General features: G+C 41.3%; 1 protein-coding gene across 3 annotated transcripts; it reads right to left on the reverse strand.

Annotated features, from left to right (window-relative positions):
- Nucleotides 1-1,164: 1,164 nt before the first annotated feature.
- Nucleotides 1,165-37,929, reverse strand: DCUN1D1 (defective in cullin neddylation 1 domain containing 1). 3 transcript variants are annotated; one of them, XM_080929523.1, is made up of 7 exons: nt 37,806-37,929; nt 26,508-26,724; nt 24,660-24,828; nt 21,998-22,128; nt 5,273-5,355; nt 4,944-5,040; nt 1,165-3,790 (listed from the first exon to the last, which is right to left on the reverse strand). In XM_080929523.1, exons 1-7 carry the CDS (start codon nt 37,806-37,808, stop codon nt 3,711-3,713), a joined length of 780 nt encoding a protein of 259 aa, XP_080785649.1. In that variant the 5' UTR covers nt 37,809-37,929; the 3' UTR covers nt 1,165-3,710. The 3 variants fall into 3 exon arrangements, with proteins under 3 accessions (XP_080785649.1, XP_080785651.1, XP_080785650.1); XM_080929525.1 differs by lacking the exon at nt 37,806-37,929 and adding an exon at nt 37,220-37,352; XM_080929524.1 differs by lacking the exon at nt 37,806-37,929 and adding an exon at nt 34,163-34,239.
- Nucleotides 37,930-56,104: the final 18,175 nt, after the last annotated feature.

Below are 56,104 nucleotides of genomic sequence, written 5' to 3' on the forward strand. Positions count from 1 at the left end.
AAGTTATCCAAGAGGTGGTCTACAGGCAATGACACTTTCCAAACGGGCAATACAGAAAAGAAGACACGAGCCCCTTGAGGGAACAGCGGTGACAGGTCCAAGCTTAGCTGTCCTGCCTCCAGAGTGTGGTACATTACAGCCAATTCAGTAAGCCCAACAGAGTAAATTCAAACCAGGAATTAACCTCACTCAGTTCCTCTGAAACAAAAAGTATTGCTGTGATTATAAAAATGGAAGCAATAAAAGGGTTGGGAAATACACTCAAGTTTATAATCAATTAAACAGTGAGCCATAATTCGACCCTATTCACCATCTGTTATATAAAAACCATAATTCAGTTATTAAGATATGATAAATCATTCACATTTTAAAACTTATTACATTTATCAAATTTGATAAAACTCTTATCAAAACATCTCAGCATTCAATAAAAACCATATTATTCAAAGTTTAAAGTAACAATAACAACAATAACAAAAAAAAAAAAAAAACCCAGAGCTGTCAGGTAAATGTTTCCTATTAAATACACAACATTCAGAGCCATATAAATTCTTACTAAAAGTTGATTCATTTTACAAAGGCATACTCTGTAAACAATTATAACTTTTCCCAACTCCATTTTCCATTTTTAATCCCTAAATTATTCTCGTAGGTCAACTTCCTATTTGTATGCCCAAAACGGCAGGTTTCCAACCAACAGTCCTTGACAGCAACACCTAAATACCTAAGCAGGGTGGGCGTGGAATGACTCAAACCTTAGCACCAAAGAAGAGAATAAATAACTCTGCTGTAGATCTTTGAGGAAAAACGTCTACCTTGCTTAAGAATTATTCAGGAAAGAGATACATAAAAGGCTTCCGACGTTCTCGCTGTCACTGAAACTTAAAACGGACAAAGGAGGGTGCACACTCACAATGCCGCAGTAAACAAATAACAGTTCAGATAAACACGAAGCTGAGCAAGGTTGTAAACATTACTTGGTAAACACTTGGCGCAGCTTCTCTTCCCCCAGATGTGCCATTACAGTGTTCCTCCATGAACAATGAGTCTTCTGGAAAAGTCTTCAAGTATAGTCTAGTTTTGTGAAAATCTGGAGCACTGAAATAATATGTGAAGGATTTAGTCATGGCAAATTTACTGAAGCTTTTATTGCCTCTGCAGGTAACATGACAGGGATTGGAAAAGACACACTTGAACTTACAGAGATATGCAGATGATAGTCACTGAACTTTGACCTCAAGTATTTTTATATGTGGGTACTTCTCATTTTATACATTTTACTACTTAAAAAGCATTACATTTAAAAATGTGTACCTGTTATGACATTTGGCAAAAAGTAAACTCTCCTGTGGTTCTATCTGAAAAAAAAAAAAGATTCAGCTTGGAGACCTGATCCAAAAACTGGGCCCCACTGAAGCCGGCAAGCTGGCTGTGCATGAGTGTGGCCCTTCCCCCGCAGACTCACCGAAGCCCTCCCCCAACAGCGGAAGCATTTTTAGTACAAAACATTCCCCCTCAGAATAAACACATTAAATCAACTTTCTCTTTTGAGCCCTAGCAATAGTTTTAATTCTAAAATGCCATCATGGTGAGCAACCTTAACTTTTTTGCTACATAATTAAAAGCTTTATATATTTTTGTTTATAATTACACAGTAATTGTAAATGTTTAGTACCAAACTGATGACAAACACTATTTTGTTAAAAAGTCTTGCATTTAAAAATAAAATCTGTAAAACCCAAAGCATTAGGCCACACACAAATATCAAGATTTTTATGAAAAAAAAAATTATGAGGCAGGGAAAGAAGCTAATGGAGTCTCATTTGAAAACAAATCATATCTGAATCAATCAATCTGAAAACAATACAAGAACTCAAAATGTTCCACATAGGAAATAAACAATATAGGTCTGTAAAACTTTTAAAGATATATGTACATATATCTTTAATTTTTTCATAATTGAAGTTCTTCATATTTACAAAAATAAATCAAAAAATACTGAAAACAAGATTCTTTTTTCTTTTAATAACCAATCCCTGTAACATGAATAGAAATTTACTCTAAGCTTCCTCTGGTAGAAATGCATTCCTAAATTAAAGTTATGATTGGATTAATGATATATCTGTAAGGTAAGCTTTCTATGCATTTTCCAAATCATGTGACTAAAGCAGCCTTAATCATTTCGTGTCTGTGTAAAGTTCTGCTGTCCTGAAGAACATTCCTTGGTGCCCTGTAGAGGACCTGGATACATAGAGCAAAGTCTGTGCCTACTGAAGAGCAGTCACCCAACATTCAGTTCATCATTTTAACTTCCTCATGGAGATATTTATAAACACACCCCTTTCACATGTCAGTATGTTAACAGAGAAACAAGCATTTTCAGCAGGAGAGCAACTCATGAGTCCTGTCATGGGAAATAACAAACAAACAAAAAAAAAAAAAAAACAAAACAAAAATCGACTGCATTCTGCTTTGATGTGGAAATAGCAAATTCGAGTGAGACAAAAACAGCCAAAAGTCAAATAATTAATAGAGCAGAAGCCACTGGTATTCGGCCCCAGCACTCGCCTGTCTGACAGTCTCTGCTCTGGAGTAGAGACTTGGCGACCACAGTGACGTAGCAGTAAAGCCATCCCAACAGTCAGCAGTCACACTGTTGGACCACGGCCTGAGAGAGCAGCGCCATGAGAAAGGTTGAACTTCATGGCTCACCACAACCATTTCAAAAATTTAAATCTTACCATCTTCTTATAAATTAAGTGAATTGCATTGTGTTCCATAGTGAGTTGACAAAAAAAAAATTTTAAAACAGCAAAAACCTAAAACCCTCATGCCTAAATTTAGAATATTATAATGTATAGCAATCCAAAACATTCAAACAAATGAAACAGTTTAACTTGTTCGAAGGCACAGAAGCATTTCTGTGTGGTGTGTGGTGCACATGAGAGCAGAGTCTGACAGTCGGTCTCATTACAGTATTCCTTTAAATAAGAGTTCACGGTAGGACACTGTATAGACATGGGTCAGATAACCACAGACTTGTTTTGTAGAACCTTCGCGAGAGTCTGAAACACAAGACTTATTCAGGGAGTCATCAAATTATCCTTTTTTTCATGTGTTGGTTATTTTGACATTTCTTTTATCAGGTATTCTATTCACACCAATAGTACATGTGGTTTGCCAGGAAAATTAAATTCCCCCAAATCAAACACCATTCCAGATGCGGTACATTAGATAAATTCTCATTTGAGTGCTACCAGCATAGTCTTTGCAACTAGCCCAAAGCATGTACTTAACAAGTTTTTATAAATTGTTTGCGGTGTTCATTATTATGTTTAATTCTTATGCCAAACTGTTTTCTGATGAAGACAGCATTGTGCTTTATGCAAGAATGGAAACCTCTAAATAATCACCATCAAGCTTCTGTGACTTATGGGAAGACAAACTAAGATGGTCCACAGGTATAAGATGAGATCCACAATGTTGGAATTATAAGTGTTTAGAGTGGCCCAGACTAGAAGACAAGCCCAAACCACCAGTAGAAGAATGGAGTATGATATGGTCCAAGATGTATCCTTAAAGTTTTGTCTCAACCCTCAGTCTGAACTCTGAGGATTGATCTTCAGTTCAGTCCAGCCAGCAGAATTGACTGTGCATTTTCCGTTGTGTTTATTGTACAGACTATGTACATTCTAGAAGGTTCTTTAGTGCTACACTGTTGTACTTTTTGTCCCAGCAATTTGAGGGCGTGCAAATTCCACAAAGTCATCAATAAGAACAGGCCATGCTCCTGGAAAAAAAAGAAAAAGAAGAAAAATGGAGGAAGGGAATAGAGAAAAGCAGACTCAAAGCTAATACTGTAATAGGATCCTGTTATTCATAGCTTCCTCAGAAAAATTACAGTATGTTATTCTTATCTCTCCCAGTGATCACTCTTTAAAAATTCCATCTTATGTTTTCTAATAATACATTCCTATCTTTATTATTCTAAAATTGGGTTACTACTGAACCAATGGAAACATCTCTTCTGAGCAATCCACCAACAGTACAGTAGTGGTACAGTTTTCAGAGTCTTACTAAAGTCAGACAGTCACATAATGACGTGACAAATCCTACAGTCCTCCCTTGTGAGCATCTCTCACTGTTTAGTGACAAGAAAATGGAGGCCAAGCCACGGCCCTAGGACATTTGTGAGGACCTGAAGTATACGGGGGTCTTTCAAAGAATACCTATCCTACACTCAAAAATCCCAAACAGTCATTGGCTGGTCCTCGGAACCAGGCCACTGTGAAGGACTAACAGTGCAGACTGCAGCACACTGCACAGAGAAATTGGAGAGAGCTTATGCACAGTGGCTGGATGCAGGAAGACCACCAGGCAGCTGAAGTCATTTTAAATTATACAAATCCACACACTTCATGAGTTTGCAGACAAGACTAACAGAAAACAAACAAAACCAAAAACAACCTCACTAGGTTCAAATGAGATAAAATAAATTAAGAGAATGAAACTCAAACTGTACATGTTGAAATACGAGTGAATATTCTTATGTCTTTCTAGAGGACAAATACTGGTAAAAAAAAAATAAAAAATAAAAAGTTCTCCGTTAATTGTGTGGGGCTACAGACAGAGTCCAGACCCACAAATGTTCTGCACCTAAGCTAGGACTTCATCTCATCTTCCTTCACAGCAGTTGGCCAAGAGGCAAAATAAATAAATAAATAAATAAACACAAAGAATAAAAACTTCTGAATAGGCACTCAAATGCACTTCTGTGTTACAGCATGTGCTTAGCAAATTAAAGCCGAGGTTTAATTTCTAGCACGCACGCTAGACAGACACGTTTATACACAGTGGGGTATGTATGTGTAAAGCTCAGAAAAGATCTCTTCCATAGAAACAGTGGGTGAAAAGTCAGGCAAAGAAAATAATACTTTTGCTACCTTCTTCATCATAATTGGACATGTCATCTGCAATCATGGAACTGAAGTCTAACAGAAGGTTCCACGTGTCTTTTGGTATTGATCGTTTATGATGCTCCTATTAAGATATCAAAAACAAGAAGCCTTTAAACTATGAAAACAATTGGGAAAAGTTAGTCTGGCTGTTGCAAAACATAAGAAAATGTAACATTTGTAAAATGAAATGCTAGTAATCAAATTTCTCATTCTACATCCATGACATGCTAAGATTAATGATGCCTTAAAATAAATTAATATTTAAGTATAGTATAATCTTCAGAGAAAACAAACTGCAGAAAATGTTAACTTACCAACAAAAATTTATTCCATAAGTCTAAGAATTTAAATCTTCCATTAAGCACTAAGTTCCAGTAAGCAATGGCCATTTCTAGATCTGTAATATTAAAAATAAATTATGAACTTTAATGCTTTGAATATATGTCCCTGCAAAAGAACAGTGAAACAAAGAAAGCCATTTGCATTCTGAGTGTCATAGATCAAACTTTTCTCAAAGACCCAAGTCCACACATGTAACCTGCTTCTATTCCAGTGAGCCTCCAGGCAGGGCCTCTGCGGGAAGAATAACAAGGCTTACCTCACAGGGTGTTCTGATGTGGACAAGCAAGTGCAGTCATGCACTTCCCCACTGCCGAGTACTCATATGTGGAGGTCCCCAGGCTCAGCATGGAGCCTCCCAACATTCTGAGGCAAATAACCATTTGCTGTAGTGGCTGTGTATACAGCATGGGCCACTTAGCAGTACCCAGACATTATCATTACACACCAATATGTCTCCTATATAGCCAAAGACAACATCAACTGGTTAAAATGCAAAGGATCACTCAGTTTCTAATCTTGAGCTTCTTACACTCCACAATTGATGTCTAGCATGTCCTAACTACAGACATGAAAATATTGTGGGGTTTGTTTGTTTAAGCATAAGTCTGTTGCTCTCTTGCCCCAAAACATCATTCTCATAAAATGCATATTCGTGACAAGGTTCACTTCCTAGTAACATGAGGAAATAAAGTAATTTAAAAATTAAATACTACTACTAATAACCTGTTTTTTTAAGTTTCCCCATGACAACATAAAAGGCTCTTTAGTTGGACATGAACACAGAAGGCTAAAGGATTAATCCTGACAACACCCACTGTGACAAATTCCAACCTGTTCTGCAACAGAAAAGACAAGTTGAACCTTTTCAAGGAACTCAAGTAGCTGAAGCTGTACGCATAGCTTTTAAGAGAGACTGACTGGATAAATCACACTGCAGGGATCTTACAAATCCTTTCAGCTGTGATATCAAGATGATGTAACAACCTGAGGCACCCCTGAAAAGCAGTAAAGACTAGGCTGGGCAAATGCTGCTCATAATTTCTTTAAAAAAGTGTGTGTGTGTGTGTGTGTGTGTGTGTGTGTGTGTGTGTGCTGGTGTATATAAAACAAAAAAACAGAAAACAAACAAACAAACCTCAGTGCTTATTCACTGACAAAACCCCCGGATGACTTCTAGGGAATCAGTTGAAAATCACAAATGATAGAGATCTGTGGTGGTTTGAACAAAGATGGCCACCATGGACTCATATATTTGAATGTTTGGTCTCCAGTTAGTGAAAACCTTTGAAAAGAATTAGGAGGTGTGGTCTTGTTAGAGGTGTGTCATGCCTAGCTCATGACATTCCCAATGACTCTCTCAGCCCTGTGTTTGTGGGTCAGATGTAAGCTCTCAGCTGCTGCTCCACATCATGCCCGCCTACTGCTATGGGCCCCACTATGATCTCATAGAATCACCCTCTTAAACTGTAAATCCAAATTAAATGCTATCTTCTAAAATTTGCCTTTGTCATGGTGTCTCATCACAGTAGAAAAGTGACAACATCAAGGTTCCTTAGTAATTAGAGAAAAACAAATTAAAACAACTTTAAGATTTCAGCTTACTGCAGTCAGAACAGCTAAAATTGGGAAACAAGATAAATGCAGGCAATGGCGTGTGGAGAAGAGAACCTCACTCACTGTCTAAGGACTGCACTGTGAAGAATTCTCAAAATTTAATTTTAATTCTTATTAAAAATAAGTCTACAACATCACCCAGTCCTTAGATTTAGCGGTTTGACTAGGAATAATGCCCCCATCCCCCACACAGCACCCCATTATATATTTGAAAGCTTGGTCAATAGGGAGCAGTACTACTACAGGGAATAGGAGGGTGGCCTTGCTTGAGTAGGTGTAGCTTTGTTGGAGGAACTGTCACTGGGGTGGGCTTTGAGGTTTCAAATGCTCAAGCCAAGCCCAGTGTTTCTCTCTTCCTGCTGCCAGTAGGTCCAGACGTGGAACTCTCAGTTCCTCCAGCACCATGTCTTCTTGTGTGCCTCCTAGCTATCCACCATGCTAATAAGGAACACTACATCTGAACTGTAAGCAATCCCCATATGCATGCTTCCCTGTATAAGAGTTGCCAAGACTGTGGTGTGTCTTCACAATACAACAGTTTGTTAGAACATAGTCCATGAATGAAGCTGTGTGAGCAGATTCCTTAAAGCCTGTGAAACAAGGAAAAAGTCTTGTAACCTGTTTCTCTATAACACAGGTTGTTCTTGGGGTGTGTTTTTGTGCCCCTCTCAAGTGTACTAAACAGGAGAGTTTACTTCATACTATTCTATTCAGATGATGGTTCCAACCAATAGTCCAAAACTCATATGACCTTGTCCTTGTGAATACAAATTGAACTCAAGTGAACTCTGCTCATTTGACCTTGCTTAACCATCAGAATACCACAGAGTAGAAATTGTCTAATGCTCTGAATAAAGTTGGCTACTATATCATACTTCAGTGCGCCTCGTTTTTAGGTTCTGCTCCCCAATGTTCATGCTGCTAACTAGAGTGACGATGAAGACAGAAGAATACAAGGAGTGGGGTATTGCTGTGACTGGCCTGACAATGATTCTTGTTTACAGATTCTGGACTTTGGATCAGGAAAGGAGTTGATGCTTTAAGAGGGGCTCGATGGGCCTCCTTACTAGGAAGGGAAGGTAGTGGTGCTGAAAGCAGTGTAGATTATGATGGCCTGGCTCAAGAGGTTTCAGGAGAATGACAGGAAGTAGCCTAAACCATTCTTATGATATTTTACCAAAGGATGTGGCTGCTTTTTACCTTGTCTGAAGTCTACCAGAGGCTAAATCAAAGAGTTTTGAATTAAATGGCATTGGTAGAGGTGATATCAAGGTAGCTTAGTACTGACTCTGTCCTGTGACTGTGATCATTCTTAGGCAGTCTAGAATGAAAAGGTGAAAGCTAAGCAAGCAAAAATACAAAATGCAGTTTGAGGAGAAAGGGAGAATCCGATAGTGTAATAGAGCTAAGTCCAAGGTTCAAAAACAGAAAAAGTTTAAAGAAAAGCCTTATTCTAAATGTAATAAAGAGAGTGGTAACCTCAGGGCAAGATCCCAACCAGCTAAGCTTCCAACTTGTGAAAAGGAATTAAGAAAAGTTTAAGCAGTGAACAAACCATCAAAACCAGAAAGCTGATGCAGATGTATTGAATGAAGGGGCCATGACCCAGCCCCAGCAAGCAACAGAACTTGGCAGCTTCGGCCACATGGTCCTGGCTTCAGAGTCAAGAATACAAAAAAAGAGTTATGGGTTCTCCCTCAGTGACTAAGGAAAGCCGCCAACGCCAGGCATATGTCCCTGCATGGAGGTCCAGAGAGGCTTTTGCATGAGGCTGTGAAGGTGAAGCCTGGATTGACTTGGGGATCCAAAAGTGTCAGAGACGTCAGAGCCTGCTGAGGAAAGCTGCAGACTAAGTCTGAACTAGCCCAAGATAGAGAGGTGTGTTACAGTCAACAAAACCGGAAGAAGTGTAAGATCTGAAGGGTTCTTGGACATCAGTATGGAGGTGCAGAGTTTGGAGTTTGCTCTGCTGGTTTTAGGTCTTGCTTTGGTCCCCTTTCCTACTCATTCGAAAGGTAGTATTTATTCTGTGCTACTACATGTGATCTGCTTTTTTTTCTGATTTTATAGGGGGGTCACAATTAAACTGCCAAGAATCTCTAGACTTGTAAACAGTGTTGCCACTATGATAGACTATGGGAACTTGTGATATTAGACTGAAAGTATGTTTGCATTACTATATGGCTGGAAGCCTATGGGAACCAGAAAGTGAAACGTGCTCATCTGAATAGGAATGGCCCCTTAGGTGCCTATATTTGAATATGTGGTCCTTAGGGAGTGGTGCTACTTAACATGAATTAGGTGGTGTGACCTTGTTGGAGTAGGTGTGGCCTATTAGAGGAAGTGTGTTACTGGGGGTGAGCTTTGGGGTTTCAAATGCTAAAACCAGGCCAAATCAGTCTGCTTGTCTGTCTGTCTATCTCCTTCCCCTCCCCTGAACCACCTCCCGTGGGTCCAGATGTAGAATCTCACTTCCTCCGGCTCAAAATCTTCCCATGTGCCCCCATACTTCCCACCATGCTGATAGTGAACTACACCTCTGAAGCTGTAAGCAGCACCCAATTTAATGCTTTTCTTCCTAAGAGTTGCTATGGTCATGGTGTTTCTTCATGGCAATAGAACACTGTCTAAGACAGCATTCAACATCCTACTCCAAAGATACTTGCTCAGCTCTATTCACTGTTCTATTCACAGTAGTTAAGAAATAGTTATTTCAGTTAGAAGATAACACACCGACTGCACAAGGAGAGAGGAATCATCCTCTTACCCAGCTGTGATGTCCATGAACCCCAACAACAGCATGGCATGCTGTCCCTACTATCCTGAGTAACTGACAACAGTCTGAGTGAATTGTGGCTCACAACTACACAGAAATAGGGCCTAGTACTGTCAACTTAGCCATCTGTGGTTGGTGAGGTTACGGATCTTAGAAGAGCCTACATAAATCCATAAACTTGAATGATTCCTAACTTCATTTTAAATATTTATCCTTACACCCAAAGACAGGTGTAGCTCTCTCATATACCCCAATTAAAGAAGTATCTTTTTGTAGCAGTCAGACCATTACAGATAGTTACAAATGATTAGAAGGTAGAAAGTTACTGATGTGGGGTGCCCCACCTGATACAGCCACAACAGACCAGAACATTCAAGTCTCAGGGGACACTGCTAAAGAGGCGGGGTAAAGCATACAGAAGCAAGGCATCTGCTATAGGACTGTATCTTCTAGAACATGCAGGGTTTTAGGGTTTCTCCCCCTGAGGTTGTATGACTTTGCATAACAAATACGTCATAATGGCATCATTTTCCAGCACATTTTAAGATTACATTTTCCTTTTGAATAGTCCCCCCCCCCCCACACACACCTTAAATCTTCATTTGTTGATGGACAATTAGGTTGGTTCTGATTTTTGCTACAGCATTAAGATTAGAAGCTAGGATCCACAAACAAGAGAAAACATGCAGCATTCATCTTTCTGGGTCTGGGTTACTTTACTGGTGATGATCTTTTCTAGTTCTATCCATTTACCAGAAAATTTCATTGTTTTTCTTTACACCTAAAGAGTATTTTTATAGCTTTATTATTTTAAAAAATTTTACAAATAAAAAAATCACAGACCAAAATGAACCAGACCCAAAGTCTATACACCTCAATAAATCCCTATGCATTTAGAACTAATTACCTATTCTGAAGCTGTGGAGCTTCACATTGGCTTTTACACTGTCATCGAGGAATATATTTTTATACACTTATCTACCACCAAAAATAAAAAAATCCATCACAGAGTTAGAACTAAAAATAATTAGCTTTATATTCCCCTTCATAACTCCCACCCATCATCCATGTGTGCTCTTTCCTTATGCCCTATAGTTAGCCTTTGTCTTCCTCTTTTTCATACTGAATCTCTGCGCATGCCTGTGTGTGTGTGTGTACCTTGTGTGTGCTGGCATGTGTTTTATTGGCTAGGTTCCACATATAAGGAATATGTGCCTTAATCACTTTGTGCTCTGTGAAGTCTGGCTGATCCCAAAAGACTATAATTTCTGGTGTCATTTTCCAGTAAAAGTGGTCTGGAACCTTAAATCACAAAACCCCCTTGGAATAACACTTTGCCTGGTGCAGACAGCATGTGTCCTATGAACGCACTGCAGCATCTAGCCATCATCATGGCTATCAGCAGCATATTCTTAACTAGGGTCTTCCACATGCACTGCTGTCTCTGACTCCTGGGTTTCAGTCCTTTTCGCTGCATGCTGCCAGCACCATCCTGAAGGTCTGTGTCCATGTACACGTGACCTCTGTGCACAACTATGACTGTTAGTTGCACTTACCTCTGCTATTATCAAAAGTCAAGATCTTCTGAAAGAGATGTCACCAAGGACTATTTCAATTGATGAAAGCAGTAATTCAGTGGGGCTGTGAGTTATGTTTTAAATAGTTGTTGAGAAAGAGATCAGAAAAACCCTACTTGCATATGATACAATTAAATCACTAACGTTAACCATAGGAGAGACAGAGACAGGCCTCAGCAATAAAAATTTACAGACCATGATGAAATGGAAACAAAAACATTTGTGGCTTTGCTTTAGAAAAATTAATGTTACTAAAGATATCCCAAACACGTAAGTGATGTACCGACTCAATGGCACTTTTCAAAGTACTGGGAAAATCAACCTTCAAATTCATGGAGAAACATTCCCCAAATAAGGGGACAAAGACCTAACTCAGTGGCATACCACTGTCTAGAGTGCACAAGAACCAAGTTCAACCCTACTACCACAACAATCCAAACGACAGTATCAGAATAGCCAAAGCAGTCTTGAGCCAAAGTACTAAACTCTAGGCCAGATAAAGCATTTGCTGTGCAAGCCTGACAACCTGAGTTCAAGGGCCACACCCACATAAGTGTAGATGCAGAGAACTAACTCCTGGAAGTTGTCCTCTGACTACCTGCACACCAGGGCATGCAAGCATCTGAACTCACACATGCACACACCCAATAACAAATAAATACATTGAAAACATTGGCATAGACATTAATCTTTTGGCTGAGACCTCAAAAACACAAAAGGCCAAAACAGAATTCAAACCAGGGAACTTCAGCATCATTACAGAACTAGAGAGAAGAGAAAGATCTATAGAAAACACCTGTAAACCACTTATCTGACCAAAGCCTAATTACAAAACTAAATAGAGAACTCAAAACAGCAGCAACAAAAAATTCCAAGAAATAAAAAAAAAAGGGGCAAATGGTCTAAATACATATTTCTCAAAAGAAATACAAATGGCCAACAAATATATGAAAATAGTGCTCAGTAAATGCAGTTGAAAAGACAGAGAGCACCAAATACTTGAGGCTCAGTGCTTGTTTCTTCCTCCCCCAAGGAGTCAAATTTGGTTTCCAGAACCCAGTTTGGAAAGCTCACAAACTCCTCCATCTCCGGCTCCTGCAGGTCCCTGTGCTCTCAGTAGCCTTGGCTGCCTTCCTTACACACTGTAAAACTCAGATACACATACTCAGTTAAAAAGCATCAAGTATTGAAAAGGATGTGGAGAAAGAAACTGGACTGCAAATTACTGTAGCCATTGCAGGGGGGAGGAAAGCTCCTTAAAAGACTAAAACTGGGAACCAGGCAGCTGTACCCATCTCTAATCCCAAAGGGTTTGAAGCCATCCTAAGACCACATGTTAAAAAAAGGAGAGAAAACAAACACAAAGATCTACCATATGACTCATCTATGTTATAAGACAACATGTTGATATCCAAAGAAAATGAAATAAACCTACCAAAGAGACAACTGCATTTCCATGTTTATGATAGTGCAGAATCAACCTATACAATCACAAATAGGAAAAAAACGTGCAGGATATTCCACAATAATTATAAAAACATTTACAACATTTAGTGAATCGGAGGATACAAATAAACTACCTAAATTCAAAGAGAATACAGACACGTGTAATCCATACTGCAGAGCCCAGCTTGGCCATGGAAGGGACAGCATGATATGGTTTCCTGCCCCTGGAACTGAGCCAGCAGGGTGTGAGCCTCTGCAAGTGCTGATGGTTCCTGTGGTGATAAGGCTTACTTGTGTAATAGTGTACAGATGTCTTCTCTGCCAAGGTTAACAACTCTGTGATAATCAAAGACAGCATGAGTCTGGGAGGGAAGGCTATGGCTATGTCTCAGCAAAATGGTAGAACACTGTGACTTTCAGGACAGCCCTTACTGGTGTGGGAAAGAATGCTGAAAGCATGAATTCAAAAATGTATAATTTCTCAACTATGCAAAATATATGGATGCAATATGACTTGTATAAGGAGCTTCACAGATCTAAAGGAACAGAGGCGGCTACACTATGAGCCAGCTGATCAGAAACATACTAACGAAAGAGGTAGAGATTTAGAGATTGGTCATCACAAGGCAAGGTCCCACCCAGCCAAGTGGTTTTTGTTTGTTTATGCTTACAAAGGCAGGTAGATTTCTGAGTTCAAGGCCAGCAGGGACAGAGCTAATTTAGGTCCAAGCAAGGTCTGAATGGTCATTTCAGGGCAGGGTCCCAGCCTGTATCTTACTGTCTGTACTTATGCTTGCTGACTCTTTCTAAGAATCAAGGGGCTGTAGTCGTGGGGTGCTGACTTATGGGACACTCAAAAGGGAACCTGGAGTAAAGATTGAATTTATATGTAAAATAAAGGACAGGGCTTTTGGTCAAGAGCCATCTAGAGAGAGAAAACTGTCTCAAGCAGAAAACACACACACACACACACACACACACAGGGGGGGGGGGGGGAAGAGTGCTCACGAGAACACAATCTGGAAAGCCATCTCAAGCAGAACATAGATGGCCAGCTTGGACGTGAGTTGTTTGTTCTGCTGCTCTCAAACACGCCTTCTCTCCCAGAACCCCTCTCCAAACCAAGGCAGGTCCATGGCACTGTGCTCTGAAAGATAGTAACTGCCAACGAAGATTTACTATAGCCTGCAAAATTATTTAGCATGATTAGTGGGAAAGAAAGAACACTTATATGGCCAACAAACTGAGACAATGTATGAAAACTAAGCCAATACTAGAGAGAAACATGTATATGGATAAAGGCATGTATAAAGACACAGAAAAGAAACACTATGATAGGACAGTAGATAAGCAAATAAGGAACACTGTCCTGGCTGGTTTTGTGTCAACTTGACACAAGCTGGAGTTATCACAGAGAAAGGAGCCTCAGTTGAGGAAATGCCTCCTTGAGATCCAGCTGTAAGGCATTTTCTCAACTAGTGATCAAGGGGGGAGGGCCCAGCTCACTGTGGGTGGTGCCATCCCTGGGCTGGTAGACCTGGGTTCTATGAGAAAGCAGGCTGAGCAAGCCAGGGGCAGCAAGCCAGTAAGTGACATCCCTCCATGACCTTTGCATCAGCTCCTGCTTCCTGACCTGCTTGAGTTCCAGTCCTGACTTCCTTTGGTGATAAACAGCAATGTGGAAGTATAAGCTGAATAAACCCTTTCCTCCCCAACTTGCTTCTTGGTCATGATATTTTGTGCAGGAATAGAAACCCTGACTAAGACAAACATGAAGGGGGTAATAAAATGACATGAAATGGTGTTTATATATAAACACCCTTTAATAATAACTGCTGTAATATTATTGCACAATTAGAAGAGACTAATTCATACTAAATGAGGAAGCAACTCAAAAGAATGCTTTAAAACACATATGTGCTTTTACTTGTTAAGTCAGCATACAATATACTAGATGTCATTGCATTTTCGAAGTATACTTGGGCAGATTTTCTTTTCCTCTTATCTCCCCCATCTTCCTGGCACCCCTAGTTGCCCCTCATAACCTGTCAGCCAGTCTCTGTACTCCTTTCTGCACACTCGTCCTTCCTCGTCACCCACTTCTACCGCTCTGGTGGTCTGAATGAGAGAAGACACCATGGATATGCTATTTTCTGTGGGGGACATGGGTATATGCTCAAGAGTGGGACAGCTGGGTCATATGTATGACAGTAAATATAGTTTGGTTTTTAGAAGCCTCCATGCTGAGCTGAAAACTACTTTGCACTCACCAGCAATGAATTAAAGTTCTTCTTTCACCTACATTCTTCCCAGCATGCACTGTTGATATTTTTATGATAACCATTCTAAGGTGAGGTGGTAGATCAATTTACTTTTAATTTGCATTGAATAACCAGGAATATTAAGTATTTTTAAAAAATATTTGTTAGCTGTTTCTTCTTTTAAAAACTCTTATTAACTGGCAGTTTTGATTTTTTTTTTGTTGTTGTGTTAATTTTTATAGTTCCTTGTAAATTATTTCTGAGGTATAGTTGGTAAGATTTTCTCCCATTCTGTGGGATGTATGTTTCTTTTGTTGTGCAAAAATCTTTTAATTTAATGTAGTACCGTAGTAAATCGTGGGGCTAGTTCATGTGATACTGGAGCGGCTCAGTAAATTCTTACCTGCCTTCAGGTGCATTCTTTCAATTTTCTTCTAGCAGTTTCAAGTTTCAAATTTAGTTCTGTAACTTACTTCAAGCTGATTTATATATGAAAAGATGAATTTAATCTCATTCTTTTACAAACATCCTGTTTTGCTCAACAGACCACCTGCTTTTCATTGAGTTCTTTTGACATCATTTCTGGGGCCTCTGCTCTGTCCCACTGGTCTCCCGCCAGCACCAGACTGTCTCTGCCTCTATAGCTCTAAAGTATAATTTGAGCAGAAGCACTGCTATATGTCTGTGTTCTTTCTTCTTAGAATTTCTTTGCTTATTCCTGGTCTTTTCTGGTTCCACATGAATTTTTGGTCTTCTTTTTCTCGTTCAGTAACGAAGGACATAAGAATCTGATGGGGATCACACTGAATATATAGATTTTACTTTTGGTAACCTGGCATTCTCACTGTACCCATTCTTCCAGGCTAGGATCATGGAATTACTGCCTGCACCTGCTCTTTGATGTCCTCCTTCAGTGCCTGGAAGTATTCATGGAGCTGTCTTTCTTTATTTTGACGAGATTTACTTGCAGTTATTTTTTATTCTCAGCTATGATGAATGAGGCGTTTTCCCTAATTTTTTTTTTTTCATCCTGAACATTACTGAAAGTGCTCATTAGATCTAGAAGTTCTCTGGTAGATTCTTGAGGGTCTTTTAGGTACACAATCATGCTGTCTACAAACAGGGATACATTACTCCTTCTCTCCTGTACATCTTCCTCTTATCTTGTTACAGCTAAGCCTTCAAAGCAGTATACTGAATATGAGATGTGAGACTGGGTATCTCTGCCTCACTTATGATTTTAAAGGAAATGCTCAGGTTTTCTCCATATAATATAATGTTGGCTGCAGATGTGTAATAATAACTTATTCTTTTGTAGTACGCTAATGTTTCCAGCATTTAAATCATGAAGGCACACTGATCTTTGTCGAATGCCTTTTCTTCACTTTTATAATTTGTCCGTAAGCTATTTACATGATTTATTGTATTTATTAATTTGCATATGTTGAATCAACCTTCCATCTTAATATGCTCCTAAATTTGATCTGAAAGTATGTTAACAATTTTCTCATCTATGTTCACTGAAGAAATTGGTGTCAAGCTTTCCTTTTATCATTGTCTTTTTACCTGGTTTGGGTATCAGGATAATACTGGATTTGTAAAAAAAATATGGTAGTGTTCCCTCCCTCTTTAGAAAATGTAATTCTAAATGTATTTTTCTAAACCAGCTTCATAACAACCTCTCCGGGATCTTGAAGACACAGATTTAATCTCAGTGCAACAATTGTGGCTCACATCAATATTCTACGCTCACCAACAAAGTCATTCAGACAAACAAAACAAAAATAACATCAAATGAAATTATTGATCAAATGGACCTAACAAGACCTTGAGAATATTTCTTCTAAAAACCTTCTAGCAGATCATGACATACTCTGAAACAAATCACACAACAGGGAACACGTGAACTATTTTGTTTATTCTATCCAATCATGATGGAAAACCCTAGAAATCAACAAACATAGATGAGGAACAACACACTACTGAATGAGGGTCACTAAAGTACTTTAAAAAATTAAGAATGCTTAAGAATCAAATGCAAATCAAAACATAACACACCAAAACCCCCGGGCTGCAGCCAGTGAAAGCAATACAGAGAGTTAACAGCTTCAAGTGCCACGCTGAAAAATCACAGAATACAGGCAAGACAAGGTGCATAGTCTAAAGGGCAACCAAGCCTGAAGACCAGAGGGCAGCCCACTCCCCACACAGCCAGAATGATTCCTGCAGTTGTCCAACCTCTACACATATGCTGTGTGTATTCATGTGTATGGCACATGCAAGCACACATACCAAAGCTCTAAATATAGTGACTCAAAATGTACTTTAGGACCTTGTGGGGTGGAGGGGAGAATACAGATCAGGGCAGAAGTAAGAAGACTGTGCTGTTGAGATGGTTCAGTGAATGTGAACTCCTGATGAGGCCTACAGTGTGATCCCTAGAGCCCACACAGCGGACAACTGACTCCTGCAGGTTGTCTGACTTTCACATGATATGGCACACGCACGCACGTGTTCTCTCTCACTCCATCAATAAATGCATTTTTTAAGTTAAGAAGAAAAAGATGAAACAGATGAAAAGGTGTGCTGTCGTTCTCAGCCCACAGAGCCTGCTGCCTACATCTTCTGAGCTCTACGTCAAAGAGTTTGAACCCCCCCCCCTTCTTTGCAAATGCCAAAACCCTAAATGTGCTTGCCTCAACACCAGGTTTCTCTGAAGACCCCTACCCTCACTTTTAATAGCTGCTTATTTTGACATCATCACTGTTGATGCTAACTCAAAAAGCAGAAAGCTTTCCTTCCTCCAGGAACCACCAACATTTGCAGCTTCTCTGCCTTGTTCTGTTTCCTGTCAAGTTCCAGGAAATGGTCCTTGCACTCTAAGGAGACTAGCAACAACACAATGCAAAACATCAGTGACACAGTTCTTCCAAGATGTGAAAGTGGACATATCAAAACAGCTCTGATTAAGATCCATCTTAAAACACATTTTAGAGGCCTGGGGGTAGTAGTGCTAGTATACAGCATGCACAGAGCTCAAAGGATTGCCATGAGAACTCCTGAACTATTCATGGAAATAGCTGCTACCTGTCATCCTAGCACTTGGGAAGCAGAGGCAGAGGATCCTTATCAGTTTGAGACTAGTCTAGTTGATTTAGCATCTTCCAGGCCAGACAAAGGCACACAGGAAGAGACTCTCAATGCCCCCACCCCCAACCCAAAACAACAACAAAGAACACCATAAATTATTTCTAAGCAAATTCTTTTCTTTTGAGCTAAGGTTTCACTGTGGAGCTTTGCTTGAAACTCACAATCCTCCAGCCTCAGCCTTGTGCTAGGATTGACAGACAGGTACCACTCTAGCTGGCTTTAGAATAAACATTTAAACAAAGAGGTTAAGATCTTTGAAATCATCTGCTTCACAAATACTGTTTTATTGTGGTTGTGTATACATGATATGGAATTTGCCTCTACGTTCTGAACCACAACTCACAAGAAAATGGCCTTCAGATTCTATTCTGAAATTAGTTTATTTTAGTGTGTGTGTCTGAATGCAAGTTCAAGGACGCCAGAGCAAGCAAAAGGTCAGAGGACAGCTTCTGTTCGGGAAGTGGCTCTCTATTGCCCCCTTGTGGCATACATGTTCTAATACCACTCGTCTAATACCACCCGTGCCTCACTGCCTCCACCCACTAACAAAAGGTTCAATATGGTCCTTAAAATGGCATAGCTGCTAAAGAAAATATATAATCTCTGATCAAATTAGCAGAACTAAGTGTTTCCTACAGTGCACTATATTTAACAGCCTCTGATGACTGTGTCCAACTTTTAATGCTCCATTTAAAAAGAAACCAAAAACCTGTCAATGTGCTTGGAGGACAGCACCAGAGTAACAGCATCTTAAAGGACAAGTGGGTAAATCAACGGGAAAGACGAGGACTGAACAGAGATAGGCTTGAAATGGCTACACTTCCTGTTTTAAACAGACAAGTGTGAGCATTACACATGGGCTTAATAAGAAACAATGTGCAATAACAGCAGAGGCTCGCTCTATGACAGAAATGGCAACTTTCTGAAACAGTACCCATCTCTACAGTGTGCTCTAAGCAGGGCTGGTTTTCAGGTAGACTAAGACTTCATGCGGGCCTTACAAAACCTCTTTCACATTTAGGATACACAAACAAGTCAGAAACCACAGGTGACTGAAGCCTATGGTAGAAACACGGAGAGTGTAGAGTAGACAGGGAAACTGCTCTCAGCTCTTCCTGCACCAGCACAGTCCAGGGCTGCCACTCTTGCCTTCCCATCAGCCAGGGACTTCCTGTCCTCTCATAGCTTCACTAACGTGTGGACTCTCACTAGACTGTCAGGAAAGCCTTCCTTGTTAATTAAGCTCTTCAGCCAAACAAGTCACCGTATTTCCTGCCACCCAACAAGATGCATAACAAACTGTTTCCCTTCCTCCTTCCCAGGCTTCCTCTCCTTCCCTCTCTAAGCCCCTCTACCTCCTACAGAGTTCCCTTTTCAACCATCAGTTCCTACAGATAACTTTATCAGTACAGTTGATAAATCCACACAGATAGCCTATTGTTAATCAACTCCAAATTCAACACTAGAGTTCATTTCATTGTAAAAAGCTATGGTCTGGGGAGCTTCACACACAACTTTTTATTGTGGTTATATTCACAACACAGAATTTGCCTCTATTTTTAGAAATAAAAATGTGAAATGTATTATTAAGTAATCTCCTGAATGCTATTACAAAACAAACTCTATAACCATAGAATAATGTATTTTTTCTTAATTCTAGCAAATAGCTACTTTTTAAACTCTGTTTCCACATAATCACTTTCTCCATTTTTTTCTAGTATAAAAATTCTAATTTATCACAATATTAACATGTGAAATAACCATAAAATGTTTATTTTCATTTTAGTATCAAAGTATGTATTTACTCAAGACACCATTTATTATATATTCTGTAAGAGCAGAAATATAACTAAGAAACTGATTTCTAATCAATATGACATCCACAATACCACATATAATCTTATTAAAATGCTGTTATATTTCTAAGTACCACAAAATAATATTCAAACTAAAAGGCTTCACCAAATTTCTACGTGAGGGAAGGGAAAGGGAGAACTAGAAAAAGAAATGGCTAGGCTACCCGGTCCTGCAGTACTGAGATCCGTCCAGTCTGATCATCTGTGCTGCATACGTGCATTGACGTCACACCGCACCCCACTAACTGTGTGGTTCTGCCTTCCTTTCAGATGCATTTAAAGAAAAGAACAAGATCGTGCTTATACTGATCTTATCAGAACTGCACTTTACAAACATTTTGAAACTCATCAGCCCCACTTCATCTTAGGCTAGTTCTCGGTCACACGCACTCGCCGCTTCTCTAGCCCCTCTCTAGTTGCTTCGGACTAATTCCTAGTCAAAGAATTGATCTTTTTCCTTGACGTCCCATCTAAAACATGGGGCAGATTTAGTACAAGAGGACTCATCAGCCTCTCCAGCTAGCTACTTCCAGAGAGAACCTGTGGCTGGGGCCAGCACAGAGCAGAGCACGTCCCTCACAGAGGACTAGGTCTCATTCCTACCAATGAATGGACAAACAGCAGGGCTGAGCCTGGGAGTCCGAGCAGCAGGATGCAAAGTTCAAGGTCTAATCTGCCTGGCAACGTGAACTTCTGACCAGCCCTGGCAGCTAGTGCGAGCATGAGACTCAAGAACCCTAGCGCACAGGACGCGGCTCGGCTGGTAACATGCCCGTCTGGCATGCGCAGGGCTGATTCCATCCCTAGCATCTAAAGAGCAAAGAAACCCCAACCCCTCACTCATGATTTATCCTTCCTGGGCCCAAGTTTTCTCATCTGCAAATTAAGAACAAAAAAGCGTAGATTCTATATCTGTGTATCTGGTACCCAGGAGTAATCTGCTGAAGAAAAGAGTAAAATTCTTCAGCATTGCTGCATAGGTGTGATCCCACCAGGTAAACTAAACGCTCACCTCCAACGGGATCACTGACATGGAAAAACTCCCAGTGTGTCCTATCTCTTACATACTCCAATTCAAAATATGTTTGTCCCAGTTTCAAAAGAAGTCTATGACTATTAATTTAGCTGTACTTAAGTCTCATCAACTTCCTGTCTCTCTAAAATCAAATCAATGCCTTCTCTCTGGCATAGTGTCAACTCATCTTTAAGTGTAGGAGCCCTGAGCCCTTCACTATTACTGCCTCTCTTTGTCCAGTCAGGTAACAAGCCTTCCAGTGTTATCTCCAGAGCCTAGAAAGCACTTTCCAATCTCTCTGGCTTTAATTACTCCTCCTTTTCTTTGGGAACCCTATTTTTACTACTCTGTGTTATCTACTGCTATCTAAGCTTTTTTAGGAACTTTGCAAACAAATTCCATTTCACCATTTACTTTCATAGTCCCTAACTGGCCTGAAGCAAATGGAAGCACACTGCATTTAGTACAAACTGGTTGAATAAACTTCTCTAGAGACAGAGGTGACCCCACAGGGCAAGGATGCTCTGCACTGGTTACTGCTTTCCCCAGTAAGACTGAGTCATGACCCTTTTCTTTTCACCCTTTCTTAGTTTTCAAATGTTAAAAAAAAAAAAAAAAAAAAAGAACCAGAAATGAAGGTTTTGAGCACTGTATCCGTGACTTAGCGATCTAGTAACAGTATCTTTGTAGATCCCTCCCACCACCCTAAAACTTTCTTGGATGTCTATGGACAAAAAAGTCCACAAACAGATGCCAGTGACACCCTACGGGCCACTTCTGCACTTTGTAGTCAGTGGTGCACATAAGACATCCAAGCGACCCTTTGCTGCACCGCGCCCACAGCGCCCACAGACCCTAACTAAATATCCGCTGCTCAGGGTTTCCAAAGCTGGCATTTTCATAACAGTATGTTCAAAACACAAGACTTTCTATTGCAAAAGTGATACTATCAATGTATTAAATATATGTAAAATACCAAATATAATTTTAAAATATTCTTACCTAATCCTTTTTGTCCTGGATTCTTTGCAAAATTAAAAGTAAACTGGTAAAAATCCTTAAATCGTCCTGGTTCTTTCAATTCTTGTTCCATCTTGGGTATTTGGGCCTTTAGTTTTTCTATGCTGTCACATCTACATTATAAAATTAAGTTTATAAATGGTTAACTTTTTACTATAAATTAAAAAATTAACTTAATTATTCCTATGAGGGCTTGCATTTGGTTCCTAGAACTTATGTTTAAGAAATCAGATAAGTTGGATTTCATCTTTTTACATAAGTTCCTCACTAACCCCTGAAACCTTGGAGAGCACCACAGCCCACTATGCATGGCTTCTCCCTACATATACACAACTGTGATACAAAGTGCAACTTATAGAAAAGACAAAGCAGAAGATTAATCAGAACTAATATTATAATAGTTATGCAGTAACGGAAATGCTATGCATGTGTTCTCTTTCTACTTAAAAAGCACATCTTAACCACCAACATCACTACCCTTACACCTTTGGAACATTGTTAGATAAAGTCAGGCCACCTGATGCTAACCACCACCAATGTAGTAACTGAGAAGGCCACCAAGTGAATAACAGGCATGCAGGGTACAGTGGGGGCATGCCGGACAAAGGGACAAATCATACTTCAGGCAGGAAAGCAGGACAGTTTAAAATCTTACATCTCTACTCACAATGATGCCCAACTTAAAACTTAGGGACCCCCCCCCCAGAAACTTTCAACTAATAATTTATTAACATGGTCAACTATGAGTCACTAAAACTTCACATGGATGAAGGGTAACTCTTGTCTAGAGTTATCATAAAGAAGACAAAGTCCACAATGATGAAATTTTAGAATGACTACTTCTAAAAGAAACTGGCTATTCTTTTTAAATATATTAAACTCTCAACACTGACTTACAGACTCCACTTCTGCATCCATGAATAGACAAGAATGTACAAAGCCAGCCCCATATCCACCTCTTTTCACTGTGGTAGAGACAGCTAGTGCTGCAGGTAGTCCTAGGAAGTAGCTTCCAAACAACTAGGCCACTTGCTAAGTATGTGTTCTTCTTGAAAACTTGATTTTAGTAAATACTAGCTAAATACTACCTTCAACTAAATTATTGAAAGCAGAATTAGGGTTTTTCCCTATGTTAATGAAACTTTCAACACATACCAAATTACTTTCCTCCTAACAATGGCCTATGACAGAAGAGTCCTAAATCTTAAAGACCCCACAAATCAATCAACTCAGTCTGTCCTCTAACACTCCTGCTTTTTATCTTCCTTCCACATCTCTGTAACATTCCATAGGACTCATTGTTATTACATGTCCCATAAGCAGAGATATTGCTTTTCCATAACTCTAGTGAAATATGTCTCTGACAAAGAAGCCCAGTAGGCATAGGACGGGCTGGCTGGGCTGTAAGTCAGGGTGGGGCACATCACTAACCTACTGTCTCTTCCTGGAAGCCCACCCTGCTCTGCCCTGCTTTGTAGTTGCCAGCCACAAGCCTCTGGACACCACTTCTCTTGCCAGCTCACTCAATGTCAGGGTCTAAAAGGCTAGGGAGGAAGGGAAATTTACCCAGGTTGCTGTCAGTAGAGGGAAATGTTAGTGTGTGAAAGGTCCCAGCGCTGTCTACTAGTGCTGGCAACTCCTACAGTAGTAGCCCCCCAGTCCCTACCCCACCCACCCCTGTGCTCTAACCAGTTTTATCCATCACAGTAGCAGCTTCTGAGCAGGCACCCTGCCCCTGCAGCCCTGCTTTCTCCCTAGGGACTGAATTCTGACCTGACTGGCTGGCTCACCTCATGAAGCCCCAGGGGTGGCAACAGCTACCGCCACCTCTTCACATATTCAGGTTTTCTCTTACATTGGTGTAGCACTTCTTACATTTTCTGTGGTCAGATTACTGAAGGCTGTGTCCTGACTGTGCCCAGCTTTTCAAAGCCCCTCCAACTGTAAGCAGAGTCCTGCTTGAGGTCCAGACTGGAATACTGCCTGGTTTGATCATCTCTTACGGGTGAGTAAACTACTTCCCTCACAGAGTGGTTATGAAGAGATAAGCAAAAGTTACTGGAATGAAGCCCCCACTCAATGTCAGCTTTTTGGTTTCTGTTATACTTTAGAGATAGGATCTCATACTGCAGCCCAAGCTGGCCTAGAGCTCCTATGTAGCTGAGCATGATCCTCTTGCATCTGCCTTCCACGGGCTGGGATTCCCACCATGCCCAGCTTTCAGACGACCTCTGAGGTTCTGTCAGCCAACTAGCAATTGTCAGTAAACCCGTTCACTAACCAGCTACCAAGTAAGCAGAGCTAAAAGCATTTAATCATTTCTATGAACCTCTAGTTCTTAAAATCTACATTGTTATGACTTCAGAATACACAGCCTCAAAATAGGAAGTAATTAATCAACTTGTTCATTTTATGTTGTTATGTTAAATACTAATGTCAGATAATGCTAATACTAGTGACGCCTAGGAACAAATTACTGAGAAATGCAGTTAGAGAAGGTTACAAACTTATAAGGCTTTTGGCAAACCCTGACTCACTACTGCTTGTGGGCTAGTAAAAACTTAGATCCATTTAAAACAGAAGACAAAACTGAGCTCCATCATTCGCACAGAGAGAACGTCTCCTCTGGACGTTACATACTCACCCTAACTCTGTCATGCCATCCATGAACTCCTGTCTGGAGAACTCGCACTGTGTGGCCGCCCTGAACTTCCATGCGATGATCAACACACTGATGCTGGCTGGGTCAAGGGCCAGATCATCACAGAACTGCTGTATCCCATCGATTCCGATTTTATTTTCATCCTGAGGGTCTTTAAAAGCACCAAAACAAAATAAAGTGAGTGCCATCCTTTGTCATATTCATAACAACAGATACTATTTTATTTTCTATTTTGAAACAAATCACAATATACCAATAGAGACATGAAGCTGTATTATTTTCACAGATGTTTCCCCTTATAGCAGCCTAAGTCAGTGCACCCCTGAGTACTACTGTTGAAGTGTACAGTAAAGTGTAAACGTAGCTGGACATTTAGTTTTTAAAATTTCACTCATGGAACCACAGGCTTGGTGCTGCACACTTTTAGTCCCAGCACAGTTATCTATATAAAAATGTCACACACACAAAATCAGACATGCCTATAGAGGGACAAAAGACTTTTAAGTCCAGACACTCATATTTTATTAAGTATTCAAAATTAACTGATGTTAAATTAGAAATTATTTTTACTTAAAATTCATTTTACCACAATTGCTTAAGTTTTAATAAAATGAAATATATAATCCAACCTTAATCTCAACAGTATCTGATGTTTACAATAGAACTATTTAAAAACAAACAAACAAAAAAAAAAACCTAGACACATACAAAGAAAAAGGTTCTCCTATACTGCTACCAAATACGATTTGCTAAAAAATGTAAACTGTATGGCTGTCCTCTGAGAGGTCCTGCCAGCAGCTGACTGAGACAGACGCAGATACTTAAACCCACCACTAGACTGAAGCTGGGGCCTCTATGGAGGAATTAGGGGAAGGATTGAAAGAGACTAAGGAGAGGGCAACCCTATAGGAAGACCAGCAGTCTCCACTGACATGGACCCACCAGCCAGGCAGCACACACAGGCTGGTCCAAGGCCCCCAGCACACATACAGCAGAAGACTGCCTGGTCTGGCCTCAGTGGGAGAAAATGTACCTAATACTCAAAAGACTTGAGGTCCCAGCAAAGGGTGATTGGGCTGGGGGGGGGGGGCTTTCAGAGGTAAGGGTAGGGGGATGAAATTAAGAGCTGTGGGAAGGGAGACTGACAGGGGGGACAACAGATGGAACGTAAATAAATGAAGTAATTTTAAAAATGTGAAATATCTGGTAGTGACTACCAGTTACAACAGTGCACACAGACCGGGTGTGTAGTAACACTTTGGAGCACCAATTATGCATAATATAATCCCATTTGGGGAGAATTTTGAAAATAACTATATACATCTGCATAAAAACTTAAAAGACATGTATGTATCCATACTGGACTATAAAATATAGGTTACCCTGAGGAGAATAAGGAACAGATAAACCATTATCCTTTTCTTTTATTCTGCTTTTTTCCTTTTCCAAGATAGTCTTACAATTTAGGTTAACCTTGAACTCTGCCTTCAGCTCTGAAAAGAAGGCTTGTAACACTAATCTCAGCTCTTCTGTTTTTTAAAGGGAGGTGTTACTTTACTAAAAAATTATTACACAGGCTTTCTTAAACCTGGCTCAGCAAGTTTTACAAACACAAGATTAGGAAAAGATGCCTCCTGCCTTCCATTCTCAAGCTGCATAACTGGGGAGAGGCCAAGAAGAGATTAAGTAAAACGGAGAATGAGCTCCCTTCTAAGATCGATTTAGTTACAGGGTCTGCTGTAGTTCTCCTGAGCACACTGAACCCCACAATCTGGGAAGACAAGGTCTCAGAACAACCCCACAACTTCTAACACTGAACCAAATACTCACCTTTGTATCTATTGTACAGTTGTTCTAACTTCTTCCTGTCCAACGATCCTTTTACGCTCTCCCGTATATAAAGTTCTGGATTTTGAAAAAAATTATCTGTTGCAACATCTAACTTCCAGTCATTTTGAGAAAGACAACTTACTGCAGTTTTCTCACTAGATTGTGTGAAGATCATAAACTGACGAACTTTATCCTTCTGCGATGATTTCAACTTGTTCTATAAGAATCAAAAAACAAACTGAAACTATGCAGTATTATACATTTCAATACAGTTAACTGTAGTCATGAGGATTCTTTTTCACATACATGGAAACATTTTTACTAAGATTTATTTGTGATCTATCATTATCTGAAAGACCAAGTTTGGTAGAGTTCTGGAAAGGTGAGAAGCATGGAGACCAGACGTGGGAGCTTGGCTCCTTAAAGAAGACATCCAGACAGTGAGCCAAAGCACCACGGAAGGGAAACAGGCACTGGTGTGTCCTAATACCCAGTGCAGCACTGTCTGGGGTTGTGCTGTCCAGCAAATAGAGGAATGAACATCCTACATTTCTCCTAGTTGGTATTTACAAAACATGTAATTCTTAGTACAATTCCCTTCCATTTTCCTCAAATACAAAGCATTTATTCTACTTATATCCAACCTTTAAAAAGCTTAATTATACATTTAGTATCTCTCTCTGTCTCTCTCTCTCTCTCTCTCTCTCTCTGTGTGTGTGTGTGTGTGTGTGTGTGTGTGTGTGTATGTGTGTGTGAGTGTGTGTGTGTGTGTGTGTTAAGGACTCACATGTCAAGATGCTAACATGAAGGTCAAAGGACAGTCTTCTAACATATGACAAAACTCAGCCATCAGACTGGGTATCAGGTACCTTTCTTTACCAGCTGAGCCACTTCACCAAGTCCCTGAGACACTTCTAAGACTCTTTCCCTTCTGTTTTCCTAGAAGGAGCATCTTTCTTACTTTGCTTGTGCCTAAGAGGCCTGGTGTTTTCCTTTTTCACTTGCCCTACACTGACAAGGATCCAAATAAGAGTCGCTCCTGCTGTCAAGGCCCATACCCTCCTTCCCATCCAAGCCAGTCTCCTGTGCAAAGGCCCAATGCATTCTTCCTCCTTTTAAGTCCCAATTCTGTTTTCTTAGCAAAATACTTAGGTTCTTTGAAAACTGCAATGTAAATGGAAGTTCGAACACATTCAAGATACAGTAGTCTGCAGTTTAAGCATCACTACTAAGAACCCGAGGTTCTGATTTGGCCCAAAGTGACAGACCACAAACTTGATGAACATAGGAGAGAAGAGATGTAGAAGGCTAAGTACTTTGTAAAACTCAGCCAGCCTTCATAGAAGAAATGAGAGAACAAAAGTAGCCTTAGGAATTCAAATCCTAGTGATTTTTCTAGGACCCTTCCTGCCTGATGGACATTGAGAATCTCTGAGAGATTCTCAAAGACAGAAGCTGTACCACTAACAGAGGGAAGAGAAGGCTGCACACTCCGGTGTGGGGACAAGCTCTCTCCCAACACGAAACAGTTTACACCCATGAGTCTCATCTATCCTTCACGAGCTTCCTATATGGGCTGATAACCCGACCAGCTCTGCATGCTATACTTCAGTTAGAGTCTAGGGATTCTCAACCATGTCACAGCCACTTGACAAACTATCCCCAGAAATATTTGCATTTCAACTCACAACAGTAACATTACAGGTATGAAGCAGCAACAGAAATATCCTTAAGGTTGGGGTCACCCAGCATTAGGAAGGTTGAGAACCACTGCTAAAGCCTATCACAGGATGTATTTCTCAAAGACAGATTATTTGTATCCTTTAAGTGCATTATTCAATGACAATCCCAATGAATTAAACCAGAAAGAAAATCATTTAAATTCCTGAAAGTTAATTAACTGAAAGTAAACAAGAAATCCATTTTTATTTCAACCTTGAAAATTTTCCTGAAACACAGCATATGTTCTCCTTGGGTATCTGACACGTTTACACCCTTTTAAAGCAGCTGAGTGTCACTGGGGCACTGCCCAGGCAGGACAACCTGGCTTATCTGGGACTTTAGTCCCACAGTACTGTGCCCAGTGTGCTGCTCCCTGCTGAAGACAGGAACTTAAAAGTCAAAAGGCACAACTTAAACCACTTCTAAAGAACTGTTCACAGCATTAGTGGCTTCCTGACAGAAGGCTAGATATTAGAAGATGGTGAGGGGGAAAAAGGTTGCCTTATCCAATTAAATCAACATTACACAAACTATTTTGTTTCACACCAAACATTAAGATTTTAAATACGATTAACGACTTTGTCTGGTTCAAGTATAAACTTTAGTCTGTGGGGAAATAAATGTATTCTTTAAAAGGTGCTGGTTACTCATGTGCAACCTCTTAAAAACAAATGAGCAGCACCTGGCGCACTCCTGATAGGGGGCACGTTGGGGAGTCAAGAGATGTCCGTGTCTGCCTGCTCTGCAGTGTCTGATAAGCAGCCTCTAGCTCCTGCTAACAGCATTCCTTCCAGCTCAAGCACCTATAGCAAGTCTTAGCCATCATCCCCCTCCAGGAGGATGTACTGCTTCCACAGGCTACAGGCTCTCCTAGCTAAATTACACCCACCCCTGCTCAGGCCATTTAGAACTAACATTCCCAGCTCCTTTTCCCAGGCCGCACAGGTGATGCTGGGCAAGAGGGAATGATATCAAGTTTGCCAACCTAAGAGAAGGAAAAGGGCTACTAGATTAAACAGAGAATATTTGGGAAGCAGGAGACAGGAGAATTTCGGGGGGAGGGGGGAATGAAGGGGAAGAAAAATAGATTTTTCTTTCTTAAATTTGGTTTTTCAAGGCAGGTTTCTCAATCTCTGGCTGTCCTAGAACTAGCTCTATAGACCAGGCTGGCTTCAAACTGACAAGAGATCTTCTGCCTCATGAGTGCTGGGGTTAAAGGTATGTGCAATCACACCTGGCTATAGATTTTTTTCTATTGCTATTAGAAAGCTAGTGGAGACACTCCTCCATGAGACAGCCGTCGGTGGTGAGGGGGAGATTTACTTTTCTATGTATTTAAAAGGACAGCTAGTCAATATGATTAAGCTGTACAATTGCCAGTCCTCAAATGCTAAGGCCATGTAGACATTACCAAGTTCTCAAGAAAGTCAGTAGTGGTGCGCATGCAAGGACATGCAATACTCAGGCTGGGTTAAGAGTCTTGTTTTTATTCTAGACCAAAAACAGGAAGAATGGAGGTTTGGGGTGCATGGGGAAAAATACTAAAATTAATAATCTGAGCAATAAAACTCACCTGTTCGATTTACAAGATAAATAAAATGCCTAGACTGTGAACACATACCTCTGTGCTTAAACCTGTACTTTGTATGTTCCCTTCCCTCCTGTTTTAACTCAATACATTTAAGAATCCTATTAAAAAAAATTATTTTCCTAGAAAAGGGTGTGGCTTAGCAGTATAGTATACACCGCAAATTTAATTCCAAACACAAAATGAGTGGTTTATCTTGGGGGGTGGGGGGATCAAATATAGTATTTTGCATCTAGCCAAGCAAAATTTCAAGCTTATTTTACCATCAAATTCACAAAACACAGTGACTAGATTAACAGAAGCCCAAGATTACCCTACAGAAAAAAGTAATAATAACAGTAAAGTCAAGAAAGTATTCCTATTATGTTTCCCCAAGAAAAGCCATGTACATGAAAAATAGCTTCCTGGCCAACTACGCCTCAAATTTTCAAAACACAAGTAACTTTAATGAGGACATGGTATTTGTATAAGAAGGAAAAAAAAGATTCATTCATTCATTTCCCTCCAAAATGTTCATCTTCTTATTCCTAAGTTCAACTTCCATCTCAACTCCATTAGGACACTCAGGCCCAGAGTTTGTTTTTAAAAGTGAGTATGGGCGTTTTGCCTGCAGGCACGCATGCACACCAAGTGCCTGCAGAAGTTGGGTGAGGGCATCGGATCCCCTGAACTGCCATGTGGATACCTAACCTGGGTGCTCTTAAGAGTCACCTCTCTGGGTTTGGAAAATTTGAAATGCAATTCTAGTTGGTTGATATCTAGTTCACAAGAGTCAGTGTTTCAACACACCAGAATCCCTTAATGAGCTCAAGTGTAGTGCACAGAAGGCAGATCTATGTGAGTTCAAGATCAGCCTAGTCTACATAGTAAATCCCAAGCTAACATGGTTACTCAGTGAGACTCTGACTCAAAATAAAAACAAAATAACCTTTCTCAGCATGTGCCTCCCTCATTAAAGGTTCTGTGTGTAGTAGGCGGCAGTGAGATGGAAAGGCACTCCCACCAATCCTGATGACAGAGCTCAATCTCCCACAAGCTGTCCTGACTTCTAAATGTGCACCGTGGGAATATGTGCCACCATACATAAATAAATAAACACAATACATCTTTTTAAAGTTCTGTGTGGCTATTCCTATGTGATTAGCATATGCTTAACATTTTTAGGTTCTTGTGAGATTTTTTTAAATGCTAGCTTTGGGCTAGTGAGCTACTTTTTCTTATGTAAGACCAGGTCTGCTGTAAACACAGTTAAGTGTTACTCATAACCAGAGCACTCAACTACAAATGACCCTCCCATAGGTCACAGGCCAAAAGTGCAGGAAATGTCAATTACATGGGATGACCTTCTCCGAGAGAAGACTTTCACCTGGGCACAAAGGGAGTCAGGCTAAGGTGAGTAAACTGTGTACATCTTTCCCTTCACTGCAGAGGCTCACCAAAACGTGGTTTATTGAAACTGAGACTACTTTGAAACCCAACTATGGTAAAGTTTCCATCCCACCCCATACCTCCTAATTGCGGTATGATTTGAAGAACTAATCTCTGTTTCAATTAACAAAGTATTACAGATCTAGGTATTTAACTTGAATTAATTTAACCTTTAACCTTAACTTGTTCATAGTAATGATTATTAGTCCATAAATTAAGCAAAAATAACTCTCGGCGCAGGGGTGGGCAAACAAAAAATATTTAAATAGTAAATGAAAAGTAATGACCACAACCAAAAAACCAACAGCCTGTGTTTGACTTACTACTGTTTCAGACTTTCTGCTAGCCAGTTACTCTTTTCTCTTCTCGTTTTTTGGAGGTGGGGGACACTGGGGAGATCGAAGATTTCCCTCTGTGGCCACAAGCTAACTTGAAACCTGAGAGACATTCCTGTCTCAGCTGATCAGGCTGGGTTTAGAGGCAATGGGTCATCTGGATTTACATCTAATGACTGAAAAGGAAATTACACTCACCAAGGCAGAACTGGTACTCAAAAGTATGGTGCCTAGCTTCAAAGAACATAGTTCTTCGATTCATTCCACACACATCCTCATGTGAACATGAAAACACAGGGTACGCCAGTGCAAACGCTGAGTCAGCATAAAGTGCAGGGCGTGGAGGGCAGCACTCTTTCTCCATCCACCCCGACAGAACCGACAGTTCCCTTCTCACATGAAATATCACCACTCTAACTACAGACTTCCTAAACACTGGCTCCCAGACCAGGCCCCAGGCTAGCTAATACAGGAACTTACAACATCTACTTGGGGCTCTGCTGGTAAATGGGTAAGGTTATTTTTAAAACAAATAATAAAACAAGATGAAAGTGTCATTTATAGCTCCATGACAGTCTACTTTTAAAAAGATGACAATCTATAGCTTTGAATAAAGAGGCAAAAAGACCTACAGCTACTAGAAGTCAGCGTTGCCTTTTCCAATGAAAATACTTGACACAAAATATAAACAGGTTATGGCAAGAAAACTTAAAGAACTAGTTACAATTTCCAATACTAAGCTTACTAAGCTAAATGAACCTGAACACAGACTATTCTTTTACATCTTAATCTGCAATACAGTATAATTACTACTAGGCCTGTACAGGTTATCGTTCATTTTTTAGTTTCCTGTACCATGAGTAACAGTTTAAATCATCTAAGAGGTATCAGGATCCTGCTACTGAGAGGAATGTGGAGTCCTCTGTGTAGTTACTGTGTACAATGATACAATCAGAATCTATGATTCAAAATGGTGTAAATAGTGTTCCTCATGTTTTTGGAGACGAGATCATGCACACTGTAGCCCAGGCTAGCCGACACCTCACCATGCATGCAGCCTTGAGTAGTCTGGAGTTCACACAACCTTGTCTCATCATCCTTACTGTCAGTTAGAAGCTTATCCAATCAAACCTGACCCTCACAGGGTTTTAACATTTAAACAATTTTCTCTCCGTTACTCCTAGAAATTAAGATTACTCAAAAGGTGGCTGTTATTGAAAATAGAATAATATCTTGATTTCCTAACAAAACACTTTTGACTATTTATTTTTACTAGCTTCTAGTTACATATGGTAAGAGGGCACAAACCAGTTCCTTAAACTTTACTTTTGCTGGTAACTTTTCAATTGAGCTTCCCTAACTTATTGCTTGACCATCTAACAAGCAGCCACAATAGCTAACTTTCCAAGCTGGTTGTAATGATGTATTTTGCTCCGGCCACCTGGCAAACTAATATAGAAAGATCATTTGAACCCAAGAGTTAGAGACTATCCTTGGCAATCTCATCTCAAAAAAAAAAAAAAAAAGTTAGAAAAACATAAATATTTTTTCCACAGAAAAAGAAAAAAAAAAGAGGAAAAAAAAAAAACCCAAAGAGCTGAATATTTTTAAAATTTTCATAGATAACTACAATGGCTAGCATTCAACAGTCAATACAATATTTGTTTCATAAAGATTCTTAAAAAGTAGAATCTAATTTTAAGATTCCTCATCTACTCAAATCTTAGCCAATATTCTTATAATGTAATAAAGACTCTAAATGTAAGATGGGAACTGCTCATGTGTCCCATACATAGCTAAGGATGACCTTGAGCTTCTGACCCTCTTGTCCAGGGATCTAGTGTTCAGGGATTACAGGCATATTGCACCATGGCCAGCTTATGGGGTCACAGGAATGTAACCCAGGGTTTTAAAAAGCGCTCTATCAACACTCGGCCCCTTAAGTAGTTATTAAAATATAGCAACCTAACAAGGAGACAAGTTGTATATTCATCAACTGATCACTGTACTCACTGGCGAGCAACTCAAAAGTGTAATTCAATACATTTTTTTTTAGAAAATTACTATTCAAAAGTAAATCTCTTAAATTTTTACAGTGCATACCGACAATCTTAAAACATTTCACAGAAGTAATGAAGATGCCTTTGAGGCACTTTCTCTTGGCTGGGGGGGTACAAACCTAAAGTAGTGGGTCAAAGCAATCACTTAGCCATCCAGGGGCTTGTTTCTGTCCACACAGCAACCGAATCCCACGTGAACTGTTTCTCTTCAGCAACTGTCATGGCCAACAGCACCATGGCCTGAACACCAGAGTGAGTGCTATTTTTGTTTTGATGTGTTGTTGCTGTTGTTTGTTTGCTTTGAGGTAGGGTCTTACTATACAGCAGAGCTGCGGCTGTCTCTAAATTCATTGTGTTGTCCAGTCTGGCCTTGAACTCCCCCACGTGTGACCCTCCTGTCTCACTCCCAGCATGCTGCCCTTACAAGCTTGCACCATCATGCCCAGAACTGCACATGTTGGATTTTAAAAAGCAACTTTTTCTTGGGCTGAATATGCAGGCAATGGTAGAAGGGTTGCTTACCATGCACAAGCCTGAGTCCCTCAAAAGTTGTGTGTGAAAGCTGCTTCCCTTGGTTCTTCTTTACATGTGCCCCAACCTAAAAGACCCAAATAAAAAGGCACTAGACTCAAGTGAGTCCTGCTCTTTTACAACTTAAAAACAAAAAAACAAATCCACACTCAGTAGATTTAGTGTTTTTCACCATATACCAAGAGTTTTAATTTTCAATTACATATTTAATGTTTACATCAGATCATTTGATTTAAAATAGAAGCAACTTGGTTGCATTCGATGTAAGATCCTAGAGTTGGACTAGCCAGAGATTCCGGATCAGTAGTGAAATCTTGCTTGTTATACTTGGGGGGGGGGGGGGGGGAATGAGAACTAGAGGAGGAACCAAGTACGGAACAAACAAGGAGGACCCTGTTTGTAATCTCTGTTCTTTCCCATACCAGCTCTTCTCCTTGCTCACAGCACTAAGAACCAAGACATTTGCCAGTGACGCTGACAGGAGGTGGTAATGCTGCCTACTCCACAAGTGGGAGTAGGGATACATAGTTATCAGCTGTCAGACTAGCATGCACTATGTTCTCAAAATCTCAATCTCTTCTCTCATTAAAAGCCACATTTTCTGCACAGTCACTGATTTACCAAATCACCAAAACATCCAACAATTTAAGAAAAAAAATTTTTTTTTACCCCTAGAACAGCTAGAGGAAAATGTATTAAACAGGCTATAGTGAAACAGAATTCAAAACTCTGTACATATAACCCACATTTAAAAAAAAGAACTTTAGAGTCTTGTAAGTAAAGGATTGTTTTCAAATGACTGTCACATTCTAACAGGATACCTGGGACAAAAGAAAAACTGCCATACCACTCAGAGTTTAGCAGTGCTTCCTGTCTCCCTTAGAAGAAAAACTGGTATCTTTCCAATGTTCACCAGGCAAAGCAAAACCTACTACTTCCCCACTTTGCTCTAGTGACCTCTTCAACTCTTGTCACACACTGCTCTTGCTACCAGCCTCACAACTCTCTTCCCACCCTGTTTCTATTCAAGTTTTCTCTCTTCAGTGGTGCAGACACTATTTTGTTATTTTGTATCCGCACTCCTAGGAGGCCCCAGTACTCCTGTAATCATCCCCTTCCCCTGATACTTACTGTCTTTCCCCCACAACATGTAACACCTTCTAAATTGTAGGGAAAGAAATATATACAATGTTTGGTTTTTGACTTTCCCTCGGTTTTGGTCTGACTTTTCCAGGCTTCTGTTTTATACTTACAGATATATCTCACAGTGTGAGGTTCACAGCAGATACCTAATGAATTTCAAAAGCAAACAGACCTTTTACTTTACTTATGGATATATGAAAGATGTGCAGCAAATTCTAAAGAACGACCCAGAGCAGATTTACACACTGCATTTTAGGGTGTGCTATTTGTAGAAAATATAATTATACATTTCAAAGTCTATACATTTTAAATTCATTAGAGCAGTAATTAACAACTCATTAATTTTAATTTTGTTACTTAACATTATTGTAATAGTTATTTTCCTATTTATTAGATTAATCTCAAATGCAATTTTCAACCATTTTTCTAAAGTTCATGTGATTTTGAAGACACATATGAAATGCTAGACTGGGAGAAACTGTTACATTTTTGTAACCATCTTACAAACCTGAACTTCAAAGCCTCTGGAGTTTCAATTTTCTACTTCTATAAAGGGGAAGGGATATGTCAAGTGATCTAAGATACTATTGATCTAAAGGCTTCTGTAATTTATAAAAATCTAATAGATTACATCATTTACATATATCTTTCACATTTAAAAAATTAGAATTTTTTAATAGAATTATTAAGCTTGGTAGTACTTTAGAAATCAATGAACCCAGTCCTGTCGTCTAATAAATAAGGAAAAAACTCAGATGTTTTGAATACTTCCTAAAATACACTTGTCTATCATGCATGAAACCCTGCCTAGGTTTGATCCCAGCCATGAGCTATTTTTGGTCTCTGTGTGAGTGAGAGGTAGGTAACTGGTCCCTGCCCCCCCCCTTATAGAGCTATATGAGATATTCTATTATTGTGTCTTTCCTAAAACTGACAAAAATTCGTGTTGTAGAAATTAGTTGTGGTGCACATGCCAAAAACAAAACTCCTAACAAGTCTGAAACTGTTTAATAACGTTTAGGAAAACAACTATAATTTCACAATGAAATACTTTTACTAATAAGATTCTTATGGGCCCATATTGACTTTCTAAACGAACAAGATCATACCAAGCAAAACAGTACGTGTGACATGAAATGAGTAAAGGCACAGAAAGTGACTTAAGTTAAGGGCATCTTAACTAGTTAACCACATCCAGTACGATTGCATGGAGTATGGCTAAGCTCCAAAATAAGCTAATTTAATATTAACCAAAGGAACAGAAGGCTACAAGTCCTAACCCAAAGTGAGCTCTCACTGAAACAGCATGAATCCTATATTCCTAATGAGCACTGGCAGGCACTGAAATCGAGGGCAGGTGTCTGATGTGGGCTGTGGGAAACTGCACACATACTCATGATGAATGTCCATCAGTGACACGCGCTATATTATTTCAGCCTCCTAAAAGCACCTCAGTAAGAGAGTGGAAACTCTCGAGGTTTCAGGAGTAATATCCAAGGCCTGTTCAAATAATTAAAGGAAAAACTGCAGACTCTGTTGGGTCTCTGAACTTTTACTGTACTCTCAAACACTAACCTGAACTTTCTTACAGACATAAAGTTTTACGAACTTAGCACAGAAATCTTGAATATGTGGGACCAAACCAAAGGCACACATGACACCAAGGCTGCTGGAGGCTGGGGCCATATAAGTGTCACTGAGCAAAAACAACCCCCCACGACTAAAGACTGAGGTATACACACTCCCCAAAGAGGCTTTTCAGCTCCCAGGAGCGAAAGACCTCCTCGCTTTTACTCTTCTCCCAGCAGCCTGCCGGGAACTCCAACCAGGTGTGACTACACACTTCCAAACTGAAAAGCAGTGACCAGCAGCGCCAGGTACTTAATGACAAAGGACTCAGCTCACCACAGCGTCTTCCAGCTTCCGTGACTTTTTCTCACCCAAACAAAAACCAGGAGAGGAGCAACTTGACAAACTGTCTTTTAAGAATCACAAATGGTCCTTAACTGCTATAATAAAGCAATTACTCCTCCCACCCCAAGCAAATAGACAAGGCGCTCGGAAGGCAGCAGGTCTCGGGGTCCCCCGGCTGCACTTCCGTCCGCAGCCCGGAGCTTCCCAGTCCCCTCGCGGGGACCGAGCCTCAGCTGAGCCTCCCCAACTCCCGGGCGCCTGGCGCCAGCGCGGACCCGCAAGGCCGACGCCGGCTCGTCAGGGCCGCCAGCACCCAGGGGCCCGGCCGGGACCGGGCAGCGCCAGGCCCGCTGCCCAGGCGCCGCCCGGCCGCACAATGGGGCGCGGGCCGTCCCCCAACGCCTCCGCGCCCGGCCCCGCTCCGGCGACTAGGCCCCGCCGCGCTCCGCTGCCCGGCCCTCGCGTAGCGGCGGCGCCGGGAAAGGACGGGCGGAGCTGAGCGCCGGCTGAGCAGCGGCAGCGGAGCGCAGCCGGGCCGGGGGTCCGGGCCGGGCGGCACGGCGCCGCGGTGCCTCACCATGTTGGTGTCCTCCGGACCTCTCCCCTCCTCCTCCGGCTCCGCAGCGAATGGACGGCGGCGGCGGCGGCGGCGCCTCTCACGGGCTCGCCGGGCTCCCGCTCATGCGCAGTGCGGCGGCCCGCGGAGCGGCCGGGCCGCGGGAGGCGGAGGGCGCGGGCCCCGGGGTGGGCGGCCTCGCCTGCCGGCATCCGTGGCGCGAGCGGCCCGGCGATCCGGCCGCCCGGGCTGCGGACTCGCGCTGAGACCCGCGCGGCTGGCGGCCGCGAACACAGTGAGGACGAAGCGCCCGGGCCCTGCCTGCGCCCCCACTCAGGGCGCCCTCGTCACGGCCGCGTCCTGTCCTCCGTGTGCTCCTAATAGCTCCACGTCAGAGTTCCCGGGTAAGTTTTTGGAAGAATCTGGGAGACTATTGCGCCTAGAGTCACTGTCATGCCTGGTGGTCAGGTCAAGCTTGACCTAGCCTGGCTGCTGAGCTGTGGTCCAGAGGAAGCGTGTGTGCTGCAAGAAGGAAATACAGTACTCCCTGCAGAGGAAGGAAATGAAACAGAAGTACGGCACTTAGAAAAAGCTGTCCAAGATTGCCCAGGTTTGTATATGGCACCCAACTGTACCATCGCGTCTTCATCACCAAACCTGCGTCTCCCTTCACCACCAGCAAACATCACCAGATCCGCCCTGGAAGTTAACCTTCCAAGTTTCTGTTCAAACAACTGTGGTGTCGCTCCTCAAGGCTTCCTGCTACTGCTTAGAACTAGCCACGTGGTGGGAGCTCCCAGAGTCCTGCAGAGGAAGATCTTTGGCGCTACAGACCTGTCATCATCCATTCATTTCTTACACCATCTTCCCCTCCCTCTCCCGTTCTCTTCCCCCCTCACCCCCTCTCCCCATCTCTCCTCCTCTCCCCTTCTCTCTCCCCCCTCCCCCTCCCCGTGTGTGTGTGTGTGTGTGTGTGTGTGTGTGTGTGTGTGTGTGTGTGTGTGTAGCTTCTTGCTAGGCCCTAAGAAAACAAGTAGTAAGGTTGAAACTGGATCACACTTGTAGGTATTCTCTAGGAACTCAACCTAGCAACCTAAAATATTAACGAAGAGGGCTCAGTCTCTTGCTACACTCTGTTAGACTTTCCTTAAAGCTCTTTTTTCCTAAGTGCCAACTCCAAGGGGTGATCCTTAGTTGCACTTGACCTCTTTCTCTCCTGCATTTGAACATGTCCTCCTAGAATTTCCATACATTTTCATGACTTGAATTATTTCTAGTCTCCCCTCTTCATACCATTCTTCTTTGCTAGCTAAACTCTGGCTTTTCAGTGCTGGGCTTTCCAGAACCATCCTGAATCTCTTCCTATCTTTTCCTAGACCCTGCCCATATTCCAATGAACCCAAAATTTTAACTAAAACTTTGCAGTGGCATGTCCTAAACACAGATTCTGCTCATTCCACAGACCCCATCCCCAAGCTCTACAAAGCCAAAATCTTATCCGCAAAGCTGCTTTACGCTGCTTTTTCAGCGCATATGCTAAATATCAGAACTCCCCACAGTCCTACCTCATCCCCCTTAGTCTGAGCTCACCGATTTCATCACCTGAGCAAACCTGCATTTGACCTGTGCCTTAATGAGGATTCATCTCTCATCAGGACCCTTTTTTTCTCCATCCCCTTTGAGATAGGATTTCATTATGTAGCCCAGGCTAACAACAGCCCTCGGTCCTGCCTGAGCTGCCTGGGGTTACGGGCAAGTGTGTCCCATCTCATCTTCTCTATACTTGTCCTTCTGCATCAGAGTGAGTGCAGACTGGAGTCTCTTCCTCGAGGTCTCCGAGTCTCTGGAGTCATCTTTCCAGTCCCTTTGTCACCACGACACCAGTGCAGCTCCTGTGTCGGTGCTGAGCATGTTATACTTCATATTTCCTGGCTTGGTCTTATTTTGTCCCTGGCTCACTAGGTCACAAGAGTGAGGACTCCTCATGTATTGTGCTGTCTAAGCCCATGACACTCATGCAAACTTCAAGCTGGAGCCACAGCCATTTTATCGGGAGCACTGAAATAGAGTGGGTAAGTAATATGCCTAAGGTTGCACAGCAAGTAATAAAGCTGGAACTAGACTCAAGTCTGCTTACAGTGTGTTCTCTTGGCTACTATAGTTTGTTTCTTACTCAGGATTTCTGCAGTTGGGGCATCTCCTTTGCAATTTTATAACCCCTAGATTAGATTTAGGACATCATCTGATAATCATTTGCCTCCAAGGCTAGGGCAAAGACCTGATCACACCCATCTTTGAGGTAATTTTGTTTGTTTTGTTTTCATATGAGGTCACTGATGCTAAACCATTTGTGTGGAGGTCAGAAGAAAGCTTCAGGTGTCAACCCATGCCATCTGCTTTATTTAAAGCAGGGTCCCTGTTGTTTTTCCACCTGATATGCCAGACTGACTGATTGAACTCAGGATTCTTCAGTGTCTACCTCCCATCAGTACTGGGACCACAGGCACCTGAACTGTGTGACCTACTTTTACATACTATCTGGGAATTTGAACTCAAATCCTCACACTTATGTGGCAAGTGTTTTACTGACTAAGCTTATCTTTGAGTTTTCAGTATTGGGTAAGAAACTGACCCCTGTCTGTCTGTCTGTCTGTTTGTCTATCTATCTATCTATCTATCTATCTATCTATCTATCTATCTATCTGTCTCACCACACACACACACACACACACACACATACACACACACACACACACCCCATGGTAGTAGTTGTATAAATTAAAGTAATCCCATGGCTCTCTGTTGGTCTTGATCGTGGAATGTTACAGAACACAGTAACAAATGGACCCAGTGTGGTGATATGTGGTTTTAATTTAGTGCTTGCTAGGCTGATGCAAGTGTAGGCCAGCCTGGTCCACATGGCAAGTTCCAACTCAGCCAGAACCACACAGTGAGAAAGCTCAAAAGCAATAATACAGCAGTGTCCATATTGTCTGATACTGTAGCATAGTCAAGCTCCTTGGCTGATGCATATTATACACATGGTCATATGATAAAGCCAACAGCAGTTGTACCCATCCTACATGTCCAGGCTACAGAACCAGATATGATAGGAGAGCATTAACCATTGCTATTGTATGAGATAAACATGTTCATGAAAATGATCCTGGTTACTTTTTTTTTTTTTAATGGAAGGTTCCTGAAGATAAAGCGTAAGTTACAATATTTGATTAACAGAAAGGTGCTCATTAACATGTTGCTTCAAGTACTTTGTGTGTGTGTGTGTGTGTGTGTGTGTGCTATGTGCACATACCTTTGTACACATGTGGAGGCAAGTGAGGATATCAGATACAGGGTTCTATCACTCCAGGCCTCACTCTTCTGAGACAGGGTCTCCTGTCTGACCTGGATAGGGAAGCTGCCAGCAGCCTCCAGTAGTAGCCCCACCCCATACTGGGATGCACACTGGCATGCCTAACTTGCATGTGGGCGCTGGGATCTGAACTCAGGTGCCTGTGTTTAAGCAGCAGGCTCTCTTTCCTACTGAGGTCTCTCTCCAGCCCCTCAAATACACCATTTAAAAAGTTACTTTTATAGCAGTAATTTTGGTTCGTTTAAAAGAAAAAGTTGAAAACATCTGACTGAAATCCGCTGTTGCACAGATGCATACACACATTCTTTTTTATACCCCAAACTATAATGACATAGTGTTATTAGATAGGTGACATTCCAAAGTAGACAAATTCGGAAAAAGTTGCTGCAAACACTTAAAAGTATCATGTTAAAGTGAATATTCACTAGAAAAATCAGTGCAACTCTGTCTACTGAAACTTGTAAAACTAATTCTAGCATTTGTGTTTAGCAGAAAGATAGGAAATCTGAAAAGACAGATTGCTAACCTTTCTAGTGGGTTCATTTATCTAAAATGAAGCCTCCAGGATAGCTCTGAACACCCAACTGCAGTTCTGAGGCATGAGTCTGAGCCATGGGGTCACAGGCTTCTCACTCATATGCTTGGGTGGATGCAGTTCCGTCCTGTGTTTACATACAATGGGCCTGTTGTACCCAAGCTTGCTTATCCACCAGTGTGTACTGGCTTCGACTATTGCACCATAATTTAATCTGGATAAGTAACATGTAGACCTTTCTGTTGCAAAATTATAACATGCTTCTGTGTGTGTGTGTGTGTGTGTGTGTGTGTGTGTGTGTGTGTGTGCTCTCGAGCACGCTAGAAATTGAACTCTGGGACTTACACATGCTGAGCACACCTGTGTCTCTGCACTTTACTCTCAGCCTCCAAAATTTACATGTTTAAGAGAGAAAGCATTTTAAGGATGAGACCTTATGACCCACGTGGAATCTGTGGTGGCCACAGGCCCCAATTCAAACAGAAATTCTAAGAGTAGGCTTAGGAATGAAAGCCATTGCTGTCCCCCGCCCCAGCAAACGTTACCAGTGAAGCTGAAGTAATGACTGCCTGGGACTCTTTCCTCCACATTCTGAACCATTCGAAGAGGAATCCTTAATCAGGACAAAGGGAAAAACCTCAGGGAATTAGGTATCATGATCCAATTCATCATCAAAAAATAACACGTTGGTGGGTGACCTTCTAAATAGAAAATAGGAATATTCACCAGAGCCAGTCTGTCTCCTCAAGGTCCATGCGGATCTGCTGATTTTAGCTGTTTCACACTCATGGTAGAGGATTGGACTTGGAGCAAGTAACAGCTTGAACTGGGTGGGTCATCATAGGAAACTCAGACGTCACTGCTGATGTCACAATGTCCTACTGTCCCAGAGTGAGCCCGCCTCTCTGCCCACATAGGCTCCTAAATGAGACCCCTACCTGCTCTGGTATCCATCTTGAACAGTTTCTGAGTTTCAGTGGATGAATTCAATGTGGAGAGCATCACCGCTGAAAGGCGTCCACAGAAGGAGATGATGAAGGACATCTACCAGGTATGGCAGGTATTACTGAACTGTTACTGCTTCCTGTCTTCAGGGAATGGATAGCACACAAGGAACACAACTGTCTTTCTAGGGCTTGAGATTCTCAAGTACAAATGAAAATATTGTGTTAATTTTAATAAAATTCCACAGAAATCCTGTCTGTCTGATTCATTGCTAGTGAACGAACTGTCCCCCAAATCAGGGAAATAGCCAGGGTTGCACACCTGTAATCCCAGGTTGGGAAGGCTGAGGCTGAAGAATCTTGAGTTCCAGGCTATCAAGAGCCACACACTGGAGACCCCATCTCAACAAAATAGAAAGAAAAAATTCAGGAAAATATGATCAGTTTTACCTGTCACTCCGAGTGTGTGACCTTCATAGGCCCCCACCATTTCACAAATGTGACACATTTTCCCACAGGTGTGGGGAAATGGGGACTCTATTTTAAATTCATGTTGACATTTAAAAAAATGTAATGCCTCAACTATTATTTAACTATTTAGCCCAAATATGTATTTAATGTAAAGTACTACTGAGATGGTTTATATTCTGTTTTCCAGGTAGGATTTGTGTTGGGTGAGTGCTCATGTCCAAAGCACATCCTAACTCAGAACAGTTGCATTTTTCAACCCAGGTGCTGTTTGTAGGAAGCCTGCTTTGGTCAGCACAGGTGTGGGCAGTGTGTGTCCTGAAGCAGAAGCTTCAGGGGATGTTCGTATTCTGTTTATTATTGAGAGGTTTTTACTGTGCATGGGCATTTTGCCTACATATATGTCTGTGACTCTTGAAGCTTAGAAATAGGTGTTGAATCTCCTGGGAGTGGACTTTTAGCTGGCATGTGTTCATGCTGGGATTTGAACCTGGGTCCTCAGGAAGAGTATTCAGTCTCTTAATCACCGAGGCATCTTTCCAGCCCCAAAGTTAATAGTCTTACCTTCAGAAAATAAAGAGAAAGCAAAGTCAATCTGGAATATTTATGTACGACCAGTAGAAAGCACAGACATTTAGCACTTGGAAAGTTAAGGTAACTCAGTTGGAACAAAACACTGGACAAGAGAAAAATAAAATACAATCATCATAAACATTTCAGAGATAGAAGTACAGCTCACATAATAGTGTTTCCTGCTGTGCACAAAGTGCTGGTTCATTCTCCCAGCAACCATAATCAGTTGTGGTGACATGCCTTCCACTGCCAGCTCTCAGGTGGGGCAGAAGAATCAGATGTTTGTCATCATTAGCTATATACTCAGTTGAGGGCAGCCTTGGCTATATGAGATTGTCTCCAATGTGTGTGAGCGCATGCACACACAAGTACAGTACTGGGTATGTGCTTTGAGTGTGTGTTTCCTTCTTTTTGTTTTGCTAGTGTATGGCTAATTATGGGTTACCTTACTATGCTACCTGCCTTGAAAACGTATTTTTAAATGTGTATAGCGATCTAGGAAAAGAACATATAGAAAACTTATTTTGAGGCACTGGAGGATCGAACCTAAGGTCTTATTATGCCAAACAAGCAAACTCTGTACCACATTCCAGCCCTCTTTTTACCTTCTTTTGAGTCAGAACCTACCTTAAGTTGCCAAACCTGACCTTGAACTCACCCCTAACTGGCACTGACCTTGTACCTCCCTACCCACCGTGGGTAATAATTTCAAAGGGAAATAGTTTCAAAGAAATTATTTAGGAACAAATGGGAAGAGTTTCAAGAATTAAATTTCTTTGCAAATATGAGAAAATGGAATACCAGACACAGGTTAGGCTAAACGAATGAGAAGAATACAGATAACTAAATGCAGCAGGATGGTGGCACACACCTAACCCCAGCACTCAGGAAGCGGAGGCAGGCAGAGCTCTGGCGTTGAGGCCAGCCTGCTCTATAGAGCTAGTTTTAGAATATCCGAGGCTACACAGAGAACCCCCATCTGTCTGCTTATATTATAATATGATCATTTTGAGGACATACCTATACAAAAATAAATGCCAATGAGAAACCAAAAGGCAAAGCCCAATGGGTTTAACGTGAAAAAATTTAACAACCTTTTAGTGTAGCATGCGAGACACAGGAGAAGCTTTTAGCACAGTTGACGGAGGAAGTGACTAGGCTAGATTCCTTGTGGGTGAGATGTGGTGCAGCATCTTTTAACTGACCAGTAGTGAGATAGGCCACCACCACAGCTTACTAGGATGGACCCAAACGGAATTTTAGAGAATTTGATGTTTGAAAGTTGTCTTGGCTTTTGTCTTCTGCACTGTCATGGTTTTCCTGATAACCTGACTAGAGATGGCATGGGTGGGGTGATGTTGACTGGGGAGGAAGGAAGCCTGAGGTCTGTGTGGGCAGGCCTGCTGAGCTCCAGTGTGAGGGGGAAGACAACACAGCCAGCAGGTCAGGCCTAGCTAGAAGAAGCAGCCATTGGGAGGAGTTGAGAGAGAGGTTATATTTATTCTCCATCCATGGACTCAGCCCTGCAGAGTAAGAACAGAGCTATGAAGTAAGACAACACCACACTTGTCTATCTATGCAAATGAGCTGGGCTGCACCCCTTGGATGAATTCTGTGGCACACATCTCAGGCTCTTAATTTACTAGCACTGAGCCAGGGGTTAAGTTGGCTGATTTGGGGCCTGAGAGAGGCTTAGGCTTATTTCAGATGGGGCAGGGGGTGGCTTATTCAGAAGAGCTAATAAGCAGCTTTGGTAAATATAAAGTCACCGTGGTTGGGATTTTCCATGGCACCTCTGATACCTGAAGTTCAGATCCCTTAGTTTTTGCTTTGTTTTTGTTTTACAGTTTTTTTTTTTTTTTTTCACAACTTAACAAACTGGAGTATGATATCACATTTGAAGCTTCTGACCTTAGCCATAGGGTTACATGAGCTAGTCACAGAAGAGAAGCGTGTTCCACTTTGCTTATCACTACATGACTGGACAAATGGTACCTTCCTTCTCTGAGGTTTACTTCCCCTGACTGGAAGCAAAAGTTTGCACCAAATAAATACTCAGTCCCTCCTATGCCAAAGTTTCTAGAAGTATGGCTGTTTTCAGTAAGTCGCTGTTTCAATATACAGAACACCTGTTGTCACTGCACTCTAGAATAGAATCACATAGTTCTGGCAGACCTGCACAAGCCACTCAACCAGGAGTTTTGTGTCAAGCGCTATGAAATCTGTGTGAGGTGGGGTCTCTGAGAAACTGCAAGTACTCAGAGAGGGGAGGGTGCACAGCAAGCAGGTTAGCTAGGGTAAGAACAGAGGCAGATACACCAGATGCCTGAAGGCTAGGAGAGGCTAACTTGAGTAGTCTGAATCTGTGCTTGAACCAAACTTACGATTTTATCTAGAGGTGATAACAGCCTATTTCCGAACCTCTTTGGCCCCTGGGTCCTTATCTGTAAGACGCCCACCTCATAACCTGTGTGAGAGGTGAGGAGAGCAAGCTGGCAAGCAGTGTTGAAGGAACAGCAGTAAATACCGAGCTAAGATGATTTTGTTTCCAAAAACCGCAGTTTTTATATGCCCAGATAAGTTAATTTGGAAAGAATCTGTTCTTTTCAATTGCATTATATCTGCATTAAGCTACATTTCACAAACCAGACAACCTCTGTCAGTCATGATCATAATGACTATTGTGGATGCAGGATGGAGGAAGCATTGACTACATAGTCTGACCTCTTGAAACACCAGGTTGACAGTTGAGACACAGATTCTTCTGACGGCATCTGGAGACACTAAACAGCAGTCTATTTGGTCATTCATAAATGTCTGTGTACCACTGTGACGTATCTCTTCAAGATCTCAAGAGAATGTGATAAGCTGGGAACACAGTGGCCAGTGATGACTCAGGAAACATTTTTTAGCCACTCCACGATACAGAAGAAAAGTAGAAGTGGGGCTGCATACTCCTGTATAGTCAGTGATGCTGATGCTGAGGTAGGTCAATGCCTCAATAATGACAATGTCTACCAACAGTAGATACACTCAAAGCTGATTGCCACCAGTTTTAAGACAGATTTTTACTATATAGCTTGGCTGTTCTAGAACTTGTGATGCTCCTGTCTCAGCCTTCCAAGTGCTATGATTTCTGGCATATCATCTGCTTCTGTTCTTATCTGCAACAAGATCCAGTACAAGACTCAGGACACGTTCTCATATGATGGCCACCAATTAGACAGTGGTTACACTAGTGAATGAGAACTGGCTTATTCCTTAACAGTAACTTGGGAGTTAGCTGAGACCATGGTTTAGTCATAGGGAGCACACTAAAGTACTAAGCCCAATTCAAGCACCAAATGGTTATCATTATGGAAATTCCACTACATGTATGTAGAAACATGCTGCTGTTCTATGAGCCAGTATCCTGACTTCAAACACAAAAGAAAAGACAAATCAGGAACTAAAACTTATCTCTTAAATATAGATATAAAAAAATACTTTGAACTATATTTGAAGGCTGGCCATGATGTCCCGTTCTTGAAATCATAGCACTTGGAAGGATGAGACAGGAGGATCATTCATGCTGTATAGAAACAACCTGTTTTTAAAATATTAGCAAGCAGCTTGGAGTGTGATGTCTACTGGTGTAGACATTGTCTTTATTGAGGCCTATGAACTAAATGCCCAGCTCAGACAAACACTTGACACACCGAATCAAAATGTATAGTATAACTAAGTGCCATAAATTTAAAGTTGATTTTATCAATGAAAATCAACTAAAACCTTACATCTTAAGGGAATAAAAGATACATCTTATAATCATGCAGAAATGGCATTTAATAAAATCTAACACCCACTTGTGATATCTGTATTTGTCAGAGTTTTCAAGATGAGCAGAATGGATGGAAAGAATATATAAATATATGTGAACATGTTAAGAAAAGGATTTATTAGAGTGACTTACAGGCTGTGGATGAGCTAGTCTGGATGTCTCCTGACAGAAAGGCCCAGAGCCTAGTGGTTCAGTTCATGAGGTTGGAAGTCTCAGCTCAGCCTATCTGAAATCCCAAGTTGGTTCTAATAGTTGGAAGTAATGCCTTCACAGCAAGAAAGATGAACCTGTCAATGAGAGTGAGGGCTAGCTGGCCAAAACCAAAAGCTTCCTCCTTCCATGTCCTGTATAGACTGCCACCAGAAGTTGTGGCCCAGATTCAGACTGGAGCTTCTCACCTCAACTGGTCCAATCAAGCAAACCTCTTCAGAAGCATACCCAGCTGCTTGTGTTTCAGTTGATTCCAGATGAAATCAAGTTAACAACCAAAATTAGCTATCACAAGTCTACCCCTTGCCAACTTGACACAGGATGGCATCTCCTTATGCTATGCCTAATTTACAAATGGAAACAATAACCAGATCATAATTACACTTAATATGATGTAACTCTCTCGCAAATAGCTACAAAGTATCCCACATCCACCTGCAAATGAATGATACATTTTAGAATGTCCCTTGAGAAACATTCTTTAAGTGTCTCATAACTTAACTATGCAGCCATTCATAGTTTATCAATTAGTATTATATTACACAATGAAGAAATAGGAAAACACACATCTTCTGTGTGTTTGTGTGTGTGTGTGTGTGTGTTAGCAGATCTTGAATCTTAAAAGAGTGACCCACACCTTCATTCCTTTAGGGTCTGAATTCTTTATCATCTAGCTTTGATAGTGTTTCCCATTGGCTTTAATTACAGGATATTGTAACACCAAGAGAGACTCCCTCATGAACTTCCATCATTCTAGACATAATCTTCCTTACTTCCTTTGAGGAAAAACAACTCAATCCTCTCAGCCCCACCCCCCACCCCAGATAATCAATTACTCATCCTAACACAGATATTCCTTTCTTAGCCTGTTGGCTTTGAGGGCATCAGAAACCCTAAGTGGCCAGGGGAAGTGTGAGCTTCCACTTCAATGGAATGTTTATTGTAACTCCTGGCAGGAGTGCTCACCCACCTAGAACCAAAACCATAGGCCAGCATAACCTATGGTCATGAGAACAAGAAGCAGAATTTTCCTAAGGACTCACTAGAGGTGGCAATGGAATGGTTCTCATTTCCACCCCTGTATCCCTAGACCCCATGAATCCTGATTACAAGAGAAACTACCATATATTTGATGTTGATCCAAAGCATCTTTCTTCTTGAGAACCCTGCTACAGCCCTCCAGGCTACTGGCACCTAATTGATAGTGTAACTAAATTCAAAGGCCATTCCACTGTTGTACCAAACCAGCTGTTTCAGGATTATGGGGAACATGGAGAGACCAGTGGAATCCATGAGACTGGGCACACTGTTAGACATCTCTGGCTGTGAAGTGAGTTCCTTAGTCAGAAGCAGTGCTGTATAGAATACCGTAATGCAGGATAAAGCATTCTATAGATACATAGATGGTAATTTTGGCAGAAGTATTACATGTAGAAAAGGCAAACCCATAGCCAGAATAAGTATCTACTCTAGCCCTTACTAGATGACAAAGAATTCAGGAATGAAGGTATTGGTCAACCCTCTAAGATGCAAGATCTGCTAACACACACACTCAAAGATTTGTTTTCCTTCCTATTTTTTAAATTTTTTATTGGATGTTCTCTGTATTTACACTTCATATGTTATCCCCTTTCCCACCATTCCCCTTTTCCTCCCATTGCCTCCATGAAGGTGCTGCCTCTCCCACCTCAGTGCCTTGGCATTCCCCTGCACTGGGTAAATGAGTCATCTATGGACCAAAGGCCTCTCCTCCCAATGATGCCAGAGAATGCCATCCTCTGCTGTGTATGCACCAGGAGCCATGGGTCTCCCCATGCAAACTCATGGGTTGGTGTTTTAGTCCCTGAGAGTCATGGTGGGTTTGGTTGGTTGATAATTTTGTTCTTCCCATGGGGTTGCAGACCCTTTCAGCTCCATTGGTCCTTTCTCTAGCTCCTTCACTGGGGTCCCGGCGTTCAGTCTGATGGTTAGCTGCAAGCATCCTCCTCTGTATCAGTATGGCTCTGACAGAGCCTCCGAGGAGGCATCTATATCAGGTTCCTACCAGTAATTGGCATCAGCAATAGTGCTTGAGTTTGGTGGCTGCCTATGGGATGGATCCCCAGTGAGGCAGTCTCTGGATCTTTTCTTCAATCCCTGTTCCTCTATTTGTCCCTTTATTTCCTCCTGTGAGTGTTTTGTTCTTCTAAGAAAGACTGAGGCATTTACCTTCCGGCCTTCCTTCTCTTTGAGCTTCATAAGGTCTGTGAATTGTTTCTTGGGTATTCTGAGCTTTTGGGGCCAGTATCTGCTTACCAGTGAGTGCATCCTTGTGCGTTCTTGTGGGCTGGGTTACCTCACTCAGGATAATAGCTTCTAGTTTCATCTATTTGCCTAGGAATTTCATGAACTCATTGTTTTTAGTAGCTGAGTAGTACTCCATTGTGTAAATGTACCACAATTTCTGTATCCATTCCTCTGTTGAAGGACATCTGGGTTCTTTCCAGCTTCTGGCTATTATGAATAAGGCTGCTATGAACATAGTTGAACATGTGTCCTTGTTATATGTTGGAGCATCTTTTGGGCTTGACTGATGTTCTGACTGGATGAGGTGAGGTCATCTGGAATCAGACCTGGAGGCAGTGACCTCCCAGCTCTACAGGGCCGAGCTGAGTTCTGAGGACAGGAGGTCTCTAGAAAAGGAGGAAAACACCATCATGAACAAAGCCTCTAAATATGAGAAGGAGCTAATGCTGCTTTGACGAGAGAACCGGAAAAACATGCTGCTCTCGGTGGCCATCTTTATAGTCTTCGCCCTGCTCTATGCTTACTGGACTATGTGAGTCAACCATCTTCAGCCAAGTAGGTTCCCTTCTACTCCCTATCCAGGGACTGAGCAACCTTTCAAGCTCTGGACAGAGGTGGGGGCCTTTCCCCTGTGGTCCACAGCAATGGTAGCAGAAGGACATGGTATTGCTTCCTTCTGTTGCTTAAGAGAGGGGCAATAAAGAGCCCCAGATTCTGCTGTTAGAAAAAAAAAGTAGCAATTCCTGAAACTGTTCTTAAGGCAAGTCTCTGGATAGCATCAGTTCAGCATCTCTGAAGATGAATCTTGCCAAAGCTGTGCATTCTGTAAGATCTGAATCTCACAGCCAAAAGTTTAGTACCATTAAGGTATATGTGTGGATTGTGCAGGGTGCGCAGATCAGTTAAGGATGAAATTTTGCTCCTTGAGCAGGTGAAAGACAACTGTCCTTTTTTTATGAGTTAATTTTATTTATAACCAATTGTAATAAGTCTTTATTCATGTCATGTGAAGACTTCTTAAGGATTCTATAATCAACAAGATTTATTGTCTAATTTTAGCTGAAGTTTTAGCTAGAGATATTTTTATGCCAAAGTCAGTTATTGGGCTATTCCCATGTCAAGGAATCAGCAGATCAAGTTACTGCTTTTCTCAAATTTTTTGAGATCCTCAGGGGGGTCTTCCCCTGTCATATCTGATCCATATTACTCTGGATTGGATCCAAAGTCTTTTCTCCTTGCCTGTCAACACAAATACAGAGCTTGTCTCCCAGAATAGCATGTCCTTGGTCTAGTAACTGAAAAATCATTAAAGGTATAGCTTGACCTCTCTCCCAGAGGAATTTTAATATAACCACAAACTCATAACCACATGCATTTTGATAATTAAAACAATCCAAAGCAATTAAAACGATCTAAGCAAGTATTATCTGTTGAGACAGTGCTTCTTCACTGTACCCTGCTTTCTGACCTGTAGTTTACAATCAGAAGCCTCCATATTTTATACATCTATGTATACTCAACTCCTCCCTACTGTGGAGGATATATGGTGGTATGCCTTTTTCTCTTTATGTAATTCTCAAGGCTTAAGTTTCCATTGTCTGCGATAGGTTAGGCTTCCCAACCCCTGCTTTTGACCTAAACATTTTTAAGATCTGATGCCTCAATATTTATTATCTATGTCTACTTACTGTGTGAGCCTACTTCCAGGCTCTATTTACGTTGTATCAGGCAAAAGCAATCCCAAAAATCGCATGTGGACAACGTTCAAAGATTGAGAATTTGCCTTGGCAAGACTTTTAGATTTCTTTAAAGCATTTTTTCCCATTCAATCTCTCTTCTATCCTTAAAAAGAATTAAACCAAATTTATTTGCCCCTATCCTTTGATTCTGTTTTTAGGAAGCAGTATGTGTCTACCATTTTTCTCTCTGCCTCTCACTGTCTTCTTCCTAGCAGGTGAGGTGACTGTGTTCCTTTGTTCTAGTTTCACAGCTTATTTGGGAACCATGTGACTTGTGACTCAGCTTGCTGAGAGACTAATTCTCCCTCCTCCTAAGTTATACCATTGCATGTGTGTATTTCATCCCATAATCTTTAACTAGTTTTAAAAATGAATTCTCACCTACCATGTTGGCCCCATTTGTAGCAGTAAGTTTAGGCTACACTGCTTTGGGTCCCAGCTTCAGACCACTCATGTACAACTACCTAGGAACTATCTGGATTCAAGAATGGAACACACACACACACACACACACACACACACACACACACACACACACCAGTTAATTTTAAAATGCCTTAGCTGGGCACTCCTAAACCACCCTGCTACCCTAGCCCCAACTGGGCCAGTGGCCACTTACCCAAATTCTTACATGGCTCTTGCCTCTGTCTCCTGCAGCTTTAAATCTCTTCTGCCTCTCACTGAATCCTCTCTTTCCTCCTTCTCCTGAGTTCTAGCAGGCACAACTCTAAGGGTCCTGCCTCATCACCCTCTGCCCAGCCACTGGCATTTTATTGATTGATCTAAAACCAATTGGGGACAAGGACCTTTAGCGTTTAGCAGAATCCTGATTGAAGCAAAGCATTAGAACCAATCTCCAATACACCACCTCTAAAGTGGTAAAATAAAATAGGTATTTGGGCAATAGATTCATGTAACTTTCTTATGCCCTCAGAATCACATACATACCACTTCAATATAATAATGGATTGCTGCTGTGTACATCCTATTTAATGGCTTGGTGAGTCAGATACCTAGCTTCAGTTGCATTACTCAGTGGCCACTGGCAAACATTCAGTTTCCACTAAGGCCCAATAGCGAATCAAGAGCTATCTCTCAAAGGGAAAATAGTTGTGTCCTGATGATTGTAGAGCCTTATTCCAAAATCCCAAGGGTTTCCTCTGTGATTCAGCTAGAGATTCTAAATTATCTAAACAGCATCTTTATCTGCCATGGACTCTTCTAGTACCATTGGGTCTACTGGGTCACATGGTCCAAGTGGTAGAACATTCTGCACATCAGCCTGAACCTGTTGAAGTGATTTCTCTTGCTCCAGGCTCCACTGAAAGTTAAGTTTTCTGAGTCACTTGGTTTATGGGCCAGAGTAACACACACGCACAAGAAATATACTGTCTCCAAAATTCAGATAGTCCTAAATGATGTGTCTTTCTTGGTAGTTGGAGGGGCCAAGTACAATATCTTGTCCTTCACTCTAGAATAAATATATCTTTATCCCCACACCACTGGACTCTTAAGAATTTCACTGAATTTGAAGGCTCTTGAGTTTTGATTAGATTTATTTTCAATCCTCTGATTCTCATGTGTGTTACCAACAAGTCCAAAGTGGTTGCTACCTCCTGCTCATTTGGTCCAATCAGCATAATGTCATCAATATAATGGACCAGTGTGATATTTCATGGAAGAGATAAAGACCATTACTATCCTTTCAAGTTATGTTACAACACAAGGCTTGAAAGTTATATACAGTTGAGGTTAAAAACCATAAAGTTAAAAAGCAAATTGCTTCTGGTAGTCCTTACAGAAAAGTGTTTGCTGTAGCAGGAGTTGCATATCACATATATGTACAAGTAAGGACACCTGCAGCTAAAGCTAACACTAGATTAAGTTTGTGATAATCTCTTGTCAGTCTCCATGGTCACTTTGTTAAAGAGTTGAAGGGAAATGTAGGAATCACCATCTCTGCATTATTCAAGTCTTTGACATGGCACTAATTTCTACAATTCATCCAGGTCAATATAATCTTTGGTTCACTATTTGCCCTAGTAGAGACAACTTCAATGGCTTCCATTTGGCCTTTCCAACCATAATAGACCTCATACCACCCCACAGGCCAGGGAAACAATATGGGAATTCTGTCAAATTCTACTTTCCTTTATCCGAATTATACATTCTGAAACTGGGGAGATAAACATGGGATTTGTTGGGAGAAACTGTGGACTCACTGTGTGTTGGACTCAACCCAAACTCCATTAACCACTTGATGTCCTTAAGCGCTACTTTACCTGGAGGGGCACAGTGTTCCTTGAGGTTTCCTAGAACTGATGTCAGTGTTACACCAGAAACTAACAGACTCTGGAAAGTGCTTGTTTCATTTACCCAAGTGTACAGTTAAGAGAAAGGCTAACAGTAAACTCTTAGGTATTTTAGAAAGGTCCTTCCTCAGGTAGATCTGGCCATCCTTTTACTTAAAAGGTTTTAGGCCTGCAGATTGTCTCAAGTCTGGAAATTGGTTTATAGGCTGAGTTCTCTCATACTATGATCCTATGTAGCCTTTCTTTCATTTGATCCAGAATTATTCTGTTTATATAAGTTGAATAAAAGTGTAGTAGACTGGCCATTTTCTTCCTGGAAACACCAAGACTGATTAGCCGATATATAAGGCATGCCACCATAAATACCATTCTGCCTGTGTTCCCTATTACAATAACTACAGTCACCTTGCCTATAAACAATTCAATGCTTCCACCTGGTCCCTGCTACTCCGGGTCAACCTATTATATTTAACTTTTCCAATCAGACAGGAGCATCTCCAACTCTAAGGTCTAGGACAAAAAAAAAAAAGCCACCACAAAGCTCTTCAAATACGCTACTGCCCCTCTCATCATTTTGAGTCTTACAAGATTCATGAAGACCATGTCTTTCTGCCCTTCCTATTGTGGAGGATGAGGTTTCACACATCATACCCACTCTATCATTGTAGTTTCCCGGAGCCTTAAAATCCCTCCATCAACACTAAGCCAAAGGATATCAGGCATCTCTAACTACTTTTCAGGAGGACATCTTTTGACAAAAGCTTCAACCAGCCAATAAAACAAACTTTGATACCTTAAAAAAACTGTTCAAGTGTCCATATTAAGCCTAGAATCGCCACTCAGTAGAGACGTGATGGCTGTGAGATATGTGATGGCTAATCTGGCTTGTCAACTTGACTTCATCTAAAATAAACTGAAACATGTGTCTTAGTCAGGGTTGTATTACCGCATAAAACATCATGACCAAGAAGCAAGTTGGGGAGGAAAGGGTTTATTCAGCTGACACTTCCATATTGTTCATCACCAAAGGAAGCAGGAGCTGATGCAGAGGCCATGGAGGGATGTTACTTACTGGCTTGCTTCCCCTGGCTTGCTCAGCCTGCTTTCTTATAGAACCCAAGTCTACCAGCCCAGGGATGGCACCACCCACAATGGGCTGGGCCCTCCCCCTTTACTTGAGAAAATGCCTTAGTTGATCACTAGTTGAGAAAATGCCTTACAGCTGGATCTCATGGAGGCATTTTCTCAACTGAGGCTTCTTTCTCTGTGATAACTCCAGCTTGTGTCAAGTTGACATAAAACCAGCCAGTACAACATTCGTATAAAGGAATTTTCTTTACTGAATAATTTGAAGGAAGAACCACCCTAACTCTGGGCCACAGCTTCTAGTGGCATGGAAGACATGTAAGAAGGGAATCTTTGCTTTTTCCTGCTTGTCCTCTCTCTCATGTGCAAGTTTACCTATCTTTCTATTGAGACATTACTTTGGGAGATTAAAACTTACTTTGTTGGGATCTCAACATAGAGTAAAGACCAGCTAAAACATCCAGCCCCATAAACTGAAAAACTACTAGATTTATTGGCCTTTTCCTTCAGAAACCAGCCATTGTTGGGATGGCTGCACTACAGCCTAAAAAAAAAAAAAAAACCACTATAATAAATCTCCTCCTCTCTGTCTGTGTTTGTCTGTCTCTCTGTGTCTGTCTTTGTTTCTGTTTCTCTTTGTATCTGTTTCTCTTTGTATCTGTGTCTCTGTGTCCCCCCCCCGTGTGTGTGTGTGTGTGTGTGTGTGTGTGTGTGTGTGTGTGTGTGTGTGTGTATTCAGTTAGTTCTGTTCTTCCAGAGAACCCTGACTAATGCTGATACCAAATTGCTGATACTTTTGTGGTACCAAAAGTAAGGTGGGTCTTCTTACCTCAAATAATTCAACCAAAAAGTCCTTCACAGTATGCCCAGCTGCTTGTGTTCTGGTTGATTCCAAAGATATTTAAGTTGACAACCAAGATTATGCATCACAGTTACTTTTCTCAATAAACTAGTAATAAAAGGAAATTCTATAT

The sequence above is a fragment of the Micromys minutus genome (assembly GCF_963924665.1).
Source record: "Micromys minutus genome assembly, chromosome: 15".
Classification (NCBI taxonomy): Eukaryota; Metazoa; Chordata; class Mammalia; order Rodentia; family Muridae; genus Micromys; species Micromys minutus.

Excerpts from the sequence above, each read along its gene's own strand:
- DCUN1D1 (XM_080929523.1), bottom strand. Across the intron at positions 22,129-24,659 it reads GATGGCATGACAGAGTTAGG|ATGTGACAGCATAGAAAAAC; the intron begins GTGAGTATGTAA and ends TTTATAATGTAG. Across the intron at positions 3,791-4,943 it reads GTCCAATTATGATGAAGAAG|GAGCATGGCCTGTTCTTATT; the intron begins GTAGCAAAAGTA and ends TTTTTTTTCCAG.